The following is a 72089-nucleotide window of genomic DNA, read 5'->3' on the forward strand; positions in this document are numbered from 1 at the left end:
AAGATTACATTTCATTTTTCGAATTGACTTCTAATGGTTGACATAAGTAAATAGGTAGATTTTTCGGCAATGCAGATAAGTTAGCCCTGAATATAAAAATTTCAACAACTTTATCATGTCGAAATGATCTGCCATGATGTTGTCAGTAGTTCGACGGATTAGTATGATGTGTCGTGATCATTGGAAGCAATTTTTTAGTTGATGTACTTGTATGGGGAGATCTTAAGTTGACAAAACCAGAGCACCACACAATATGACGTCACTAAATGTGATAGTAAGTTGAGCAGTGTTTGCAACTGATTTGGCGTCAACTTATTAATTTTTTACTAGAGTAACAGACCGGTAAAGAAAATATGTTTAAAAATGATTATCTGTTAATGAAGTAATATACTTAAAAAGATATTTGTATATTTGTATGAAAACATAGCATCTCCATACGCGAAATTTGATGATGTGGTCCGCGAAAGATTTGTTGTCACAAAAAATTTGGAGATCCACAATATATAATTGATATAACAATTATATATCATGTTAGGTCTACATCATATTAGTATGTGACAGGCCCGTATCCATGGGGTCTAGGGAGCGGGCCCCCTCTAATTTTTCACCGGTCCCCTAAAATTTTCACAATACGCTTGCAAATGAACTATAACAGGGTGCAAAATTTCAAAGTCAGACGCACTCGCAAATCCAAAAATAATGGTCACCAGTATCTCTCACGTACAAATTGAGATCTCCCCCCCCCCAAACGGCCTTTGGTTTGACAAAGAAAGACTTCACATTCCGTGTTTTCTCTCACTCAGTGACAATTATTTTCTTACGAAACAGAAAATGCGCTGCCCTGTGAGTTCAGGCAGTAGCCATTCCTGCTGAACACTGGTCGCCAGCTCTAAATTTCTAGTCGCCAATGATTCATTTGGTGACCGGAAAATTTGTGCGCTGATATATAATATGATGATTAACTATAATACATTTCGATCGGGAGCCCCTCCCAAACTTCTACCGAGCTTCCCCTAGATTTTTGGGCTGGCTACCAACCTCGTATGTGATAAGTGACAGGGCCGTAACTTGAGGAAAAAGGGGGAAAATGCTTCCCCAAGGAAGCTCCCCGCCGTTCGAGGGGACCCATTTTAAGACAAAATTTTCTTACTCCGTATACGATACGAACATGAAATTATAAATAAAGCATCGAATATGTCCACTATATTACATAAACAAAACAACACATAAAAGGTAAATAAAACAAAAATGAGTCGTTAGTCCATTTCAATAAAAAAGTTTACTATTAGGGCCCTCGTCCCCTTAATTCATTTGTCATATATGGAACGGGCCCAAAGGTGTAACTAACGACCCGGGCCCATAAAGAGTAAGAGAAAGGGAGCCCAAGAATTAGAGAAACAACTTTCTTCTAGGAGCACCAGATACGCGTATTAATGCTTACCCCCCTCCGAAGAAAAAAATCTAAGTTACGGCGCTGGATAAATGGATGCAGGTGTAGAATACATAAACATAAAAACAGTGATTTATGATTAAAATAAATGAATGGGTGTGAAAGAGGACTGTACTACTAATTTTTAAAAATTATTTAACGTTTACTGTATGTAGAAAACGATGGTGCTGTCCTATTTTATGAGTTTGAATTTGCAAAATTTACGAAAGAAGTATGTAATGTATTTCTTGGGTTCTGTAGGATTACGGGGGACTAAAACTACGTAAAAACACAATGTTTATAGGTGGAATGAGTTCATGATGCGGAAAGATAATTGATATTGATATGTAAGTAATTTGTGAACTGAGTAGACTGGAAGTGCCGTGCGGAATGGAAAATTTTGCAATTACTATTTGCTATTAATTAGAATGGACGAATACAACGTGCATATCGGCGTTCTAATCCGACTTCGCTTGCTAGCGCTCGCTCGTCAATATTTATTTATTTATTTATTGATACAAGTCATGGCCATTAACGGCATCTATGGCCTTAAGCAAGTCACGTTGGAGGGATGACATCCTCGGCAAACACACAATCACGGTACGGGGGAGGGATATAAGGAACGAATAGGGAAAGAAGCGCCCTGAGGCCTGTAAATTAGATACCATCCCGGCATTTAACTGGTGTGAATGAGGAAACCCCAGGAAAAACCTCATTTAGGATAGTTAGCCTGAAAAAGCTGTTACACCTTTTCAACCGACTGACCCTGCCGGAAATCGAGCCCAGGACCAAAGGCGAGAGCATTAGCGACTACTCATGCTCAGCAATACTGTCTGAAACTCATTAGTTAGTGGTATATTTGGCTTTAGGTAGATTAATCTCAAAAACATTTAAGAAAACAGCAATGATTTTCAACAAAAAATGCTTTCTCCCCGTAATCCGACATATGGCTAGTTTTCAAAGCACATACTGAGAAGAAAAAATTGTAGATAGCGTACTTAAAACGGTAGGTTACATGCGTAATTCCTGTAGTTTTTGGACTTAACGTACAGCAAACGTATAACTAAAATCGCATATTTTATAATACTTTCCGTATAAGTGTTCCATCTATACGTACTTTCCGTATGAAACAATATAGGCGGTCAAGATCTCACATACAAATCGGCGACGCAGAATGTCCATAGTAGAATAGAATATAGCTGCAGAATGTAACATAGGTGATATACGGAAAACTGTTAGATGTCAGACATCCTGCAATGGCATGTAACATCTAAGGGCAGTGCGTATGTAGCATATGCTCCATACTGATTTCTGTAGTAAGCAAGAGGATTTCGTATATTTGTACAATATACAGCTGTCCGGAGAACGGATTTTTTTTAGTCTGCAGTTCATAAGCAAGGGCGCCCATGTTGTGGTTTCCAAGGGGGGGGGGGTAAGTATAAGCGACGTTTCAAATATAGTTTCAAATTTTGCTGTAAGTAATGTAAAAATTCTATTGGGTTTTCAATACTCCAAAGTACAATTTCCTCTTAGGGGGGCAAGCGCCCCACCTTTCCCCCCTGATGGGAGCCCTTGTTCATAAGTAAATGCAGTTATGTGGGTGCCGAACCTGTGGGTTCAGTATTTCTTGATAAATCTATTAAATGTTGTGCGTGTAATCCACAACGCACACAGATATAGGTGGAAACACACATATAGGCGGGAATTCATGTTACTTAATGACCTTCCCATTTTAAGGCAGTAATAAATGCGAAAATTGTCGATAAGTGATTCGCCTACTTTGATTTTGCGAATAGTTCGTACTATGGGGGACTTTGTCCATGCGACGTCTAGGATATGGTCGACGTCGATAAGCTAATAAAACGAAATACTTCAAAAGTTGAAACGGTGGGTGCGTAAACGTAAACCTCGTGTAGCTTAGATATAGGCTGCATAATTACTTTATTACATCAATGTTAATATGCATCCTTAAATTGGGATAGAGCAGTTTCAGATCAATTCAGATCAACAATACGTGGACAAATTCATATTACTTTGAAACTCACATTTCTTGATGAAAATAGTGTCATCTCGCCTTCTAGACTGTACATGTGTTCGCGCATGCCAGTGATCCACTAGGAACAGGTAAAATTCAGGGGCGCTACGAGATATATTTGTTCAAAAGTTACATTTATTTTTAATTTATGGGTGCACACTTAGTAGCCGGGGCCGCAACGAGAGGGGGGCTAGGGGCAGGTTCCCCTAAACTTTTTGTGGCCCCTCCAGACTTCAATAGAAAATTTTATTATTAATACAAAAAGAAAAACAATTTAGATATTTATAAAATAATTTTAATTACTTGGCCCCCCGTAACATATTCACGGCCCTCCCAAACCTTTGTGGCTGGTTTCGGCTCTGGTAGTAGCAATGATAGTATAATAATAGGCTAGTAGCAGTAGTAGTAGTAGTATAGTAAGGCAGTAATGGTAGTAGTTGAATAGTAGTAGTAATAATAGTATACTAGTAGTAATAGAGTAGCAGTAGTTCAGGTTAGGTTAGGGTAGGTTCAGGCAGCGAAATAGTCATATTTCAAGTCCCTTGTACATTAGTTTGCAGCCCTGCAATAACGCCCTTATGGAGAGTTTCATATAAATGAAAGCAACATCTTATTGCTGTATCTATGTTCACAGATGACTTACATATTCTGCACTTTCATAAATAAATTCCCTAAACATTTGTCTTTTGTTCTGAATTAACACCTTTTACCTGTAAATTGTAATTTTAAAAATGTCCACGTATTCTTAATCTCATTTCTGCCACTCCAAAACACTTACTAAACGTACAAGAGTTCATTTGGTGCTAAAAGAAATTGATATATCATGAATGTCAGTACACTTATAAAATAGAACATAACTGAGGAAACCTGAAATTTCAATCTTGATTCACGTATCAGTGCGCAGCACGAAATGAGATTTTTTTTAAATCCCGGCGTTCTTCCCGCCTTTGATGGGACAAGCTGCAATTATTTACGCATTATCCAGTGCATTGTTTGTGTATAATCTTGTTCGTTTGTTGAATGTAAAACGCAACTCACACAACCGCTGTAACAACATAATATGTTTTTTTATTGTCCACCAGTACACGAAAAAATTCCAGGTATGTCTTAAATTATAATCCACCTTGGCATATTATCTCAGCCGTAATGCTGTCAATAGAGCTGAACTGCCTTGCTTATGGATACACTGTGCATGAAGTGCTCCAGGGTAGTGACGACATTAAGTGACGTCATGTCCTGTTGCTCTGGTTTTGTCAACTTAAGAACTCCCACTTGTATGTCAAAAGTGAAGCGCACGTCGATTGTCTCTTGGTATCAGAGTTAGTAATGCAGCAACTTTGTTCCTTCATCTAGAAATTTAAAAAAAAAAAATATATGTGACGAACAACAACTGCCTTACTTACCATTGTTATAGTTAGTGGTTAAACGACATTTTAAATGTTGTCTAACGCCTAAACTACCATTATTTATATTAAAATCACTTTTTCTAGCGTCTTCTTGCAGTATGTTTAGCGACATTATTGTTCACGTTATTCACAACATTGCATGTTTGTTTACCAGTAGTGCCCGGGAGTTCGACAGTGGCCGTTACGTCGAGTGCCTCGTGTGTGGTGGTACTCTGTAATGAATAGAGTTAAGTGGGATTTCTTATACACATATACTACACTTACACATTCTGTTACATTTACACATTCCTTTTGTTTATACTCTTTCTTTCTTCATTTTACACTTCCCACTTTCCTCTAAGTTTTTGCCCTGTTCAACTTGGCTTTCAGTCCTCTTTCACTGTCTGAACTTCATTCCCGAGCTTGACCTCTTTCCGGATTGTGTCCTTTCTTCCCAATTGTGTCCTGTATTTTATTGAATTTTGTTTCTGAATCCTTAGTACTCCGTATGAGGTATACAATGGACAATTTTGTATGTTTAGCACACGTACCTAGCGAGCTGGTGCACCTACGTATTTGACCGGTGATGGTCTACGAAAAGATAAAGACTATTGATGGACAGTGGGAATATTCCCGGTGGGAAGAAATTTAAAAATGGGAATATTTCCGGTTTTTTCCTGGCCTATAAATTCCCGGGAAGGAATTTATTTCCATTCCTTTACTTTATCTTCCAAATTATAAGAACCATAAGACAAATTATTTTATTTTAATATATTATGATTTACTTCCAGGTTTTAAAGAGTTTGGAGGTTAAAAAATTTAAAATTATTTGACGGTACTTTATATAACTAATAATATGAATTTAGGTTCCATTTCCATTTGCACTTAAAAGTAAGGTAATTGTTTAGTATTCGAGGGCCAAAACTAGCAAAAATTAGGATGATTTGTGGAAGAAATGAGTTGATAGTGATGTTGAAGTAGTCAAGAAGTATCGAACTCATTTTTTAGTGCAGTAGGGGATTTATACAAAACGGAAAGATAAGTGGAAGTGATTTATGTGAGAAAATAAAGTGAATTGTTGGTAACGAATATAGAAAACAACTTGCCATGCGGGGCTCTAACCCGCCTTCATTCGTCAACACTCGCTCTGCAATGCTGTCTGAATTTAATGTTGGTAACGTAATTTAACGTGTGAAACTATAAAACAATCGCGTCCGAATAGAATACCGATAAAACGAAGGTGCAAAAGCTGCCCCCCAATGCTAAAGAACAGCCAAAATTAGCAAAGTACTAATTTACAAATGATGAAAAGGAACCATTTTGTAAAGTAATTTAGAATTATGTAGAAATAGACCCGAATTAGAGAGCCCTGAACCACCATTAGCACTAGACGTCGATCTGTCTCCTCTCTCTGATCCGAATTTCTGAAGAGGTACTCGGACTTTTTTTACATGTGAATTAATGTATTGAATTACAAGAAATAGGTAGAATGAAAGGTCATGTATGGCAATGTTACGTGCTAAAATATACAGATAAGAAAGTATCTTGCAAATTTTGAGAACATAAATATGTATGCGCAAATGTTGATAAATTGGTTAGAAATCTTCTAGCATTTACCCAATCTAATTGCTTTATAACTTTTATAAATGTAATGTGTTCATAATATCAGTAATAGAGTCAAGTTCAGCAAATTCACTTACATATAAATTTAAACTGTTACTATATAATGTACTATATATTTTTTTCACTCATATTTAATTGATAAAAAATATTGTAAATAAATATACATTTATGCGTACTCTCTAAATATTATAAAGTGTTAATAAAGTAAAATAGTACCGTTCAGAATATACACATTAAAGAATCCTCTGTGGACAACATTAATATATGCGGTGATATAAAAATTAATTCAACTTTGAAATCATAATATAGTAATAGAATGCAATTTTCTTTCTGATTGAACATAAATTCCCATTTTGGGTATCTTCAGAGGGAATATTCCAGAAAAATATATTCCCGGGAATTTACCCATCACTAGACAAGACAGTGGAGTTCGGCAATGGCTATTGTAGTGGGTGCCTCGTGTCTGATGGTGCTCCGTGAGGAAGAGGGTTAAGTGGGCCTTGCTATACATCTACACTACACTTACATTTTCTGTTACATTTACACGTACATACATTCTCTTCTTTTTATACGCTTTCTTTTTCATTTTATACTTCCCACTTACCCTTACTTTTTTGCCCTGTTCATCTTGGCTCTTCGCTCTCTTTCCCTGTGTTAAACTTCTTTTCCGATTTTTACCTTTCCTTGTCTTTGCCTGTTTTCCTGATTTGTGTCCATTCTTCCCGATTGTGTCCTGTGTTTTATACTATTTTGTTTCGAATTATAAATCCTCTTTCTGAGGTACACATTTGACCATTTAGCATTTGTAGCACATGTGACTAGCTAGCTGGTGCACCTACCTATTTGACTGTTAACCCTTTGGAGATCTTATGGTACAATTTGTGCCATATCGGGTGTTTCATGGTACATTGCGTTATAACTCTTCTATTTGAGCTTTTTCGTCCGTTTTTTTTTTTCAAGTTCAGAGGCATTGTAGAAGACATTACGTATGGTTTCACACCTTCCTGCGTCGAGACATAGGAGGTGATGACGTCATAAGTCTAAAATTTTTATTTTCGTGTAATATTTTTGGGGGGTTTATGTAAAGTATTTTTGGCGGGCTTATTTTTGCACGTAGAAGATTGAAATTTTGCGCAAACATGCAGTCCACCGAGTAGTATTTACCAGATTTTTTTCAGATTTCTGCGTGAAAACAGGGGGGATCCAGAAAGTTAAAAATTTGAAAAAGGGATATTTTTACCCAAAAATCCCGTTTTTCCTCATTTTCCCGCCTTAGATACATGATGGAGACAACTGAATTGTACCGCCTGAAAGGCAGTTCTATTCTGAAGGGAATTATATGCGACACATGGCCCTAGGGTAATTAGGGAAGTGTCAGGGAATTTTTACCGAAATATACTTTTGTATAGGGGAATTTTGGACATTTTCGGTATTATTTTTTTGCGGTCTTATTTTTGCACGTAGGAGATTGAAATTGTGCACAAACATTCAGTCCGCCGAGTAGTATCTACCAGATTTTTTCTTCAGATTTCTGCGTTAAAACAGGGGGGTATAGACGGGCTAAACGTTGGAAAAGGGATATTTTTACCAAAAAATCTTTTTCACAGGATTTTCCCGCCTTAGATACATGATGGGGACAAGTGAATGGTATTGCCTAAAAGGCAGTTCCATTCTGAAGAGAATGATTGGCCAATCATGACCCTAGGGTAATTAGGAATGTTTCAAGGAATGTTTAAAAATTTCCTTCTGTATACGGGAATATGGGATATTGTCGGTATATTTTTTTTTGGCGGGCTTACTTTTGCACCTGAAAAATTAGAATTGTGCATAAACATTCAGCCCACCGAGTAGTATTTACCAGATTTTTTCTTGAGATCTCTCCGTTAAAACAGGGGGTCCAGGGAGGCTAAAAGTAGAAAAAATGATATTTAAACAAAAAAAATCCAGTTTTTGCTCATTTTCCCGCCTTGGATACATGATGGAGACACGTAAGTCATACCGCCTGAAAGGCAGTTCTGAACTGAAGAGAATGATGGGCGAAACACGACCCTAGGGTAATTAGGGATGTCTCAGGAAATTTTTTACCTGAGATCATGGTGTTTTACGGTAATTTGCGGCATGGTTGGAATTCCTGATGAAATTTCTCCCGCCCTTGGTATTCAAGATAGAAACTTGAAATTTGGCACACACATTTCGTATACAAAGTACTATTTATCAGATTTTTTTATATGGCTACGTTTACACAGAGCCGCTCCAGAGGGGCCCAAAGTGCGATAAAAAATTTCCCTCGGAAATTTTCCCTTTGACATAATTATTTCCCGCTCCTGGTATATGGTTTGAGCATGCAAGTGATATCATTTGAAAGGCAGCTCCATTCTGAAGACAATGAGGTATGAACCATGATTCTAGGATAAATAGTGAAGATGCAGTAGCTGCTTGACTGAAAGCCTAAAAAATAGCCCAAAAAACCAGGTGCCGGAAAGGGATAATAGTCATAAGACAAGACAAGACAAGACGAAGACAGTGCCCTCGGCCAGTGAGAGCAAAACAAAAATCTACGAAAAAAAAACACTTATGTTTCTTTTTAAAACATCTGGTTAGACTTAATTAAAATATTGACTTCTTTGATAAATACATACCACTAATGTGCATTAATATTTAATATGCCTATCGTTACTTCTTTGATAAATACATACCACTAATGTGCATTAATATTTAATATGCCTATCGTTACTTCTTTGATAAATACATACCACTAATGTGCATTAATATTTAATATGCCTATCGTTACTTCTTTGATAAATACATACCACTAATGTGCATTAATATTTAATAACATTTAATTTAAAAATGATGTCAAAATAGCGGGTTATCCTTCCCCTTGGATATCCATGTGAGATTTCATGCAAAAAAGAATAAGCTTCTTTGTATAAAGTATAACAGCAAAACAGTTGTTTGTAGAAATTGTCGTGCAAATTGATTACACTAATCCGTACAGAAATTCACGGAATATATACGTATTCTTTCTGCATTCATTTTCTGTACCTTGAAAACCTTTTTTTGAGTTGTGCACTTGTATTCCCTAGTGCAAAATCAATTTAAAAGGTATTGTGCGAAACACCAGGTAACCTCTTGTGGGTGGCCGCTAAAAGCACGAGTGCTATCCAAGCGAGTCAGTGCTGGAGCGCAGCAGGGGGACCGCTGGTATCGCAGGGGTGCGTCCGTGGGTTGAAGGGGAGAAAGCAGTAGTGAGTATACGCGTAAACGAATGTTGTGGAAAACCAGACCGAACAAATACTATATTTTCACAATCACAAAAATTGGTTTCAATATGCTGTGCACACTGAGTAAATACTGCACGAAATGGAATTTCAGCTTGTTATTTTCCACTAAGATTCTATTTAGTACTACCGTCTGCTGGAGTGAATCCATTTTATGTTAAAGTTATATGATCGTTACATTGAATTATTCAATTGCATTCCCCGGTGTAGTTTCACTTAAAAAGTATTATACAAAGCACAAACTAACCTCTGCTAGATGACCACTAAAAAGCACGAATACTATCTAACAATCAGGTCAGGAGCACAAGACGTGGGTCCGCGCAGGAGTTCGTCCGTAAGAAGCAGGCGCGTAAGCGGTGGTAGGTAGGTATACGAGAATTATAGGAAACAACTCTTTTCAAAATACAAATATATATTTTTGTGCATTATTCAATCAGGCGGTTCTAAAAATGTTGGCACATTTTTTATATTTTTATATTAAGTTGGAGGTTTGTGTTTCTTTAGCAGAGGAAATACTAAACGAGAACCTCCAGATTGACTTCAGGAGGGCTCAGTATAAACGCAGTGTGAATGTATGCCATAAAAATACAGTGTGTGAAACACGAAACAACTTGTGCTAGACGGCCACAAAAAGTCAGAAAAGCATCTAACGTAGCCAGGGCAGAAGCATAGCAGGGGAGTGCGAGCGATTTCGGGGGGTGCTTTTGTAGTTAGTAAGCGTGTAAGGAAAGGCGGTTGACGCGTAAACGAGGATAGTGGAAGAGCACACACATACAATACTTTCACTATCACTCAAAATTAATTTCAATATGCTCTGTGTGCACTGGCAGTATATACTAATATTTACAATGGGTGATAGGCAAAAAGATGACTATGTACTAACGAGTATAATTTATATTTACAATGGGTGATAGGCAAAAAGATGACTATGTAGTAATGAGTATTATTTGACTTCTTGAGCGAGATTAATCTACAAGTGAGTTTTTAGTTGTAATTCGTATGCATAAAAAGAACGAATAGGAATGAGATTGTTCTCACTGTGACAGGCAGTTCCGTCTGATGTGAACTTAGCTTTGATGACGTTTCATACAGGAATGAAGAAACGTCATCACTATTTCTAAATTAGAAATCCAGAGGTATGTAGCAAATGAAAGAATGTCAGTAAAATTAGAACCAGTAGCGTTATTTATCCAGCACAAAAGCACGACTTTTCCTTCTGTTGGATTAGATCAGTAGTTGTTCTCAAAATTTCCGATAGCGCGGACCCCTGTAAATTTGGGAAGGGATCTGCGGACTTCCTTACAATGCTGGCTGAAATTTCACATTGTATTAGACATATACTAATTAAAATTAATACCGACAATAAAAAGGTCAAGAAATAATGTAATTAATAAATACATTATTCTAAAGATAGATGACTGTTTCCTAGTAAACGAACTTTCAAATCAAAATACAGTACTTTTTAAGACGGAACTTGTTAGTTATGTTTGTTTGTTTGTTTATTAAAGAAATCCACTTGAGTAAAAACATTCTCAAATTATTGGGTTACTAATGTGAGGAATGAAATTCTTTGTGTTTTTCCATAACTGCGTTGAACTCGGGAATAATTTTGGTCATCATCAATCTTAGGTCCGATTCCACATTAAAACGATTTCGCTTTAAAGTTCCAATACTACAAAGAACAGAAAAAGTCTGCTCACATAAGTAAGTGGTAAGGAAAGGCATCAAAGGTTGCAATGCCTTTTTAGACAATTCATCGTACTCACAGCGCACACGCAAACCAATTTGAGTCAAACGTTACTGGCAGTGGCGGAACTAGGAACATATTTTGGGAGGGGCTTCTCATTTTTTTAAATCCCGGAATTAGGGAGCGGCTTAATGCTTATAAGCATAGGAATGACTAACATTTACTTATTTTTCTTTTAAAAATATCTGAAATTGGTGGTATGGTGGAACCTTTCCGCCACTTGAAGATGAAAGCCATGAAATTCCGAGGCGCCGTGCAGTTAATGTACAACTGCTATTGAAAAAATGCCCTAATAAAGAAGGAGCTCCTCTCACTTTAAGTAGTTTTTTATAATGGTTGATAAGCTTCAGGGCAGAAATTTAGTAAAGTAGGAGTACATTTAAAACTACAAACGTAGGTATAATTTCTAATTACTTTTTTTTTACTAACTGAAAAAGTACTTCCTAGATGGCAACTGTGAGTTTTATTTTGTTAAAACATATTTCTCTTTTTATGCATCGCGGACCTCCTGTCTAGGTCCCATGGACCCCACTTTTATAACTGCTGGATTAGATTGATTGAAGTACGGCTACTTTCCTTTGAATATTCCAGCAAATGAATTGTTAAAGAAGAATTAGTGTAATGACAAAGTGGAAGGAAATAGGAATAAACTGAGGAAATCCACGGACACGATGTTGTCCACCACAACCTCACTTGGCCGGGGTCGAACCAAGGGCCCCACGCACTAGAAGTAAGCGATTTACTACTTTTTAAAAGTTTAATTCACCGAACAAGTAGCAGTAACTTAGTTTCCTTCTTTTAGTATATTTCTACTTCACTGTACAGTCTACAGTTTTTCCTGTAACTTCCTTAACGACAGGGACACAAACACACAAAAATCGAGGACAGTATAAATTAAAGCTCTCTATTCGGTAATGGAACCCGGGACCCCGTACACCAAAGACGCACGTGCTAGGCACTACACCAGCAGGGAGGGTACCAGTGTGACCCTATCTCATGCAACGGTGTTTGGGGTTTCCTCAGATTTTGAAAAAGAAATGGCAATTTCGATTTTCTGAAAACTTCTAGAAGAGGTTAAAGAACTTAAATCAAAGTTGTAAAATAAGCAGAGAGCATTCGATTAGCTCACAAATTATAAGAAATAAAAAAATGATCAAGTGCAATCTTGTTCCTCATAAAAGCTTACATGTAATCACGCATAGCGAGTATCAGAGCGCACATGTTGAAATTGAAAGTGGACGAGGCATCAGTGGCGGTAAAATGGATTCCACTATGTACTGCTAATGAACAAGAAATAGTTCCTTCGTAAATTTCAATAATTACTTATTATATTTATTTCATAACATGTTTACTTTTTTGAGCTTCCAGCATCGAGGCCATTTAGCCGGTCAGGTACATGAGGGATGATATCCCTCGGCGAGCACGCTAACCGGGGAAAGGGAATAAAGAAAGGATTGGAGAAGGAAGGAAGCGGCCTGTGACCTAGAAGTTAGGTACCATCCCGGCATTTTCTTGGTGTGAATGAGGAAAGCCTTATTTAGGTTGGCCGGCCACTAAAAGATTTTCCACCGATTGCCTCCACTGGGAATCGAACCCGGGACAGTTCGCACCGAAGGTGTTTTTGTTTATTATATATTTTATCATTCAGAGTGCAACGTAAGAGTGGAAATTATGTTTTTCTTATTATCATTGAGAGCCAGTAAATTCCCTCCCAGAGAGCCACCTCTTATGTCCAGTAAATTCCCGGGCAAACGCTGTACCATCCATTATACATTTTGTTTTTCAAATCTATATAGACTTTTACTGTTATCCTCTCCATAGTATCTCCGAACTTTGTACACTTTTTTCTTGGGCACACATCCATAAATTCAGCCATTTCAATCCACTCTAACACAGTAAGATAAGTGAATTAGGTACTGTGGTGGTTTACAAAATTGGCAGATCAACTGAGCTGTATTCAACTTTATGCATACGAAAAGTGGGAAACCACAGTTTCTTTGATTCATCAGTTCTAAGCATTTAGCCAGGTACCTGAGATTAAACGGAAATGACGTCACGTTGTCTCGCTTTTAATCCATACATCCTTAAGATTACTCTCAAAATCTTGAGCAAAGAATAAGATCTGACTTTTATGCTTATCACTCAATGTCATTCTTGTACGAAATATTTTTCACATTGAAATTTACCATTAAAGTTTGTATTTAGTAATACCGCCTGCTCGAGTTAACCCATTATTGTTTAAGTTATATGATTGTTATATTGAGTGATTCAATTGCTTTCCACGGTTCAGATTCACTTTAAGAGATTGTGCAAAAACACTACCAAACATGTGCTTGGTGACCACTAAAAGCACGACTGCTGCCTAGCCGAGTCAGGAAGGACTGCTGGCAAGGGTACCGTAAGGAACAGACGCGTCAAGGATGATAGGTATACGCATGAACGAGGATTATGGAAAACCACTGCTTTCACATATAACAATATCTTTTCGTTAAGGTTATTTAGTAGTCACATTGAGGGGTGCCCATGTGTTTCCGGGTGCATGTTTACTTTAAAGGGTCATGCGCAAAACACCAGAGTCAGGTTAGAAGCACAGAAAAAGTAACTACAAGCATTATATTCCGTTCGAATAGCAAGTACAAAACAAAGACCCCATCTGGACTTCCAGACTTCATGAGGGCTCACTACTAACACAGTGTTAATGTGTGGCATAAAAACTACAGCGCATAAAACACGAAACAACTTGTGCTAGGATTCCGCAAAAGAGCAGGAATGCTATCTAACTGAGCCAGGGCAGAAGTGTTGCAGGGTGACCCGAGCGGCTTTTGAGATGGTGCGTCCGTAGGCAGTAGGCGTGTCAGGGACGGAATTGCCGCATAAGCGAGAACAGTTACATACAATACATACAATACAAGAATACAAAACTTTGACTACCGATCGAAACACAAACGATCACTATCGTTTGATTTATTTTTTGATATAGTGATCAGTGTTATAATTCAGATTTTCAATACGTCTGGTTGGCATGAAGGGATAGAGTTGAAATGAAGGAATGAGATAAGTCCATTTTCATTGCGTTTTTTGAAGGTCTATGGTGTGCTGATCATAACAAAAATCCGAATTTTGCAATTTGGTGATGTCATATGGCTATAGCTGATTAATGAACGGGGACTTTCGTTCTAAAGTAGTATTAAAATCTGCTTGTATGATACTATATTTTTAATTTATTACGTTTCCATTTACCACGATAAATACACGTTGAATGTAATGAAAACTCAGGCCATGGGAATGCAAGTTTGCAGGACCGTATCCATGGGATCCTATAATGACGGGCCACCGTTAATATTTACCGGCCGCCTTAAAATTTTCACTGTAAGCCTCGAAATTAACTATAATATGGTGATGAACTGTAATATGGTTTGATCGGCCTCCCTAACTTCTACTGCCCCCCTACATATTTGAGTTGGCTACGGGACTGCAAGTTGGTTTGTTTATTGCAAAAAAAATTGTTATTGCAGTAAAATAAAAGTACATGATTATTTATCACTTGGGGCTCAGAAAATATGGTGTTCATTTAAAGTGAATACTGCACATATATCAAAAGTGATTATTTTTAGTACAGGAAAACTATTTTGCATTTGACATGAAACCGATAAGAGTACTATTTGTACTTCTAGAACGTTCTGTATTTCACTATCATCGAGCGATTCACATCTGAAATAAGAAACAAGAAAATGTATTCGTGTAACTAGGAAGAAATACAAATGATTGTAATTGCAACAATGACCACTAGTAGCGAATTTACGGGACATTGGGTGTTCGGGCTGAAGTAACCTTTAAGGTATTTCTAAAAAGAATTTTAAAAAATGTAGTCATTTCTTTTGATAAACTTAAAGCGCTCCGTTTCAAAAAATCTGGAATTTCTGAGAATAAGAAAGTATTCCTAAGCAAAGACCCTTCCAACATATTTTCTAAATATGCCACGTTTAGAAATTACACAAAACTCAGAAATCCAATAGAACAATTAAGATAATAGTTCCATGATTTAGTCTAATGTAACATGTTCAAGCGACGCCATTATAAAATATTCTAAACAGTAATATAGCACAATATGAACCCAATGATGAGTTTTTGGTACCTTTCCCTCCTATCCCAACTTTAAGTTCACACAGGTATTAGATATGAATCAGGAAAAATTGATTAACACGTATATAGGTGTACATAGCATCAAAACAATAATTTAGTACCTGATGCGCTTATTTTTCAAAATTAGGAAAGTACGTTTGGCATTGTCCCTCTTCCCCGTCTCACTAATTCTGCAAATTGGAATACTCAACTTGACTTCAGCAATAATGTAAACATTCAATAAGACGGGCACCAGAGTTATGAGTTTGGAAGATTTAAATAATTAACTGTTAAGCGTACAATAAAAAATATTTAGCTATTAACACTTGAAGTTCGGGGCAGCAGTAACCCTATGCTCAGCCTAAATGAAAAACATCTGTACATATATGAGATAATAAAATATTTATATGATACATGCTTTTAATTCGTTTTTGTATAACTTTAAAACCCGTTATTACCATTTTTATTTTATATCAATAAACGGGCGACGCTTCCGTAAGAATTTGGATTGTAGAACTGAGGTCCATTTTGATACAGATTTAGTAATAAGTTGAAAAACTGATTATTTGTTATTTGTTTATACATTTAATTTTTTTAAACTATACGTGAAGGTTCGATGTTACTACGTAGTTCCCCCCAGGAAGTACAAAAGGAACGAGGTTTTGGGGGTGTTCAGAGGTGACTGGGAATTTCCCCCTTTTTCCCCTTCAATTACCACACTGATACTGACATATGCATGGAAATTACCAATTTAAGAACAAGTAACCACGTATTGCTGGGAACTGTTTTCTTTACCGGGGCTGAGGTAGAGGGGGAAACATTTTTTCTCGTGATTCTTGCGACACTCCCGTTTCCTTCTTTATGTCAGCGTTCCCAGGGGTAGAAAATTGTCACATAAATGTCATTCTGAAGAGTTAGTGTGAGTTGGTTATTTGTTGGGTGCTCTTGTGGTTTTAGGAAGTGTGGTTTTGCTGCTTATTATTAATTTGAAAATGACTTGACAGTATAAGAAAGGGCAAACTATACACAGCGAAACTAGAGACGTAATAAGAAAGGTCATATTGCAATGAGACGAAGAAGCGAGGTAGAAAAACAGAACATTAGTTATAATCGCCTAAATTGCGTGTGTCCACGTATACAGAGTTCTCTGTGTGGAGTGTGACAAACATATGGAAAGAGTAATTGGAGGCTGTTGAACACTGTTGCCACACTTGGTACAATTGTACCAAATTCAGCCCTTTTTGTCATTCATCGGCCCGTTGGTACCACGCTGGCATTTTCAGTCCCTTTTGTGAAAAAGTTGGTACAATTATGCCCAATTCAGCACTATTTAACAAATATAAATACACATTTTCAAAAGTGTCAGTATGACTTTTCCTACATCTCACGTTACTCATATTGTGTGTTGGACTCTTTTAAAAAAATGATGTTGAACATTTATTCTGTGACGTTGCATCCAATAACGCCATGAACTTTGTGTGCGAAATTCGTAATTCGAACTATACCGGGAAACAATTGATGCTAGATGGATGCATCCTGATAATTTATATTTTAATATTTTATTATAACGTACTGTTTACACGCGAACTCGGAGATGATTGATTTGTTCCTCGTTTTATGTATTTTTTCATATATAACCATAATACCCTTTTGGTTTATTGGTCACTTTGAAATAGAGGCGCATTTGGTTTCCTTACAATACATACCGAAGACGATAACTGTTTCCTTTTTTAATTTGCGGCCTCTGTTATACTTCCTACGTAGGAGAAAAGCTTCATATACTTCCATGGTTGTTCGGGATCCTCCTATTTGGATGTTTTTATTAAAGTAATTTTTAAAAAGAGCACTTTCTTTATTTAGACTCATGGAAGAGGGGAAGAGTGTTCTAGAACTTTGCTCCTTTAGAGCCATGTATTATAATTGGTATAAAGAAATAAATTCAGCCCTTTTTGTTTCAATTTTGTACTATTTTTCAGCCCACTCCAGGGCTAGGACTGTGGCAACACTGCTGTTGAATCATCACTGAGTACTGTTCTCCCATCTGGTCTATGGCCTGCCCTACTCATTTAAAAAATTAAATTCCGTAATTAATTTCTTTCTTAGCCATTGTATCCTACCGAGTACCTCACCTCCGAACACTTCCAAAAAATGACGTTCCAAGTTCCCTCAATATCAAACCTCCTCTAGTGAGAGACAAAATTTCTAACCTAATACTTTTGAAAAAAATTGTAAATGGCCACATAAGATCAGTTGTCTATGCCACTACTTGACTACGTCCTATGCTTTTTACACCAGCAGCCAATCATTTACCTACGCAAAACCCACTTTTTAAGATACGAGAAAGAAAAGCGCCCTGGATTTATGAACCAAGAAGAACAACTCCAATGCATCTAAGTGCGTTCCCGAAGACGTACTAAACCGCGCAAGCGTGCCCGCTAAAAAGGCTTTTCATGACTACCAATCAATTGTTATAAGCACTTATGCAATATATTTTTTTTAAATTTAACCCAGAGAACCAGTTAACCAACTTTATTGTTGTTGCTGCTACGGTGGGCAATGGTAGGGGACATTCATATCTTTCTCAATCGGCGTGAAACTGAAACTGCGAACCATTACAATGTTGAAAGCTGTGAAATGTGCAAACCTGTACGTAAGCATTCATAAATGACCAAGAAACACGGGGTTCTAATGTTCATTCAAATACGCTCCTACATATCATTATTGTAACTTTAAAAAAACCGGTATGTGTATAATTTAAAAATTTAAAGGAGAGATAAGAAACTGCTGCATTATTTGTTAAATGGAAGAAGAAACTCGGATATGTGAAACTGCTGATATAGGCATTATTGTTACCTTCTAACATAAAACCTATGTGTCTTTGCGAACAGCAAAAAATGATAGGAGCAATTTGAGTGCAGCATCACATAGCGGGGTTTGTTTCGTTACGTAGGAGCTACTTAAATGAAAGATATCACATAACGTTTGTATGCTCAATACCAACAGAACCTACATCTGCAAGAATAATACTTTAAGTAAAAGATGCACATAGAGCTTTTTGAACGATCACCTAAGATATGTACTTTAATGTAAGTCTTCAAACGATGATGTATACTATCTATGAATTGAATTATAACACCCCTCCGTACTCAAAAAGTGTAGTAGCTTAGCGACTGGATCATGCAAAATGTGATACCAACATGCCACTTTCAGGGATGATAGGCCTATTAATAAGAAGTAAATCCTGATATAGAACCATCTCGGCGGAGGTCTTGTTTTAGGTATATGACGTCATCAATATGGCCGCTAACGAATTTCGACTTAACTGGGTTTAAACATGTATAACACCATTATCATTCAAGGTAAAAACTTCGTTTCTCCTTTATTTGGCAGAGAATACATTGTATCTCTATTGTCATTATAAATACTTGCCTTATATTGCCGCCATTTTTAAATATGGCGTCTCAAACTGGGAAAATGTCTATTTTCAAAACGATTTTCTATGTTTTATAGCAAATAACTTTGAAACTACTATGATTATGAAAACATACCTCGAAACAATCGTCAAAGGTAATTTTAATAGCTTTCGAACGCGACCAGAATCATTGATGTATCTCAACAAATAACTAAGATAATCAATTTTTTGTAGGACTAAATGTCGAACTTTCGTGAATAATGTTCGAATGTATCCGTAGATGTAGTTATATGGCATTTGTAGTTCCATTGGCCCTTTGATAATAGGAACATAGTACCGCTACCAGTATGTTCATTTTAACGTGGAGAATAGAAATCACAAGTGTTTATCTTCTGTCCGTACTGAAAACCCTCTATAACGTCATAAATCCAAGATGGCGCCGCGGTTTATCTCCGGTACGAGAAGTGGGAATTTCTCGCCACAGAAAAATAATAGAAACATGCAATAACCGCCAATCTCTTTCTTTGGATGTGAAGAATCGTGACATAACATGTGATTGCCCCCCCTTCCCTTGTGTCTCGAAGCCAGTATATGACGTCATAAACACAGTATGGCGCCATGGCTTACATACGGATTATGAAAATTATCTATTTCTCGCATTAGAGAAATGACAGAAACGTGCAACAACCACCAATATCTTTTCTCATATGTAGAATCATAAAGTAACGTAAGTTATTGTCTTTTCTTTGAGGCGAAAGGCGATAGACAATTAATACAGCTGCATTATCAATTTCCCAGTTAATTCGTCACAACTGCATAAAGTGAAAGAGAAAAGAACCCACTACGAACGTTCGGCACCAGAGAAATACAGAAACACCTTTACCGCTATATGTTGGTTTGATGATTCATGCAAAAACAAAAAAAAAAAAAAAAAGAAAAAAAGAAAAAAGAAAGAAAAGAAAAGAAAACGAGGTAATATAGACAGATTGGCACATTTAGGATTATCAGTCTCATATGATCGTGTTCTGGAAGTGTCATCTACAATTTCAAATCTGATAACTAAACATACGCTGAGGTATTATTGACAGATTGGCACATTTAGGATTATCAGTCTCATATGATCGTGTTCTGGAAGTGTCATCTACAATCTCAAATCTGATAACTAAAACATATATTGATTCAAGTAACATCTGCATCCCAAACTTTCAGAAAGAGGTTTACCTGCGCTGCTATCGATAATCTGGACCACAATCCTTCATCAAGTACGTCTGTTAAATCATTTCATGGTACAGCTATTTCATTAATTCAGTCACACAGCCAGTTTCAACCCGCCTCATGTCATCTTCAAATCAACGGAAAATGGACGAAGAGTGTTAATTAGTTACCAGATTGGCATACACAGCTCCTAAGTACACCAACACAGCGTCCTAAAGTGCCACTTTCAACCGTGAATTCATTAGTTTCGATCCACACAAACGGTCTAGTAGAACCTAGGGAGTGGCTTAGTGTTGTTGAAACAACCGTGCTACAATATGGAGATGGCACTGAACATTTATCATGGTCAACATTCCATTCCAAGAATAAGAAAGACTGTGATGGACCACAACAAAGTGAAATTGCTGTACTTTCATTATTCCGTGACTCAGCTAATTCCCCTGCAATGGTTAGACATGCGATAGACGTTGTGCAGAACATATTGCGCTCAATAAATCCTAATTAAACGCCAGTGATCACTTGCGACCAGCCAGTGTATGTAATACCAAAACAACTTGAGTGGTTGCTCCCCGACCAGTATGGAGAAGATCAAGTAGTTGTGATGGGAGGCCTTCACATAGAAATGGCTGTATTGGGCGTTTTGGGCGACTGGCTGCGGGGCAGTGGTTGGACAGAAATGCTCGTTGAAGCGAATGCCTAGCCATCTGGAAAAGCAGTGAGTTGTCTCAGTTGTTCGCATGTTAAACTTTCATGTTATGATCATCAGGTAACAATGGCAGCCTTATACGTCCTTCTGAATAAAGCTTACTCTGAGTACACAGATAACGCAACTCAAAATGAGCCAATTCTCACATTACATGACTGGGTAGCACTAAGACAGACTCAATCGGCCAAATTCAAATTTTGGTACACGACCATGGACTTTGAATCACTTCTTTTTTATTTGCTGGACAGTATTCGACGGCGAAATTTTCCTCCTATTGTAGTGCATTGGTTCAGATTTGTCTCTGGATGTTCGCCCTGGATCATATCAATTATGCTTGTTGGGTGTCAGTATTCGTAAAGTCTTTGAGAGAATTGAATGTACGAAACCCACAAATATATGATGAATTTCAGAAAGGTAATTTTGTGGGAAGAAAGACTAACAGTAAATATTCTTACATGTCCCACGACCAGTTACATAAACAATGTAATAAGGATCTAAAATGTGAAGAAGGTGCCATTGGTCTCTTTAATAATGAAAGTGCTCTTCTGCGTTGGATGATTTCGGGACCAGTGGTTGCAGGATTACTAACCGAATTGGAGAAAGAGGCAGGAATAAGTGACGATTCATATTATCACAGTCATCATGAAGATACAGACGCTTTTCCCTCTAGGTTCAAAAAACATGTGAAAGCTTTAATAAATGCATGTGAAGATGATGACAGAAATCCATTTGCTCAATAAAATGGTGCCCTTATATGCGTTGCCACATATGCTGTTATTGATGAGAAAGCAGATGAGTCTGTCTTCAAAGCAGAAGAATTGGAAACGCAATAGTACAAAACATTTATTCGGAAACGGCTCATCAAATGCCAGAAGCCTTTAAGAGAACCGATTAAAAGAAATAAACTTTCGCTTTTTCACACCTCACAAAAAGAAGGAACGAAGGAAGGACTCAAGGAGCCAATTTTAAAGGATGACTGTAGCCTGTTTTCTCGCTTATACATAGCTTGTCAAAGTCGAGGTGGAGACATCAAAGATTTCTTTGCTCACGAAAACCTTTCGTATCCTCCGTCACTCTCTTCAAATGGTCAATTGCACAAGGGAACAAAATCAGATATTTCTTGCATAGAACCACTTGGAACATCACAATACGATGCACCTAGTGTATCGTGTGTTATATTTGATGGAGCAGTATTAGCTTACATGCTGAAGCCTATTCCGGGACAGACGTTTTCTATGTATTACACTAACACATTTCAACCATTTTTAGAAAAGTTTCGAGTGATGTCATCAGAATGGACATAGTCTTTGACAATTATGATCCCGACAGTCTGAAAAAAGAAGAATGAAACCAACGAAGTAAAGGACCAAGAATACTTGTGAAAGACTCCACACGGACTCCCCAAAAAATGGGCATTTTTTTTAAATAATTCTGAAAACAAAACTGATTTATTTCGACTTCTGTGTAAACACTTGCAGACCATAAGTGATTCTGATAGTAAGAGAGAGATTGTATGTGCATGTGATGATACCGCATCAGCAAACTCTAATATGAACGTAACAAGCCTTATGCCCTCCAAACAAGAAGAAGCAGACACACGCATGTTCTTGCATGCATTGCATGCTAGCAACTACGGACATAAGAATATCTCAATTAAAACTGTCGATTCTGATGTTGTTATTGCCGTTGCTTTATTCTTTGAGCTCAATGTATCACACATGTGGATTGAATATGGGACTGGTAAAAATAAGAGATATATTCCAGTCCATGAAATTGCAACAAGCCTAGGAAAGTCCCACTCAAAAGCCCTGCTCTTTTGGGACGCATTTACAGGGTGTGACACAGTGTCAGCTTTTGGTGGTCGTGGCAAGAAGACAGCTTGGCAAATGTGTCAAGCATTCCCTAAAATAACGGATACATTCCTCAAACTTTCAGTTACTCCTGCTGAAATTTCAGCTCAGGACTTTGCAGCTCTTCAACGCTTCACCATACTCCTGTACGATCTCTCTAGCTCTTTACTAAATGTTAACGACTGTCAACAAAGAGTAATGACGAAAAAGAATTGTTCTTACGAAGGGATCCCACCTACAGAGGCAGCCTTATTTCAACACTGTCTGCGAGCTGCCCTACAGGTCGGGTATTACTGGTCTCTCCAGAAAATGCCCATAATACCCGAAATTTGTAAATGGGGTTGTAAGAAGGTGGATCGTGATTATTATCCTCTGTGGACCTTACTTCTACAAGTTTCTGCGCCCTGTAGAGGTTGCTGCAAGACTCGCTTATTCGCTGTGGTTGCAAGACTCTTTGTCAACATTCTTGCAAGTGTCAAAACTTGAGGTTAGTGTGCACTTTATTGTGTACCTGCGATGGACAGCGTGATCGAGAAGATAATTTTATTGTGAGATGATCTTGTCTAAATAAGAGATGTGATTAACAAAAATTACTTCCCCTAGTTCTCTGAAGTACGTTTCAGATGTTAAGTTAATAGTCATACTATATCACTAATATTTTCTCTTCTAAATTCTTAATATTTAATTGTATAACTGTTTATTGTGTTGTAAATTTATCTCTCCCTGACATACTGGTAGCGGTACTATGTTCCTATTATCAAAGGGCCAATGGAACTGCAAATGCCATATAACTACATCTACGGATACATTCGAACATTATTCACGAAAGTTCGACATTTAGTCCTACAAAAAATTGATTATCTTAGTTATTTGTTGAGATACATCAATGATTCTGGTCGCGTTCGAAAGCTATTAAAATTACCTTTGACGATTGTTTCGAGGTATGTTTTCATAATCATAGTAGTTTCAAAGTTATTTGCTATAAAACATAGAAAATCGTTTTGAAAATAGACATTTTCCCAGTTTGAGACGCCATATTTAAAAATGGCGGCAATATAAGGCAAGTATTTATAATGACAATAGAGGTACAATGTATTCTCTGCAAAATAAAGGAGAAACGAAGTTTTTACCTTGAATGATAATGGTGTTATACATGTTTAAACCCAGTTAAGTCGAAATTCGTTGGCGGCCATATTGATGACGTCATATACCTAAAACAAGACCTCCGCCGAGATGGTTCTATATCAGGATTTACTTCTTATTAATAGGCCTATCATCCCTGAAAGTGGCATGTTGGTATCACATTTTGCATGATCCAGTCCCTAGCTACTACACTAAATCTCTTCCATTCATTACTGCATTTCAGTAACTTCGTCGCAGAGTAACTTTAGCTAGAGACTCCTGACTAAACCTGATATTTTAGTTTTCATTTTCTAACCTCTGAAAGTGACTCACATAAAATGGACATTTCCGTCCCTCCAGCCTCTTTTAAATAACATATCCTTGATATTTTCCTAATATTGTATGCTTTGAGGGATTAATTTATTTGGGTTGGTTTATTTAATACTTCATATATCTGCTGATTTTTTCTATACCTTAACGTGGAAATTGGATTCCGGATCATGCACTTAAGCCACTTTGTCAAAAGGGGCACATGGGAGTTTCCTTAGGAATGTTGCGAATGGGATGACTTTTGAAACAATGTTTAAAAAAGAATACACATCAAAACATAATATGATAATCTTAAACCTATTGAATTGCTTTTAGTTTGTTCCGACGCTATCAAAACAGTACTTGTGTTTTTTTATTCCATATTTTTAATATAAGCATTTCACATTATTGTTTGTTCTAGGATGTTAGAATTCTAGTTCATGTTTATTGTACCTTTGGAAATACAGTAGAGTTTCGCTTATCCGACATATACAGGCAGGCTGAAGGCCGGATAATGTGGATGTGTTACGAAAAGGCCTATTTTAAGTAAAACTCTGATATAATGTTACATATCACGCATCTAATAATAATGTGTTATAAGAAATAAATGCACTGCACTGAATCGAGGACGTATCCAGCGTGAGGTTCTGGGAGCTGTCACACTGCGAAACTCCAGCACTTTTCAGTAAACCTGCTTTTACCCTTTTTATGTTATTTATATCAGTTTATTGTCAGTCAGTTTCCAAACTTTAGGCAGTGTGTTGTTCTTTTATAATTCTAAGAACATACAGTAATGCCATTGATGCCATTAAGTTACAGAGAAAAAGTTAAAGAGACATACAGAACTCTTGCATTATTATTATTATTATTATTATTATTATTATTATTATTATTATTATTATTATTATTATTATTATTATTATTATTATTATTATTATTAATATTATTATTATTATTATTAGTAGTAGTAGTAGTAGTAGTAGTGGTAGTAGGAGTAGCATTAGTAGTAGTATTGATATTTTTAAAACATTAGAATTACATGCTTACGAGGATTTATGTTGAGCCACACCCCCCCACCCCGAATAGAAAACCTGGATCGTGTCTACACTGAATGGTAGACATATGAGTCATGGTATAGATGGGCGCGCTTGGCGACAGAGTGCAGAGCATTAAAAAATAGTCTAAAACCACAACTTGCAGTTCTTCTTGCCGTTTGATGCTATTTTCTATCTGCAATTATATGTCGGATAATACGGTATTTGGAATAAACGAAGGTCGGATAAGAGAAACAATGTGGATTGGTGTTTCACTTGTAAAATGTTTGCGTAAAAATCACATTTCACTCACTAGCCAAATTTGTGAGTATGATCACACACCTTGGCTTGTTCAGTATTGTCTTATTGAGAAAATATATATTTTAGCTAAAAGCTAAAGAGAAACCAATTTCAATAATTTACTATAGTTTTTTCTAAATAATGGAAAAAATGTCCATTTCGTCACAAGAAATCACGTTTAGTGCTAATGAAGAGGATGAGCTATACAATATAAACTGAAAACAATAGCTCTAATCCTCGATAAATACAATACTAGAGGAATCAATAAGTTATTACCTTATTATGTTGCTTTGGTTCTTATTAACATGAAAATTATACCCTTTCAATAATATTTTGTAAACAAGAAAGGTGTGTTGGGATGGGATGTTATTCGATCTGGTGTCAAAAGAGTATAATAACTACTAATCCACCACGCTACGCACCTAACCACGAATACTACTTTTTGATTGCTCTCTTTTTCTGAACAAATAAATGCTCATAGTCATTCTGCGTTTCATTTCGAAGCTCAAGGTAACAGTTTGCCTTTTTTGTTTCTATACTAGTTACGTACACATCTTAGTTACAGTAGCTAATTTATATTTTGGCAGACAATTTAGACACCAGGTTTAAACCAATATATGCAGTACTTTACTCCACTTCACAGTTCCTTGATCTGACTCCAAATTTTGAAATTCCCTGCCCAATCGTGCACTCCTCCCGCAAAAATCACTCGAAAGCATGATGTCCAGTACACACAAAACCGAGCATAAATTCTATTTTTGTTTATATTTTTATTATTTTATTATATTTTTGGAAATGTCTCCTTAGATGTATTGCTTTCTATTATTTCCAGGTACTTCTAACTGAATGTTAACCATAAAGGTAAGGAAAATGGAATAAATGCTAGAAATCGTTAGTTATAGTATACGCAAAATTTTTTGAGCATATGTTTACTGTATATAGAAAATAGTAATTTTTAAGGTAGAGACTTGTAACCGGTACAGCTTCAGGTGTCCCCAGATTCCATAAAAGGTATTTTTCTAGAGAAAGTTTCATATTTATCCCAAAATCCTCTTCTTTTGTACATTATGACCAGATGTGCATGGTATCATTAAAAATATTGTTTCGTTATGAAAAGAATGACGTATTAAACATGATTCTAAAATGTATAGTACTCTGTTAGGAAACATGTTCTTATAAATGTCCCAAATTTTCCTATTCATATATAATATTCAGTATTATCAAGCAGGATTGAGATTTTTTCTCCTAACTCTTCTAGATATTGCAATGAAACTTGGAGCACATACTACACTTAGGCCATAGTATTTTGCAAAGTAAACTATATACATATATCTGTATCCAGGGTTGCTCCAAAGGGTACCAAATTTAAAAAAAAAAGATTTTTGTGATTTAATTTTTCAATTGTACTCCCAATTTCCCTTCTCTCATAGATCATACAAACTTGCGCATGATACCATTTAAAAGTACGTTTTATTTTGAAGAGAATGACATGTATTTCATGATACTCAGACGCATAATACTGAAGTAGTAGCTACTTAACCGAAAGATAACATTTTCCTAAAAATATTGCAAGAATGTAAAAATTATAAGGAGTTACAGTTGAAAGCAAGAGGGAGATGCATCTTATGCGTATATTGAAGAATCTTTTTTTTTTTTGCTTTTTTGTTGATTACAAGTAAGCTACTTTCAACCTGTGAACTTACAGTGCAATGATCAGGGTATACAGTTTCTTTTTCGTAGAGTCCAAAATGGGTCTTGGTGGGTCATATACAAATGATAAGAGTGAAGTATCCTTTTTGTACAAGGTACAAAGCAGATTTTGCGAATGTCAGAAAGGAGATTCAGGAAGATTTTCGTTTAAGTAAGGATAATTTTCGTCAGGATTTTTACAACTTTTAATATGGATTCATCCATTTATTTAATAATAAGATATTCATTATTTTTGTGCGTAGACAATTTATGCTTTTCTCTGTCATGAAACTTTAATGTTCGTTGAGGTAACGAAAGCAACTCAGAATGATATATTTGACGTTCACTATTATTTATAGTTCTTTACAGACTGCAAAAAAATTTGTCAATCCTTTTCTTTCACAATTGTTCATTATTTGTAAACATTGGCAAAGCTTTCACATATTTCCTTCTGTCGTGATATTATATTTTGTTTTTGTCAGTAAAATATATATATAAGAGACTCTCTTCATGTAGTAGAACTTTGTATAAGACGTGATGGAAAAAACTCGTAAACTGTGTATTAATGAGAATACTAATATTACTAATATTAATCTGATATGGTTGCGTTAAATATTTTGGACATGTATTTGAAAACTAAGAATACCATACATTTGAGATTATAACTATTGAGATATCAGCAATTGGGTCAGAAACAGTTTATTCTTACACTTTAATTTATTTCACAACATTGTATATTTACTATTATTTCGAGAAATATAATGATTTGTTTGATATGACAATTCAATATTTTCCTTCTGAATTTTGTAAAGAGATTAAATTGAAAGGATGTTCACCTCTTTCTTCCGCATTACAAATGCCACATATCATGCCGTGTTTACACAAATTGGAATTTCATTAATTCATGATTGAATTAGTCAACTGTAAATTCTTTGAGAGTTTAATTGCTGAAACTTGACATTCACGTAAAGGAGAAGGGGATTTCCTTCAGTTTCATCAACAAATAAAGAAATATAAGTATTTCACTGTTTTTTTTCTGAAAATTTTTACTAGTATCAGAGGCAGGGAGTTTAAATTGGGAAGTACATGTCTTTCGACTTAATTCTTTCTCTCCCTCAAAAGACAGTTCATTTAGCTTTGTTCATGGCCAAATTTTTCCAAAATTATTTCTGCCTATTGCATTTAGGTTTTCATACTGAGAATTTCTGCTATCTATATCACATTCACCCCAGCTAATCAACTTACCTACGCAGAGGTGATTGTCAATAATGAATCGTTGTCGTCAACGCAATTATGTACTATTTACATGCTATTTAGTCTATTGTTAATCAATTTTTGGAACAAAAATGTTTTCTTAAAGTGACGGACCTTATTTAACGAATCAACCATAGCGCCGATTTCAGTAGCCCAATTCTAATTAATTTTCATTTGAAATATTGAAATTGGATGTTTGCTCAAATCCACAAGTGTTCTGCTTCTTAGGCCTACTCGAGCTACAGTGCCTACATTTCTATACAACACAATATTTAGTGCAATATACGAACAAAGTAATGCGTTCATTTTTTTTTCTGCTTAGGGTTTAATTGGCCATTGTAGTTCCAGGAGCACTTGCTAAAATCCATTAGTTGCTTAAAACCACATCAAAGGGTAAGAATAGTACATTATTAAAAGTTACTATAATTTTATGAGTTTATAGAAGTTATATGAATAATATACGTAATGTGAATAATCATGTTTCCAATAGAGCTTCTTACTATTTATTTCCTAGTTCGAACTATGAACAAACAGTACTAAACTACAAAATGTTTTGAAGAGTTCTAATATATATATATATATATATATATATATATATATTAAACATATACATTATATACATTTAATATACAAACAATATACATTTATATATAAGAATATACATCTACTCATTTTATTTATAGTCGTCCAGGTAGAGTTAAATTATCTACACTGTTTTTAAATATCTTTATCCTTCTTATTTCAAGTATATTTTTAAAATAATAATTACTATATATGGAGTCAGATAACTTGTCCCGAGATTGCGTTATGCCAAGAGACATTTCAGAACTCATACAAAAACACCTGCAACGGGAAGTAATTGTTTTCTACATTACAAGATACATTCCAAATACACCATTTAAACTACAGTATGTAAATAATATTGTGTTAACAAAAATTACGTAAATTGTAGTGCCGCAAATAGGATTACACGAAGCAAATCATTTCACTTTGCGACAATTATGACATTACAGTTCATGTTACCAGCTTCAACCTTAATAAGATATAGTGCATGTGTATAAAGCAGCAATTATAGCAACAAAGTTAAATACGTGTGCTACAAATGTGTTCATGTTAAGTAGAGCTTTAACAACCATTTGCACATAATGGGGTTAAGCCTTTGTCATATTACTTGTCAAAAATGAATCATTTACTATTTACTTTTACTATTCTAGGATGTTTTTTCCTTTACGTTTGTTCTTTCTCTTGATAATGTATTTTTAATGATTTTCGGAATTATATCTATCTAGTAAATCAGTGTTAGTTTCAGTAAGCACATGATATCAAATACATAAGCAATGTAGCCATACGTGTAACCTCAAAAATGATCCTGTTCACAATAATAACAAACTAATACTTATTATATAGTACAACAATATTTTTAAAACTTCATATTGTTTGAATTTATGATGATGATACTTATAATTTTGAGTCTTAGCGTTATTTTTATAATCAAGTGTGTGTAAGCTTCGACTATAAGAATTATATAATTAAAAACCTCATATCTCTTTAACATTTACTTGGAATTATACTGATGATTTTCTAATCAAGGAAATAAAAATAATGAGAAACTGCACTCTAATAGACAATTTAAAGAAAAGAGAGATTGAAATTCAAATTATGTAAAATGGACTTTCAATAGTTTAACAAATTACTTGAGAAACGTGTTCTGAAAATCTATATTCTCCAACGCAAAGTCTCTAAGAGAAATAAGCATCATATTTGTACTGAATATTATCTATTTCACTTCTACAACAATTACAATATGATAACCCGCGAGCAACGAGAAAATTTTGTTCAGAGGTTAAAAGGGCGCAAAGAGTGGAGAGAGTTTAAAGTTTGATTCCAGAATCCAGCGATGGAAAGTGGTTTAAGCTTGGCCTTCCCGTGAGAGATACATGAGTTAATAAATGGTGCAGTATGGTGAACTGAATTAACAGTATACTACACTGACATTCCAAAAATTGCTGAAGGAAACCACCAGTCGGGAACTGAAATCGTAATTTAAAATAATAATATATTGTCTTTTGTGTACAGTTTCCTGTATTAAAGCATCAAGTAATGAATGTAGTGGTTGAAATAAATTGTTGTTCACAATGATAAATAGTTTAGTACACTAAAATAATTAAGTGTTATTGATATCCTACAATACAAACCTTCAAGGGAATGGTTAGGCTGTTAGGAACTTTTACAGAAGACCACGCTATTAGAAATTTAGTAGTGTTTATTATCGCAGTAAGTTCTCCGTTCATTTTAGTGTTTTGTCAGTTTCAGTATTATTATTCTAGTCTACGTTTTATTTGTTCGTGTTGTTGTAATTGATGTAATGATTTGGGCCAGAACAAAACATACAACCACATCGCATATTTTCTCGGGAGCGCTGGCTGTACATTCTTTTTTCTCAAGAACATTTTCGAATGTTACGCAAGATGCATCGCTAATGGAATATATCACAAAATGTATATATTATAAACTTGAGACAGTGAAGATGTATTGCTAATGATATTTTTTAAAATGCAATCAAACATCATTATAATACATACAGTAGAAAATAGAAATACATTTCACGGTGATAAGCAACACGAAAAACATAAGCAAAACATAAATACATGATAACACGTAAATTTACTTCTGGAACAGAAGTTGACTATATTTTCAAATTGAAGGAAAGTCTGTTATATTCGCAGTTAAAATTTCTTTAATCATAATTAAATAGTTTTAGAAGCTTTATGGCGTAATAAAATATATATTATTGCTTCCTATAATCATAGAATAGCATTTCTAAATGTGACAAAAAACAGGAAAGTTGATCACCCCATTGTTGCTTGTAAAATATAATTTAAAACAATCAAACATCTATCATAATGAATGCATCTGAAGTGTAATTCTTCGTTCATTTGTTGATTTAGGTCTCTGATATATGATAACCAGGAAGGAAATGTTTGAGATTGTTCTTTCTTGAGTATTATGCAAATACTGGATTTTCGATAAGATCGTCTGTTTTAGCGTATTATAGATCGTTCGTCTATCCATAAATAAATATTCATGTCATAAGTACGCACTATTATTACCATTGTTAGTTTCAACCTGGCTGTAAAATTCACTGTTATATTTTATTCTAGAACATGAAAATTGCAAAATATAAATACATACTTTTTTATATCGCTCTTGGAATTGACAAGGAGAAATTATGAATTAGCTGTACTATGTTTATATTTCAACGGTTCCTTTTACCTTTACTCAGTAGAAAGATAGGTCTTAATATGATATAATAAATTATTTCTGCCAAACTCAGGAAGCTGACTCCAATGAAAAAGGAGAATACACCGCCAAGGGAAACTAAAAAGCAAACATACAGTGAAATTGTGAATCAAAATAAATTAAAATTTTTATATATACATTTTCCAAGCAAGACTGCAGTAGAGACAAAATTATGAACATGAAAATCTGATATGTGACATTCATTATAAATTAAACAATTAAAGCTTGTGAGTATGTACAGTATAATACATTCAAGTCATTGTAAAATCTGGAATGGTTACCTCCTTACTACTTAGATCAGCACAGTTAATGTCCTGAAATAATGCATAAACAGAATAATTTGCAACTAACCCATTTCTACCCAGATCAATCTTGTATAGAATGTTTTGATTTCCTTCACATGCTGATTTATTTAGTCCATTAGTGAGTTCGTGGAGTGATTTTCCAGGTATTCCGTTGCATTGAGTGTGAGTTACAATTTCAACATTTCTATAGAATGAGCACAAATAAATGTGGATGTAGAGCATGAGAGGGTACTTCTCAAACCAGAGCATGAAAGGGAGCATGAAAAGGCACTCATTAATTCGAAAAAAGCTACACGAATTTTTATTCTTTGAAAGTGTGAAAGAGTGTAATACCGTAATTTTAAAACTAGATCACGAAGCGATTGAATTGTTTGCAGTGTCAGTATGGTAATTAACCGAATTCACTGTGCGATTTTCGAGCGTAATTTCAACATAGGCGTAGGAATTTTGAAAATTCTTTCTCAGTTTCAGAAAGTATATCCTTTCGTAGAATCAAATAATTTTTATCAGGATTTGATTTGAGTTTGTGGCTTTAAACCGTGCGTCTCTTCATCAGAGGATGGCAGTGCTAATATCGTGTTTATTTTCACGTATGATTCCGTATATCTCTCTCTCTCTATCTTTCTATCTATCAAAAATATCTATATTTATATATATCGACACGCATATTTCATAAGATCATTTTTAAAAATACCTTCAAAGCTACAAAGTGAAAGTTTTACAGTAAGAAACAATCTTAATTACAATCAACATAAGCCCTAACACATAAAATAAAAAAAAGCTTTAAAAGGTTGGAGACAACGATGAGTAAATTATGAAAGTTGAAAATAATGCTTTGCTTTTATTTATAAAAAATGAAGCATGTATAATCCAAACAAATTAATGCAACATAGAGTTATTATAAAAACTTATTTTCTATTAAATATTGATTTATTCTGATTGGCATTTTTAGAGCAATAACAATGATACATTATTTTCTTCTACTGAGCATTTTGATTTTGTTCTTTTATGTTTTAACTTATTTTTATTTATATAACTTATTTACGTTTCTGTTCAACTATGTCAGTATTAGTTTTTCAAAAAAATTTTTTAGAGTACTCTATATTGATTGAATCATTTATGCTAACTATGTAGTTACTTGGTAAGAGCTTACAAATGTTATATTGCTTTTGAGAGATTACATATGTTATCCCCTCTCAAAATGGAGGGAAATACATTTACCTAAATATAATAGTTCCAGAAATTAAACAATTACGTTTATCATTTTGTTCTTGAGAAAAGCAATCTAGTTTTCCTGTTAATAGAAGTGTGCATGTGCATCATACTGAAAAGCCGAAGTTATGTTGTTCTGTGTTTACCCGTAAATCAATGTTATCATCTGACAGTGATTTTGTTACTAATAGAGACTAAACGAAATGATAATAATAAAGATTCCAAGAAGGATATGAATTAATTTCCTTTAAAATTTAAGATACGTTTAGGAAAGTACTATGTTTATTCTCAGCCAGAAAATATTAAGTTAGCTAAAAGTCTCAGATAGACAAAGTACGTATATGTGAGCAAAATTTTATCCAGTGTTTTTGTTTTGTTTTCTTTTTTTTTGTAATTGACTTCTTGATACGTTACATTAAATGACTTTCGTTAAATCACCTATGCTAATTCGAATAAAATATAAGACTATAAAAAGTAATATATTTTCTAAAAGTATTCTAGAAGAGTAAAGTTACTGTTACTTTAAATTTTTAATTATTTATTCTAAGAACATAATTGCAGATATAGCTGAATGCCAACTTCTACTAAAATATCTGAAACATCTAACAAATGATAACATAATAGGATGATAATAGTATTAATAATAATAGGAATAATAAAAAATACTTTAACAACTTCTAAATAATAACTAGAAAGGTTGACAATACAACAATTGATGCACTAAAATTACGTTCTAGTGCAGAATTTTGTGAGCCTTCAGTATTTCAAAATTTACGGGTATACGTGACGTTTCGTTGTATAACATAGTAAGCCTGTGAACAGAGAATGATGAAGCACTGAAAATCTAGGTGGTACTATATGATAAATAAATATGTTGATTGTTTATCTGAAGGGAATTTGGAAATAGAACTCTGAAAGTAGAGTATCGAAACTGAATTCGACCACTTGTGAGTATATGCAGATATTTGAGGTCAGCGATTCTGTTAATCTGTAAAAATATCCTAGAATGTGCGTTACTGCTTAGTGATAAGTTTATATGTTCCCCAAAAGTTATTATTTTTGTGAAGGTAACTCCGAGATCCTGATGGTATTGACTCTCTTCATGGGCAAATCATTTATGTTGTATGTGTACACTATTTTTGTTTAGTGAAGAATGGAAGATTAATCAGTGTTAATTTTTAACAGCAACGGTTTGCAACAGGAGAAGAACTGTCTATATAGATTTGAAGTAGCTCCTAGTCATGCTGTTCATTTCCCTGCAGATTTTGGAGTCGTTGGCAAATAACATGATTCTGCTGGAAGTTTAATTCAAGGTAACCCATAATAACAAGGGTTATCTAAGTACGCTTATTAGTAAGGGTTATCTAAGTACGTTTTCCTGTTCTCATCAATATGTAACACCTAGACAGTTAGAAACGCTCCCACCAAGACAACTCTGTGGGGGCGACCTTGTAGATTGCTTTTCAATAAAGATAAGATTGCCTCATGAATACGGAGTACATTGTCCTTTTGTAAATTTAATAAGAATGATTACTGAATTCGAAGGATTTATATAAATCAATGTAAATGGTGTCCAATTGTAATATGGTGGAATTGTAATATGGTATCTTTAGATAGGGAAAATAGATGGGGAGGAATACAGTCCAACACATAAAACGTTTAAAAGCAGAAAAGTTACAAATTTTATTTACAGTTACATTTTCTTTACGGACGAACCTTCAGGGTGATTTGCTTTTTTCTAACAAGTCATTCTGGCACCGGAGGGGTTGATAAACAAAGTACTTTTTACTCAAGAACAATGGTTACTTTCTTTCAGCGTTTCAGCAAAATTTCACATTCTCACGCATTTCAAGCATCAAATAGTCCATGGGAATAAATTTCAATCAGTCACTTTTATAATAACAAAGAAGAACAATTAACATCGTGTAAAACATAGCTGTTTGTAGCAGGCTATGCTTTGTCATAGCTAAGTGTTAAATCATGTTCTCTCAGTACAACTGCGAGTCGGCATATAGGACGGTCACGTTACACTTTGTTCTAACACTACACGGAGACTACCCATTTTTGATGAGCAAGTTCATGTATAAGCAATGAATCCGTAATGACATATTGCAATTGCATAAATAATTCAATGTACAGATGTAGCGAAATTTGTGTCTCAATTCTTAGACTGCAGGTTCATGGTTCCAACTATGGAACACAGACTTCAATAAATAACCAGTTCAAAATAATATAAAATTTCAATATTCATAAGTTACATTCTGTTTCAACAGCATGTAGGATGAGTGAGTATTAATCGCTTAAAGTGCAGGTAAGCAACCGTAATAGTGAGCATATTTTACGAAACGACAAATGCGTCACACCTATTTGTTCAAAGCGTAATGTTCTATGCACTCATCAGTCATAAAATACTGCAAAAGTAATAGACTCACCGTATTAAACGATGTTCCTCTTTTTCCCTATCTCCTATCTCCTCTTTTTGCCCACAGTCGGCAACTAGTAGTGAAATTCGCAAATATAGTTCAGGATATCAGTCCTCTTATTATTATAATTTACTATTTTTGTTCAAATGAATTTTCAGTATATGTTACTCTTTTGCTTTATTGTTATGAAGTTATGCGCTTCATAGATATAATAACTTTTATTTGTATAGCCTTATATTAACTCTTTGATTATTAAAATACAGGTTTCAGTTTTGCCTGTCTGAAATACGCGTTGGTACGATAGACAAGAATCATTATGGAAAATATATGTAATATTTGCGACAGAAGGAACTTCCAATATTTTCCTTCGTTTAACAATTACATTGGTCTATAAAAATAGTCTTTTCTTTCAGAAGAACACATGTTACTAATTCTAAACCCACTTGTCCTGTTAAATTTAAAAATGAAATCAGAATTTCCCAATCAGGCACGGTTTTCTTGTGACTGTCATTTGTTTTTTTCACTTTTGCACGCAAAATGAACCATATTTTCTTAAAACACCCTTGTGTTTGTAGCGGCATAGCCCAGCTGTTTATTAACAGAAGCTCATAGTGTTGATGTCAGTGGAAGGACAAAGGTCATATCATATATGGAGTTCGTTGTCATCAACTCCGTACGAAGAGGGGAGGATATCATTAAATTATGTAAAATGTGGAAATTGTAGTAGATTGGCAACGTAAAAAAAGCATCTTACTTTGCCGTTTTCGTCCTTGCTATGCATTAAAGAAAGCACAAATACGACTACAGTATAAATATCACTTCTACTCACCTAAGAAGTTGTAGGCCTGAATGATTGTTTTCGGCTGTATTTAGTTTCCTGAATGTTACTCGTCAACGTCCAGCAATAATCAGTTCGCGTTCAGGGAATCCATTTGCCCTGGTACCTCTTCTCTATTGTAGAAATATGCTGGTGGAATCGCTCGTCATGTTCATCACTTACTGAAGCAATAGTTTGCGGAAAAAATCTAAATGAAAGTCTAAGGAGTGAACCTTTAAAGACATATTGCATCCCATAGCTTGGTATTAATTCACAAGATCATTCACTATTTCACGATAGTTTTCCTCTCTATGTTTTTAAGGAAACCCCGACAGATACCTACGAAGGCTTTCCACGCTTTTTCTTCTAGGGGATTCAACAGCTCTGCAAACTTGTCTTCATCCAATAATGATGTGATTTGGGCCCAAGAAATATTCTTTATTTCACTTTTGCGTCGCTGACTTTGCTAAATTTAGATTGGAAATACAAGGTTGGAAAACTTTTGTCAAGTGTTTGTTATAAAATTCTTCATAAGTCCCAATTTGATGTGCAGCGATGGTAAGTACACTCGTTCGGGATTCACCAATGAGGTGTGAGACACATTTTTGCTCTTAGGTCTAAGAGTGTCACGTTTAAGCCATTGTTTCTTAATGTGTCTAACAGCAATTTCATATTCTGATATGTATCTTTCATGTCAACTGCATGATCCTCAGGTTTGATGATAATTCATTTCCATTATGCAGAATCACCGCCTTCAAACTAATTTTCGAGAAGACTATGAACAATCGCCATTTGTGTGGCTGGTGTTCGTGTCCAAGAGCCTCCACAACCGCACTAACATTATTACAGAACACGATACCATCCTTTCTCGAAAACTATTCTTTGAAATCACTATCGCGATTACGATACAAGCATATTCTTGTTTCTTTGTGTAATAGATTCCAAATTTGAGCGTCGAAGCTAGACTTTCGGCTTATTGTTTGGACAACTGTAAATCCAGAATGAAATCATTGAGGTTTGCTTGAGTTACTAGGTGGGAATGTGATTTAGAAGCCTCGAATGTAGGATAATTTGTTTTTTCATCAGTAGGCACTGCCTCGGAGTCAAAGTCTTCACTTACGGTCACAAAAGCTGGACACTTCGGCACAGGATACTCGTCAGTTTCTAATACAGGCTTGATAGCAATTAACAAATTTGGATATATAACGGTATGTTTAGTTTTACTTTTTGCAATTCCTTTTATGAGTGTTAAACAAAGGTAGCAGTCCCTGAAATAGCCTTTTTGTTCCTTCCAGGTCATAGGAATTGCAAAAGGCATAAAAAAACGAATGCCCTTTTTTCATCCCGTGAGAAGCTGCACAGATTTCACACAACATATATTAGGAGCCCATGGTTTATCAAAGTCACCCGCTTTGCAGGCAAAATAATACACAAATGGCTTAAAATTTCGCCTCTGTGATTTAAACTCTAGTTCACCACAAATGTAGCACAAATTGTCCGAAAATACTTTCTTGGCATTATGCAAGTTCTTTTTAACAACACAAGCAATGAAAGAATGAACACATCACTTACACAGAATGAAAACCTGCGAGGCTCACTACATGATCACGAATGTCTTTCTGCTAAAACAGGTCTGATCTTGATGGACATTTGCAGTGTTGTCAAACCCACAAAAACAAACACTTCTGCTCCATTATTTTCCACTATTTTATTGCACAACAAAGAAACTTTCGGACACTCGAATACCTATATACCAAGTGGTTCCCCATAAACTATATAAGTTTATAAATTCATCGGCCAGCGTTGAGCTGGGGGAGGAATTTCGTAATAAACAATATACAATTTTCACAATATTTACCTAAATATTACCTAAATATTTACCCTCCCACCCCAATCAACAAGAAATTGATGACAAATTTTGCACAATATGAAAGTTTTTGCCTTTTGCAGTAATGCGCTACTTATATATTCCTTCTACATTAATAAACCACTGTGCTATGCCAATTCAAACATAAGGATGTTTCATAAAAATACTTTTCATTTCATATATAAGAATGAAAAACAAGTTAATGTTACAACAAAACGATGCCTAATGGAACCATTTTGATTGTATTTTCGAATTCAGAAGAACAGCTTGCTTCAGAATCAGCAATCACTTCTTTTGTGAAAAAAAATCATGTTGACAAATGTTATCATTGTAAGGCTTGTCTCCCTCCATAGATACTTGTCCTGGTCGTTAAAGGCTAGTGGCCCACGACGGAACTATATCAAGGCACGCTCAGTTTTTAATTTATTTTTTCAATTAACTAAAGATTATAATATATTTTGTCTCAAAAGCGCTGTATGATTAATTTTAAATGATTATTTATTGCCTGTGAAGGGGTGTTATAAAATTTATTTAGCTTAACTGCTACCTATAGCAATTTCAATTCAGTTCTTATTTTTATACGGTAATTATTGAACTTTCAGTTGATTATTCTTTCAGTCGGCCGTAAGATGAATGTTTATAAAGAGACGTTTGTCACGCTCCTTTGTGTCGGAATAAATACTAAAATAGTAACAAATATACCGGATGGAAAAATATTAAATATCCCGGATCTTTGGAGGTGGGGAAAAACGGTCTGTTTGCCTAAAGGAGAGAAAATAGCATTCTAAGAAACATTTTCTAAAAGTGAGCGAGAGAGCAAGAGAAAGAACATATGCTGGAGAATGTAAAAGGATGAAGCATATATCTTCATGGCCCGATACTGTCTCAGGCTGGAACGAGAATACGAGTGGACCAACCTCTGGAGAAATGATAGATATGTGAAATAACGTGAATGGGCAAACAGAATGAAGGGCGCTTCTTCCGTTGGCGTAAGTGGATAGTGCTTCTTTCAGTGTTTGTAGATGCATTTGAGAATTTCTTACAAAAGATCTTATTAAGAATGTATGTTCTTTCCAAATTATCTGCACCTGAGTAAGGAACGAAAATCATAAGATGATAGAAGTTCTGTCTCCAGACCCGACAAAAGACCAGGATTGTTTAGAGTTGTTAAAACTAGCGCAAGAAATTTTCGAAGTACAGTTTAGTTATTTGCATATTAGTATTTTTTGCGATGTTTTATATCAGATTAAATCTTATGAGTATGTTCATTTTGAAATACATGCCATAGTTTTCATGCCCTTTCTTACTCCGCTAATTGTGATGAGTCTCTTTGTTGTACCATATTGGATATTTTATTATTTTTTCTTTGGGGCGGTACAACGTCTTATATTGTTGTGTGAGCAACATCCGATAAGGAATCCACTGCCTTGTATATTGGCTCTTCTACAATAAGTGTCCACAGTAACACCAGTAGAGCCTAACGAATTTCGCCCTAAAAGACCTTCCTCCAATGATGTATTAACTTTCAGTTAGGTCGCTCGGTGTTGGGAAAGTAAGTGCGACAGGGAAAGCGGAATGTCGCTTGCAGAGAATAGTGGTTTCAAAAAAGTAAATTTTTGGATGAGATGGCAGGAAATTCTGTACGTGCCAGGAATTCCAGTATTCCAGGAAGTAATTTTGATATAAAATCAAACTTTAAAATTATGTTCCCACGAAAGTTTATTTTTCACTTCTATCAGTCTTCCACCTGGTGTGTGATACATACATGCATACTTAGTAAATATACATTTACTCTTAGTAAATGACTACTGATAGGCGCTAAATTAAACATTTTGTATATCTTGGTTGGAGTATTTATCTTGATACGCAATTGTAAATTGTAAAGCTTAAAAAAGGTTAACTTTACCTGTTTGTAAATAACTCATGGAGAGCTTTATTAGGCGTACTCCATTCCACCGCAAGTTTAAAAGTATTACAAAAAGGAACATATTTTGTACAATAGCACTACGTCAGGTTGTATTTTAAAACAACATATGATACGAAAACTTCCAATACCACAATTCCATTGCAATGCCTCCATTGAAGGTGTAAATATAGGTGCTCGGAATTATATCATTTTAGTACTTTTACCAACGTTGTTATTTTTACCATTTTCCCAAAATGATTTGATATATATCAAATGCCTTAAAAGAGGTTTGCAATTTTCATAGTTGTTGAAAACTATCTATATAAATGGACGAAGAACCTCTATCAACAATTGTCGTACATACATGCATTTTGAGATTGTTACATTTCAAAACGTTGAAACATTGTTTGTAATCATTCGAAATTCGTCATATCACGACCATAGCACTAGATAACATTGTACTTTAAATGCATATTGACGCGTTGTATTGCTTGTGTTTTATTGCTATTGACACCGCAAATAATAATAATAATAATAAAATCTTGTAACAGCGTATCTTACTTAGTTTTCAGCACTGAATAATATATGTAACATTCAGACTTATTGTTTAGCATTCATATTTGAAACCTGTAATAAGCTGGTGTGCTATAATTTGAAGAAATACAATTTTATGACCATTGGAAATAACATTGACCTTGTGATATCTGAGTACGCGTCAATGTTTCTCTGACAATATTAGCAACCAACAAATGTTTCAGTGTTTTGTATCCATTTGTTTGAATGTAGGAAGAGCGTGTCAAGATAAATGCCTATGTCTGTAAATATACAAATGTATAAAACATAATTAGAATTGTATGTGTTTATTTCTATACCTGCAATATCAAGGAGTCCACGAATCACTTTCAACCGACGCCTTTCAATTACAGGTGTTGCAGTTCCAGTTAATTGAAAATAACGACCTGCTTCTGACTTGCCGTTACTATAATGAAAGAAAAGCCTTCTATATAGTGTAACGAGTAATGAGCACGGAGCAAAGTACATATCACTTCAATAAATAACTATTTTAGTATCTCGATTCAATGGTTAGATCGAATATATGTACTATATTAATTAAATCAAATAGCAAAGACGATACAAAATTTTTGCAACATGTGTTTTATTTACAGAATAATGCATTTACGCAACAGAACATAACATGTAATTATTTTCTCAACAGATTGTTCATAGAGTGGTTAGTAAGTTTTAAATGTCTCGTTAGATAGTTCTAAACAAAACGTAATATTTAATTCAATATATGATATCAGCGACCCTATTTTGTAATACATTATTTTCTGTACTCCCCGCTGTTTTATCAGGATGAAAAAAAATAAAACCTATTGCCTGAAATCTATTTATTCCTACCATGCAATTAATTATAAAACAATTCACTATTTCTATAATTAAAGTTATATTTGCAGAAATGTTTACTCTCGTATAGTTATATAATATTTCTGTTGAAGTTTATTTAATTGTTAAGTTATACCGTTGTTTGTGGCAATATATTTTCGAATTATAATCAATAGTATTGATATACACTGACCACATACACTAGCGAATACTGGTTTTATTCGAAAGGTTGAAAAATAATAACATTTATTCACGCATTTGGAAAACTTCTAATATATTTTCACAAGTATTTGTATACATTTTACTTTCAAATTTGGTGTTGATGATGTAAAACTTTTCCTTTAATTATAGCCCAATATGTAATTTTATCAACGTGATGAAGTTTAAAAAAACTGGAAACAAGAAAAAGTAACACAATTATGATACTCTATAGTTCTTTAACTTGCATGGTCACTTTTCACCATGAAGGTTTTTTGTAAACACATTTTACATAACCATTTCTAATAAAATTTCCCACTATCTTGATATATGTAAGTATTATTTCACTGACAATTTTGATAATTAGATCTAACTCTGTAAATGCTTCCTCTTCACTTTCCTTTGTAATATATAAAGAATATCAAGATGTTTGCTAATACCAGAAATATATACATGCAAAGCAATGAATCGGATTATTTAGTATTTCATATACACTATAGTATGTGAGAAAATATATTATAATCTACGAGGAATATTCTTATTCCCCCAAAAGTCAAATCATCTTATCTCAACATCCAATTCTTTTGCGTTTTAATTTTTGTTATTACGCTTTGTTCTGAAAGTTCACATTTTGTCTTATTAATATGTGTGTTACGGTGCTGTAATGTAATCCATTTATAGTAGTATTCAATCTCTATATACTGTCGAAATAGATTGCGGGTTATAACTAACTAAGTAACTAACTATATGTCCTACGGAACCCGGAGGTTCATTGCAACGCTCACAAAAAACTCGCCACTGACTTGTATCGATAGCCAACCATATCAAATACTATTTTTTATTCATATATCCGCGTGATTCATCATTATATTACTCTCCCATTTGCGCCTAGTTCTTACTGATGGTAGTTTTCAGATTGGTATTTCAGTTAAGACTTTGAAGGTGTTCCTACCTTCTTCCATCCTGGCTACATGACCGCCCATCTGAGCCTCCTAGACTTGATGGTCCTAAGAAAGTTATGTAAACCGTATACATAATGTAGCATGGCTCAGCCACATATTGAATTTATTCTAATTAATATTTAACTAAAGTAACTAACTGACCCATTACAAGTATTTGTCTAATTAAATGGCCCTTGCAATAAACAGGTAAGTGAAAAATGGAGGTTTAGAGTTACAAAGCCTACAAAAGTTCAGTCCAATTGCTAATTAACAGGAGTAAAATCTGTATCTATATACCTATGGTGAAAAGTGGTCTATCATCTGTTCTATGATTTGGAGCATAAAATGGAGAATACAGAAAATTTATAATAATAAGAAAACGGAGGTGGAAAATATTTACCATGTAATTGCGTAACCTAAATTAATGGTAAAAAGAAGAAAGATAGTGGGATTAAATAACGACGCAACGTGTGTGACAAAGTTTATTTATTGCAACACACGAAAGTACAAAATATCAATACTCTGAGCGTTGTAGGAAATAAAATCCCGAAACTGCACTGTCCTGAGTCAATTTCAGATTCAGTATCTAGAAGCACAGATACCAAGGAGAAAATCCGCAGTTCCACACGTTCTTGTAAAGCTGTTTGGCAAGAGCAACAGATCATAGCAGACATTCCACATCCTTCTTTGAATTCTTAATACCCGGTTTGGTTGGTTTCTTGAGGAAGTAGACAATTTTGTCCAGTAATGGTGCCTGCGTCATGGAATAATATTTTTTTCCTACACCACAATACGTTTCCGAAACGGACCCAGATTCATGTGGGAGGTTTTCATCCCCTTCTTCCTTGCCTGATTTACTAGTAAATCTCAAATCCGGATTGGGATTAGATATCCGAATTACAAATCATGACTTTTCATTTTCAAGCCCAATATCTGAAATCCGAATTTAAATTTGAATCTGGATTTAAATTGTAATTCAAATTTTTCAAAACTCGAATATTCCAATATCATGATTTTTGATAGGGTTTTGTCCATTTCGAGCCAAAATGTTCAAACATGTCTCTGTACTAATGCTTTCGCTTTAACCGACCCTTGAAAACAAAGTTACATATACATCTCGTCGCCTCTTCCCATCTACCAGTTCTTGCTTCACTAGCTGCAGACAATGGCGCCTTCTGTTATCCGCATCGACAATCGGCTACTCGATGCACATGATTTGCGTTTTCTCACAAAAGACGGTTCGAATATGAACTAGAGATTCCGAAAAGGAAAGTTAAGTCCACACGCCTTGTTTATCTATGTTTTAATAACTCAACTAACCTTGTTATCGCAGAGTGCCCTTTAATTTTGTATTTGTGGAAAGAACTTTCAAGAAAATTTTATTTATTTAAAGAAAATGCCATAACATATAACCCAGTATCCCATTCCATACATCCTTCCTAGAACACAGCAATAGATAGTACGACAATTATAATATTCAGGAAAGATTTTAGATTAAAACTACGTTACAGTAATGTATTATATTAATATAAAATCATTCAGATTTGCTTGGTTATGATCCTAAGGCACATTCCCAGAGGTATTTGTACTCTTTGAAACCATACTAGACTATACAACAAATTAGGTTATTTTTAAAATCGTTGTAGATATTTATATATTTAGCCTTTATCCACGGTATAATATTGTAATTTTGCTATTATGTACTCAAAGAAAATAAATCGATCGTATATTAAAAAAATATATTATAAATAGGATAATATATACATTAGGTTTATGTTGAATATTACAAAACGGAAATACTGACCATCTTCGAAAGTTATGATGTTAAATTGACTTATTATAGCGTTCCGCATTTTTTGCTTAACTAGGCCATCAATCAATCAATCTATTTATCTATCTATCTATCTATCTATCTATCTATCTATCTATCTATCTAACTAACTATCTATAATATATATACACAGGGTGGCAAAATTTAATCTTTAAACTGAAATATCTCGAAAACAGTTGAACATAAAAGAACCAAACTAAAACTCAAATAGGAAATATCATCGGGCAAATAGAATAGTGATGTGGCGTTGTCCCCAAGGGCCATCCCTCATGGAAGCTGAGGGATCAACTTTAAAATTTGAGATAGAAACATTGGGAGAATGACCTCGTTCGATATATTTTTAAAACTAAAAAGGGGTAAAGAAAAATATTTTAAATGTCGGTCACCGTATTAAAAATGGCAGCCAAACCATGTTGCCTGTATCACACAAAACGTCTAGTACTTTTATATGAAAACTTTGAACGTAAATGAACCAAACAAAAACTCAAATAGAGAAACGCATCAAATGATGCTGTCGTGGTGTTTGTCAGGGCCACCTTTGATAGGGGCTGAGGGCCCACTTCACATTTGTGAATGAAAACATAGGGTGAGTGATACCTCTTTCAATGCAACTTTAAAAACTAAACAGCACTTTTGCGAAAGATTGTTCATCTTGGTCACTGTTTTCACAATGACCTCCAAGACATGGCACCTGTACCAGATAAAACGTTAATTACTATTAATATGAATACAGTTAAAGATAAATGAATATAACAAAAATTCTAATAAGAAAATCACAGAGAGTATTTATCATTCCACGCCTCTAGAATGTTGCAACAGAGGAAAATACGATTACGGTGAAAGTGCAATAAGGCAAAGGAGAAAATCTAATTCCCACATAAAAGTCGCTCCAACTTCCCTGTGTGAGTGAAGCGGGAACGAACGTTAAAATTGAAAATCAGAACTTTAGTTTTTGCAAATTGTATGTGTGCAACAAAATTGTTTAAAATCTGTTTTTGTAAGAGATAGATATCTCTGTAAGAAAAAATAGTAGTTAAAATTCTAGTTAAATGGTATCTTCCATTTTCATTGCAGGCAGTGATTTGATGTAACAATGAATCAACTGAAATGCGAAATAAATTTTTCGAACAATGCAATTTTATATCAGTGTATACAAACATTGATTTTGTTCAATAGTCCTTTGCAGGATACTGGTTCAATTCTTCTCCTTTTATGTCTTGTTGCATGTGTTAGAAATTAGAATCACTGATATGTTGTCCACAGTTGCATTCTTTCTTATTCTAGCTTTCAGTGGTAATTTCAATTCTGATCCTCATTAACGAAATGCTTCATACTGGTGAATCCCGGACATTTTGCACACACTACGTTAAATTATATGGGGAAAAAGGCGGGCAAAAATGTTTGCAATTTCCAAAAAATGTATTATTGAAATCTTTGCTTCTCATTTGAGTTGCTGATTTGTACCATCCCACCAAACTTTACAAAACAAATTGTGTTTAACTTGGAAGTGAATTCACTTTATTTTTATTCATTACAGCACCAGTCATTTGTACACACACGCAAGTGTTTGAAATAAAACATATGCTATGTATTACAAGTAACCCTGGGGTTCTCATTTGAGATTTTACCATTCATTCTTTCAGCTTCACTCTCTTGGGGGGGGGGGGTAAAGAAAGGAATTTTTTTAAGAATTAGATTTCCTCTTTTGCAACATGTTACTTATACTTTAATAATAATTTTCTCCGTTGCATTATTCTCGAGCAGTCAAACAATAAATACCCTCTATGATTTCCCATACGAGATATTCTGTTTATTTATCTCCAACCGTTTTCATATTAGTGTATTGAACGTTTTAAGTGATACAGGCAAGACGCCTTGGCGACCATTTTGAATACTGTAACCGATAAGAAAAAAAATATTGCCAACGCCTTTTAGCTTTTAAAGATCTTTCGAACATGGTATCGCTCGCTTCATGTCTCCGTTTAAAATTGTAAAGTTGGGCCCTGGACCCGTACAAAGGACTGCCCTGGAGGAAAGGGGGGCACCGCGACAGCACCATTCGATTTGTCTCATGGCATTTCATGTTTGAGGTTTTGTTGTTTTCATTTATGTTGAAACGTTTTCATATTAGTGGTACTGGACATTTTATGTGATACAGGCAGCATCTCTCGGCGGTCATTTTGAATAAGGTGACCGATATGAAAACTGTTTTGCTTAACCCATTTAAGTTTTTAAAGGCCTATCGAACGAGGTATCACTCTCTTCATGTTTCTATTTAAAATTATAAAGTTAGGCCCCGCGCTCTCATGAAGGGCTTCCCTGGGGGACAATCCGTCCTCAGTATTGAATTTGCCACATAGTAATTCCTATTTAAGTTTTTGTTTAAGTCATTTATCTTCACCCGTATTCGAGAAATTTTCGTGGAAAGATTAAAAGGGGCCATCCTATATATACAGAGGTTGTTCAGCCTACTTTTGGCCTATTTCGTTCAGAAGGACTCACCCGACGTGGCTCGTGGCGTCCTGCAGTGTTGTGCAGTGGCTTCCTGGAAACGGAGTTGTTTGTCCGCGCGGACGACAATAACGCACGAAACAAGACCATTGTTTTGAGTGTTATGTTAAATTTGTTTTCAAGTGTGTGGCTTTCCGCTATGTTTCTGTGGGCTTCCGACTATGACCAAATTGCCGCCAAAACTAAGACGGTTTTGGGAAGGCTATGTTGCGGCTTTGTATGACGCCCACTTTAGTGTTTCTGTCATTAGAAAACAGTGCAAGAAGAATAGTTGTAACATCATTTTAAGTGGAATAAAAAATGTTATTAAAAAGTACAAGTGCAACGAAGCTCCACCATTTGGATCACCAACGAAGTTGCCTAGGAAGCGGGAATGCACCTAGGCCACTACCACCATGCAGAGGAAACTTTGCAAAATGTTAATGGAACAACATCCGCCAACGCAAAGGTGTATGGTTGATCGTCTTGACGTGTCATTGGGGGAAAAGCTGGAAAAAGTCAAGGTGAAAAAAGTCATGAAAGCTCGCGGCATCTTCTCACGGATGCCCACCAAAGGAACGAAAGTGTAACGCCAGGAAGTTGTAATAACGGCATCTGGCAAAACAAAGGCTGATGTACATCGTAACGATCGATGAAGCATCGGTTTACCTTTCTGACTGCGACAAACCGAGAGCCATCATATACCGAGAGGAAGGCTTCAGAAAGTGGCTCCGGGTCTGTAAAGATTCCGTCCCAAAAAGGTTCATGGTCGTTACTAGCTAATGTTACCAAGGTAAAACGAAGATTCGGAGGGGTTGAAGAACTGCAAAGTAAATTCGCAGTATTTTCAGGAGCAGATAATGCGGCCGAGTTACGAGCATGAGATTCCAACAATGTACGGAAATGACGCCAGTCTGGTGCGCATTCACATGGACAAGGCCTTATCACATACCTCAAGATCGTCCTTCGCATTCTACAGAAAGATGGAGGAGGCAAGTGGTATACAGGTGATACCTTTCAATGTTAAATCTCCAGATACTAGTCCTATGGATTTGGATTGCTAAAGCGGGCTTTGGGAAAACGGTGTGCGACAACTGTGAAAGGATTTGGAAAGCTGTGGAAAGGGAACAGGAAAGGATTCCCCTCCCAGTTCTTCAGAGAAGCCTATCACAGTGGAAATTATGTTGTCGGGCTATTGTTAGGAACCAAGGGAAACACATCGTGCACTTACGGACCTGGCACCATGAATTCTTCTAAATTTTTAGGTAAGCCGAAATTGGCCAAACGTAGACTGAACAACCTCTGTATATATATATATCCTTCATAGCATCCTGTATTTACAATTTGTAAAGTCATACCTAGAGAAAATATCTAAAGATAAGGGTAACTCCTACTAGTTTTCGCGGAGTCTTCAGTCTACATCTGGTGTAAATATTAGGGTTAACTTTACTTGAAGCATGCGTTAAAATTTGCACCTGAGAAAGGTATACAAAGGGATAATCCTCAATAATATGTATATAAAGGAAAATTAATACCAAATTTAGATTTACCGTATGCATGTCTGTCTGCTGGGATATATATTATTGATATTATCTTCACGGAAAAGCTTGGTTTTGGAATACTGTGCCTGTTTTTACATTTCTATATTCTCTAGTAGCATCACACCTGTTTAATTTTATAATCTTGACCATGAATTTAATACGCTGAACAACCATATAATCGATTGAATCGAGAAATTGGACAGTAACAGCAACATGTAATCCAGCGATTGGTGACATTGAGAATATGTATGTGAAACGACTAGCCACTTGTCGGATGACACTAAGATTTTATATGAGCATTCTCCCCGAATATTTACAAACATAGAAGATGAATACTAAAGGGAGATAGTGTCCGTTATTGAAAAGCTTCATTGTATTTTAGGAAGTAGGATGGTAGAGTGACATTAATAAACTTCCAGTTGCATCACAAACAAGACATCACAGTTTCCCCAAAAAGTGATAATTCTGAAGATTTTTTCAATTCATGTAAAAATGATACAAACCACATAGTGAATCAACCTAATACCATCATATATGTAGCATTCAAATTAGAGAATACTTTTATTTTCTTGGTAAAAATTAAAATATTACATGTGAAAAATATAGAGTAATGTTCGCTCTAATGGTTATGAACTTGTATATTCGTCCGAGAGAAATGCGTAATATTTTGAATGATCAAATGTTTCTCATAACAAAAATTGATTTTTTATAGTGTTTACCATTACCGAGCTATATTGCATTGTTTGTTACTTTTAGATCGGCTATGGAAATACCATGGTTGCGTTCTACATTTAATGTTTGTTATTTACTACGTATTAATCTAAACTATTAGACGATTTGTGTCTCAGATAATTATTTATTAGACTAAATAAAATAGGTAATACTACATGTGAGTAGATATGAGTTACAAAACAAACTTACAATCTTCAGTTTCTATTTTGGAAATGGTTTATCTTGTGTTTCAGTCTTGCCGTATCTTTGCAATATACATTTATAATATTCCTATAATTACTATTTTCGAATATAAGGTTTCGGTTCAAAGTACATAAGTTTGTTTGCTTGTAGTTACTAAACTTCCCAATAAAAATGTTTAAATATTTGACAGCTATTTAACACTTACACAGTAGCTTTCATTACTGCAACGCTGTGCTCAACACAGCTTCGAGAACAATGACACTGTAAACCCTTTCTTACTCTTGCCGCAGAATTGATAGGCTCCAGCTTATCTAGAAAACGGAGAAAGTTTAAATTGTTTTCAATATGTATTTCATAAAAGCTTTCTAGATTTTTATTAAGTCAAGAGAGTTAATATATACTCTTATATGTACTCCGATACATCATTAGCGGCTTTTAACCATCTCTGAAAGACATTACAATCAATTTTTTATAATTATTACTTTGCTGGACAAAGTGTTAACTACTTGAGAAACTCAAAAATCTGAGAACTTTTCATTAATAATGATCAAATTATTGAAGCAGATCAATATCAAAATTGTCATTCTTCCTAACTTTCTTCGTATCAAATATCGAATTATGTGTTTCAGATTAGATGTCGTCTTAAAATGTGTCCCAATCAGTAACATTTATAATTTTAAGAAATATATTTCTTGCTTATATCTTATAAATTGTCGTAATTATATGTTGGTTCTATTTTTAAAATGTCCATAGATACGTTGGACACATAAATTCAGTTGTAATGAATGTTATGCAACAAAAAAATTCTGTGCACCAGAGATAATAATCAGGAATATTGAAGACTAGTTCTTTTGCACATTTATAACACCCTTACTGCTTATACATCTCTAATTGCTCTATCTTCCGTCTGTTTTATTATTTTTATCTTTTACTAGCAGCGTTCACCCCGCTTCGCTGCGGTCACCCCGGAACGCAATAATCTTTGTTACTTAGATAATTTTTACTTTTTCGCTTTCAAGTGATATGATAAAAACCATAGAAGATTGCAGTAAATGTTAACATTATATCGCCTGTCATTTATGTTAACCCGCCCCGCTTCGCTGCGGTCACCCCGGAAGTTTTCGCTTTCAAGTGATATGATAAAAACCATAGTAGATTGCAGTAAATGTTAACATTATATCGCCTGTCATTTATGTTAACCCGCCGAGTGACACGGTCATGCGGGTTGCATATAAATACGTTTATTTTTACCTATGATGAACTAACAAAGGATTTGTACGTTATGGACACTTGAATGGTGAATTATCTCAAGACACTGGTAATTAAAAATTAAAGTGATATGATAAAAACCATCTAGGGTCCAAATCCTAATAACCCCCCAAAAATAAAAGAAATTGGTTCAGCCGTATTAGCGTGATGAGGTAACAAAGGATTTGTGCGTTCTCTTTTATATATAAGATTACACTACTTTAAAAATCATATTAGCTTGGCATATTTCAATTTTTTCATTTGCGCTTTCTCTTATTTGTGTATTATATCCAATGTAACAATTCTAAATAATGTAAGAAAATGAATGGAAAAAAGTAACAAAATTATATCGAATACCATGAAATACATATGTGTTTGGCACAAGCAGTAGATTGAATGCCTAAACTACAGCTGTTAAAACCACAACATTTTTAAAGTCCTGGTATGCATACAATATTTTAAAATTTTTAGCTAACTTTCGAGAAGTGTTTAAATAAATAACAGTTATGATTAAATAATGCTAAACATATTATAGAGTACAGTGCCTTAAACATGTGTCAACAAAATAAAAGTAATGAGAAAGTCTGGTCGTTGCTATAAAGAAATGGAAATTAATAGGCGAGGCTTAGTTACAGTAGGTCATTTCATTGAAACTTACTTGATAAAATTAGTAAAATTTGGCCATTTATTTTATCCCATTACACCTTACTTTTACTATAATTCTATATTACCACATAATATTTCTACCAAGGCCTATTTCTTTTAAAGTATTTTCTTACAACTCCTTCTAGCTTCTTTTGCAATTAAAACATTGTCTTTGTCACTATTAAATATTTACTTTCATGGTATTAGTTGCCTTTTTAGTAAAACTATTCACAGTTTCATATTCCCTGTTTCTTCCAATTATCTTTATTCAATTTATTTTTTTACTTTACTTCCTATACTAAAAGAAAAATTGGAAAGTATTAGAGTAAACTATTTTGTCATCATAATTACTCATTCTAATTTATTATGCTAAACAAATTAAGAAATTTATATAAAATATTTCATTCCAACGAAGAAATTCACATCGTACGTCTGAAACTTTTGGTGCGCATTGTTTCCATCATTAGCAATATTCGATACTTTATTCTACATATTTTATAAAGTTTTGTTTCATTTAGCTAAACAATTATTTCTTAGGTGCAACATAATTAAAGTTTAATTTTAAAAATCATATTATTTTCCGTAACGTTCTACTTCGTGAACTTCAAGTTTTTGAAATGATATTTTCTGTTTCATTACTAAACCAGTATATTTATCTTTCTTTTTGGACGTAATTGGTTTTCTAACACTGACTTTAAGTGTAATTCTTTACTTCCTAATCGTAATCATTGATACAACAAAGTAGCTATTTCATCTCTATTTCCACTTTTAAACGCTACCTAATGTAATGTCGAGGTTATATATGGAAATATGTTCTCATTTTGTTTCAAATGATGCATTGAATCTTAGAAGTGAGTCCCAAATTATTATGTACTCTGCAATGGCGCCCTGATAATACATTCGTAGTTAAACGAAGTTTATGTTTTCATCGAAATATTGTTGTTATACGTATTTATTTGAATAACAAAATACCAATTAGTCGTATCCCTTTATAGATACTTAACTCTCACCTTCTGCTAAAGTTCTTGCGGCCTTGCAAGCAGATGAGAATTGACGGACTCGTTGATTAATTGTAATCCAAGTTGCAATTTTGTAGTTAATTCCCTGTAGTATTGCCGAATAATACGAAACATAATAAACACGTTGCCTTTTTCTGTAAGTCTCAGTGAGAATACTTTTAAGATAATAAGAATAATTATTATTCTATCAGGCTTTCTCTCCATTTTGTACTGATACACACCATCAGTATAATGAGAATGTTTATATAAGTGTTTTGGATATTATCTATTGGTATTATGTTTCTCCACAGTTCAAAGCGTTGCAGTTCTTACGAGTTCTGACACTTCTTAAATCATAGTACCAAACGAAAATATTAAAATGTCATATTTTCATTTTTCATGAAATGCCAGTGTATCATTTAAAGACATTTTAGTAAATTACTAAATAGTCATTGAAAAATTACCTTTTACGCTATTGATACACTTTAATCCTTCCTCGTCGCATAACTTTTGGTTCGCTAAAAAACAATTTAAAATATTATTGACATCCAGTATGAAAGACACATTAAAACAAAAATGGAAAATATAATAATTAAAACAAATTAATACAAGCACTCTCTCATTTTTATGCTCGGGCAGAATTGGAAGTGATTAATATCCAAATATAGACTTTATTACTAGTTATTAGTAATTCATAATAATTGTCGGACTTGGAATTCTATGTATATTTTAAATATCTTTACTAACTTACAGTGTGTAATTAATGATACTATGTTTCCTTTCTAGTCTAAATTAACTGTCCACTTGCGGCAGCAAAGTCGTATACAAATCGAAGCTTCTTAAACTTGAATAGTCAGCGTACAATATTGCATGAAGATGTAATAATTCAATACTGCCTTTGAAATGGATGTATGATTACATTGCATTAACATCAATTCTTCAAATACTGGTACTAATAAAATGTTATTAAAACAGTTTCTCTCTAATCATTTAGAAATTATACTGTATATAAAACAACATTATTTAGGTATTCGAAAATGAACTATAACCATACAGTAATTAAGGCAATGACTTGAACTTGCAGAAATTTTGAGATTAACTTTAGTGGAAATCAGCAGGAATATATAATTCTTTAATTCTCACGTAGATTGTTAATTCTTAAGGTAGTATATCTTAACAATATGAAAATAAACACTTCTGTTTATTTTATTACTAATACATTTGCAAACGCGTCTTGCAATTTGAAAGTAGAAAATCGGTAGTTCAAACCAGAAAGTGCTGAAACTAGAAAATATGTACGATATCTCATGCTGTGAAAAGTAATCTGGTAACTGTATCAATCGTCATTCTAACGTAATATGGTTTCGAGATCGTTAATTAATAGAAGTGAAGTTGCTCGCTTCGATACTTGGTCTTATAAAATATATAATTACAGTTTTATCGTGAGATTCGAACACCTTTCGCCCTCCATGTACAAGACCAACATTATCGGGGAAGTGTGGAGCTGCGAGGGAGGCTTCATTTCTCAGTCATTTAATGCTCCACATTCACATTATCTTGAATGTCCTTTCAGGCATTACTGATCACAGCCTTGCAAGTAATTGGTAGAAGTCCTTGGAAGTGGATGCTCCTTGAACGTTTTCATCTGGGGTGAACACGGACTCTTCCCAACCAGTGTTTGTGTTATTCGGCATCGAAGTCTTTAAAATATAAGACGATTCTAAAATACTATGGAACTATAAAAACGTAAAAAACAATTTAAGTTCAAAAACTCACATTTTGTCCTCTTGTTCGTTAGTGGGTACTTCCTTCTTTAGTTGTTGTTTGACAGGTTGTTTCTTCTAGTTGTATTGCGAGGCCAAGTGTTTCATTCGAGGCGAAATATTTTTATGCACCGACACTGTTTTGCTATGTGGAAGCTACGTTGAGGGCACGGTGATGTCTTACTTGTCAGATCGCAAGGGGAGTAAAGTACAGTAAGCTCTTTTCACAAACACGCCGATGTGAAGTTGGTTCATTAACACCTAATTACTCTTTATAAATGTGTATTTGATATAAATTTTTTAAAGATTACTAAAACTACACACTCTAGTCTGGGCTGAGGTTTTTCCAGAAACATAAAACCAAACGAGAATGAGACAAACTCTCATGTTATGGAAGAGACTAGTATCGTGATGCATGTAATGCGATACCATGTAAATTAAAATAAAGATGCCGATAGTAATGATGCAAATCATCCGAATACTTTTAAGGACTTGTACCCTTTCTTCATTTTTAAATTCATTCCTTATAATACTGGACAGGTCACATTTATCAATAAATTACAGAATTGTATTTTTATAGTGGAAACGGTCGACGAGAAGCAAACAAAGTACCTGGTACATACTTACATTAATACCACTGGCCCAGTTAACGATTTCATAGAATCCTAGTTCTAGTAAGTCTTCTCTTATTTCTGACCATACTATTTATATATCTCATAACCTGACCCTGATGTCGATGTTAGCGGCGTGTTTAAAATTATCTTTATTCTCATCGGATTGAAATAGAATCATGACTGCAAGCTGTTGCGGGGCAAGATTTCCTCCCTAACCGTCTTAACGTTTTTTACTCTATTCCGATACATTTGTGCCATTATTCGACAAATTTGACTGACTCTATATCACCTTATTTCCTGGTCCAACGGGAAATAATTTCGTTCTTAAAATGATAAATCTCAATGCGTGTACTTGTGCCACCAGAAAACTTACCTTAATGGTCCATACTCGTATATGGATCCAATCGCTTTCTGTTCGATGATACTGTCCATTTTCTTCTTCTTATCTTGGATCGTCGATCAATGTTTATTTTGTTACACTGGTTGGCGAACATTTTTACTTTAGTACCCTTGTCTTCGCGATCTGGATCTCCTTCTTACCATGAATTTGGTGCAATAGTCGAAGACGTCGGTGCAAGAAAAGGACATGGCAATTTTACATTGGATTCAGGATTGAAACAAAATATTATTAGAAATCTATTTGTCTAATTTAGGCTCCGAACGTTTTGCAAATAAATCTTTTACCCGTATAGTATCACATTTATTTACAAAATATTTGTTGGCTAAATGCAAATAATTTCCAATTTAAAAGTTTTTAAAAAATGTGAATCAAATTCGCAATTGTAGTTATCTCCTTTTAGCACCGAGCTTTTTAATTCCAAGTTTATACTAAACAAATAGTCGATAATTCTTTATCAATATTTGTGATATTGTTTGTTTACATTATTGCCGATTTCCAATCTTATTTTTCTTATTGAAAAATATGTCTCCCAAATTGTGCTTGTAGTTGATAAGACCTGAACCGCTATTTCTAATAATCAATAAAATGAAATAGTTACTTACATGTGTCGCTTCCTACAATGATGCTAGTACAGTTACATAGAGCCATACTTCGCTCTATAAAACATTGCCATAAGCAAACCGAATAACTGTAATGTTCTGACACCCATATGCCATCATTTTCATCTGGAAACTTACATTTCCTTGAATTCAATGGAATAGAACGTACATCATCATCAAACACTTCGTTAGTGAAATACGTTTTTACAAGTATTTCTTCCGAGAAGATCTGCATATAAGCTGAGGCTAGCTGCATACCACCAGATGGAATTTCATATTGTCCATGAAATGCAATCTAAGTATAAAAATATATATATTAATTTTAGCATTAATACAAGTATATTTTTAATAACATGGCATACTTTTCCGATTGTGAATTTCATTTATTATTTGAAATATTAAAAATTTCTTACACGATTCAGAATGCACTAAATTTTTAGTTACATATTTTTTAAACTACAAATGGGTGACTTACTTCAAATATACAGTTAGAAAAGTGTAATAATCACGTTAGTCCTCAGTCGAATTGCCAATATTTTTGTGTTTGTACTTTCTCAAAGAAGAATGAACGTATAAGCGATATTACTAAATTTTCCCTTTCTCGTTTTCTAATTGAAATCATGTCATTTTACCGTCAGTATGTAAATATTTTTCTATGAACAAATGAACAATCTGAGCATATGAAGAATGTTTTACAATTATTTACTAATTTGTTTGTGTATCATAATTGTAAAAAAGAAAACATTTTATAAAAGAAAATTCTACCCTCTAATATAAGCTAAAACAAATGTCTTTGTAAATAAATTATTTGTAATTTAGTTATGTTTACTTAAGAAATATTAAGTTACAAATATTACGAAATAAACTGTAGCATACCTTTAGAAAAGTGGCTGCAAAGCACTCAATGCAGGGTAAAATACTCGTTTCATATTTTGTAGTGAAAAATAGTTGAATCTAAATTATAGGTATATTGATAAAATAATTCTTTAAATTCAAAAACTACTTTCTGTAAGCAACATACTTACAAATTGAAATACACCTTCAGGGTTGCTTACATTTTCCCAAAAAATCATCAACTTTTAGTGCTTTGGGGGGTTTCTAATAAAATATGTAATATAAATAATATGGCGTATATATATATATATATATATATATATATATATATATATATATATATATTATTAAATTATTTCTCAGAGGAAAGCACATCAAAGATTGAGCAATATCCTTTATTAAACTGTTAATAATATAATGTGTCACACAACCATAGTCATACGTCTTGCAAATAATATTAGAAAAATAAACATACTGCTGAACAATACTGCACTTATTTAATATAAAAAACACATTTGCACGTGACGTTCAGCAGTGTGTTTATTTTTCTGAATATATTGTGTGACAGATAAAATTACGAAAAATGTTTCATGAAATATGTGTGGAAAGGAACTAATCAAAAATTAATAAACATATCACTAGGTTTACTTGCAAATCTTATACAGTTATGAAGGATTTGAAAGAATTTATTTAATTTATATTAATTTAATAATAAGAATTTAATCTAGTTAGTCGAAGTACTCTTCTGGAAAAGAAATCTTCTAAGATAGAAACTTGCTTCCAAGACTAATCTTCTCATTGTAGTTTCTTAAGATTTTAATATTTATTGATGTACTATGAGGTTGTAATAGAATATTTCTTTATGAAATATGTTCTAATTCGGTGGAGTTGTTTATAATAAAGTTCCCCAAAACAACTCACCCCAAAAAACCGAAATAGTGTGATTTTGTGTGTGCATATTTTTGGCTTCCTAATAAAACTCACAAATAAAGGTTCCAAACGGATGAATAAAGTTGCAGGATGAGATACAGTGCACGTAGTAGAGTATGTGAAAATATGTATATGTGCCAAGTTATAGCGGCTGAGCGCCATAAGAAACTGAGTCAAACTTTTTTCCGGGAAGGGCTATGCTTTGTTAGTTGAATTATACTGACACTGATAGCAGGAAGTTGAAAGTTTTGATCCAACAGTGAAATTTGATAATAATAATGTAATAATATACAAGTTGGGTATCAAATTTCGCTTTTAGTTTTCGTGGCTTATGAATATCCTTAACTTACATGGGTTTTCGTGATAATCCAAACTTTCAACATATGGGTGTCAGTCTCCTAGATTTTCATAAATAACTATAAAGATCTAAATCTTCCAAATAATTACAAATAACGAAAGTTCACAATTGAATTTTTGAGAACATCCTGGCCCTAATTGATATACCACATAACTACTTTTCATTTTAAAAATATCACAATTTCATAATGGCAGATTTCAAGATGTCGGCGGAGGTTCGTGATCTACTCTGTCCATTCTTCTTTTACCAATATATGAAACGACCGACCTTTGCATTGTGTATATTTCACTATTTTCACGATTCAACACTTTATTTGATGTATTCCAACAACATTGTATAGCACTTCTCCCACCAAATTTGACGAGCCTCTCCTCAGTTTCTTATGACGCTCAGCCGCTATAACTTTGCAAATATACATATTTTCACACCCTCTATCAGGCGCACTATATTTCATATCACAACCCCGATTCGTCCATTTGGACCCTTTACTGACAGTGTCGAACTCTGATTGCTCGTCACTTCGTTTTTGCGTGGATTTAATACGGTCACGTATAATACCAAATTGTTGTAACTGCTCCTCTTTTTGTGATGATTGATATGTTCTTCGTCTCTCTCTCTTTACGACTTCAGTACTATATTTAATGTGTGTTCCGTTCAGAACGAAAATGTTGGTTTGAAGTAGTAAAAAAATTCTCCTATTAGTTGCTTAAAACAAAATTAGATTCTATCAAATTTTAGAAAGATGCCGAATTTCGGCTTGAAATGTTCTTCCATGTACGTGTCAGTGATTTCCCAAGAGAATGGTCTTTTAAATGATGTATATCAAGTCACTTGTATAAAATAATAAAATATGATATTTTCTTTAACCTAAACATAAACATAATCCATAGTTAATCATATTGCAAGACGTCTTTAGTTGCGTATGTCACCAACTAGTTCTGTTCGGGTGGACTATTAAACGTTATGGTACTTAATTTAGAATAAAGAGGAATGTTAATATGTTTAACATTATTTAAACAAACTTTTGTCCTGTTCAACTAGAAATAAAACAAATAATTTTGCATTATTATCTGTGTAAAAAACATCAATCAAACAAATCCCAACGTTACGATATCTATATATCTATCTATCTATCTATCTATCTATCTATCTATATATATATATATATATATATATATATATATATATATATATATATACGAAACTATTTCAACAGTGAATTTTATGTGCTGATTGTTGATTCAAGAATATACTCTAATTGGGTAAGAAATTTTTGACATATTGTTGTGAAAATCTGCGAGAGTCATCCCTTAAACAATGTTTAGGTATGAAATTGTAATGATTGTATTTTAATTTGAGCAATAGACTTTAGGTACTGTGATGTATTCATTGAGCAAAAATTTTCACAATTGGGTTTCTCTCAAAGAATATATTCCTATATTTTAAACTCCCTTTAACTAAAAAGTATCGGTATAACTCAATTACAAGATAATTGAAATACTAGATGAGAGCTCTGTGCATTTTACAAATTTATATGAGTACATCATAAAAGTGTCTTTCTGCTTATGTCATTTGTAAATATATTCATTTCTATGTGGCAGGGCATCGAATTCGTGGAAGGAGACTTTCGGATGGTTATGCTGAACTTTATGCTTTTCTTTAGTGACTAATATTATGTAATAACCACAAAATGATTTAGCTCTGACTTTAATATATTAATCATGTCTGTGAATCAATTTAAATGTTGTAGATAGAATAATTTAGCATAAACTTCAATAAACATTTCAATTCAAATTAATATTTAAAGAAATACATACCAAAGTAGGTTTAGACTCCCATCTTATTTTAGCACTAAACACAAGCTCTGAAGTAGATGTCCAGTTAGCTGCTAGTAACTCTCTGAAAGTAAAGTGAAAATAATACATGGCGAGGGATGTGACTAGTATGCTGTAAGCGACAGTTTTAAATGTATTCTAATTTTGTGTTTGTGTTTACTAGATATTGTACTATGTAGATATATACTTATGTTAATATTTTAAAACATGGTTTTATGTAAGGAAACACATTATTTGAACTTTCCATTGTAGTTGTTACTGAGTATGTAATAATTGCACCAATGAATAGACAGATATAAATATTTTGCGGTACTAATTGCTCTATTCTGCTGTTATTGTTAAAAAGAGGAGCAAATGTTCGCATGCAAACTTAGCGCAAAATTCATGTTTCTGATAAGTAGCAACGCGAAATCCTAAAAACTTGCAATACTACATCACAGAATTGCTTCAAAATAATTGTCTAAGGAACAAAAAATGAAATTATTGTGGGAAGTTTAGACTGGATATATTTCCCATACATACATGAGTTTCTCTCTCACGGACGAAGAGTAGCAAGAATACGGATTTTCTGCTAGAGAATTCTACAAATAGAAACTTACTGACGATCAAGAGATATGACATATTCTACTCTAGACTAGGGTATAATACTAAATATTAGGAACTGAACGTTATGGTCAGAAATGTAATTAGATACATATTGTAAGGATGTAGTGTCATATATTTTAGTATTTACTATGTAACAAACACGAGGAATAGCACACATAAATCAGTTTTGTTCTTAGGGTATTAATGCCATGTGTAGTGATCACCTTCAACTAACCACTTTCAATGTTCATATATTTCTGCAATCGCTTTTTCTACTACTATAATATATTTTACAACAGACTCATCACGGACAAACTATTTACTAATATATATTTATTTTGTCTCAAATCTTCGAGATTTAAAAGAGATCTGAAATAACTTCTCTTTGTTAACTTGTCTTTATTATTTTTTTTCGACATGGCAATTTGATTTCAGTCTATTTGTTTGTACGACTATCGCAATGTAATGGTCTCCGTAAAGAAAGAAATTATTTATGTTTTTAATTTCCCTACGACAATACTTAAGCTGAAATTTAAAAAAATGTCACTGGAGTATAAGAGTTTGTTGCTGCTCTAATTATACTGTGCCACTATTTGAATATACCAGGTATTTAAATCCCTCGCCATAGCGTTCAGTAATATTGCAAGATAGTATGACAAAAGATTACTCATATATTAATGCTCAATAAAGAAGTTAGATAATTTAATTTCGTAACTTAGTTATTGCGCTTTAAAGTAGCTATTACTTTAATTGAAAGCCTCAAAAATGTAAATAACCAATGTAGCGCTAGTAGTGCAAAGGTTGAGTCTACTATGAGTATTTTAAAATATACCTAATTTACGCACTACGATTTCAAGCGACTCCTGTATCTACGGGAAACAGGTATACGTATCAAATTGTTTTATAATTCGAAGATAAGCAGCGATGTACCGTCATAAATTTCAATTTAATTTTCTTTAAGCATCGCAACAAGTGTCCTATCTGTGTTAATGATGATATTATAACTTTGAATTTTTCCGCCATTGTGTGGAAAAATATCAGGAGCATTAAATTCGCATATTAACCATGGAATTTCGCCATTCTATTGGTTAGTGTCTTTAACTGTAAGCATCAGCCCACTCAACCGCTTAACCACATATTTAAATAATTATCTACTACTTCAATTTCGTTTGGGCAGATACACTGCATATCATATCAGAACGCTGTGTTTCTCGAAACAGATTGTTTTGGGTTGTGCTCGCACTCGTACAATGTCTTTTAGGAATAATGGATTTTACGCTCTTTAGGGACGGTTACTAAGGGTTGTTTATCGACCCATTCTCGACCTCTTCTCAAATGTAGTTTTACTTTCTCTTTCCTTACGTCATTGATACAGTGGACATTCATACGTCTTAGTCAACTAACATTAATTGGTGTGAAATTGATTCAAACGTAAAGTACTTTACAGCCCAATGTTTATTGTAGCAATATTCTCGGCCTATAACAGTAATTTGTATACTCCTTCATGTATCCGAAATTCGACTATACACTACTATAATGCTGGGACAGAAAATTGATTTTAATTTCTTTACATGAAACTGGACATGAATATGGGTTTATGCAAAATAAATTCGATGAAGAGCTGCTTCCCTGACATATGTTAGCCAACCCGGCCGCCATCTTGGATCCCCCATATTGGAGAGAACATTCGGTTTTTCAAATTGAACTATGTACAAGTGATACGTGAAATTCATTAAGAACTTTCTCGAAAATTTATTGGTGTAGTGAATTTAGCCATATCTTGTAGTCTTTGAAAGGTATTGCGTGTTAAATCTAAGGCACGTCACGAATATTAATCCAATCGGAAAGTTGTGCAGGACCTCGTAATTTTTACGTGATTTATCGTTGAGAAAATATTCTCTTAATGTACGTACATACAACATACAGATGTCAATACGGAAATGGTAGATCATCATACAAATCTTATCGTATCTGGATTTGTATTACGCATTTTGACTGTAGTGTAATGCATCCTTGAGATAATATAATATAGAAGTAATAACAACCACTCTCAGAAATGAAATGAGATAATGACTTCAATGTTGTAGAGTTTTTTTATATCTACAGTATTTTTAGAAACAGTTTTCCTGTCACATTACACAGTGTTTTGATTTGTCATAATCAAAAACATAAATGCAACTGACATTTCTGTGCAACGTCTCTTCGGGAAGTGACTAGAATGATTTACCATCCAATACCTTCCAAATGGTATAAGCTACGATAAAATTCACTACACCAGTGAATTTCCGAGAAAATTGTACGGGAATTTGATGTATCACTTCCACCTATTCCCATTTTGGAAACCGAAAATTGAATACAAGATGGCGACCGGGATGAGTAAGACGTGTTAGAGAAGCAGCAATTGGTCCAATTCGTTTTTTATATGTCCATATTCATGCCCAGTTACGTCTAAGGAAACTAAACCGAATTTAGTGTGCGAGCGTTATAGTAATGTATGATTGAATTCCGGATGTATGAAAACCCACAAATATCCACATTACCGGTATGAGCCGCTAAAATTAGTTCAATACAAATTGGGAATCGCGGAGCTTTGCATTTGAAACAATTTTACACATATCCATCGCGGATCCTTACCTTGTAAGATTATTAGTGGAATGTGATTCTTCGCGCATTCGCATTCGTTGAATACAGAATAGTTATTCTGGAATAGATCTGATTAACTGATGCCTTCAAATCTTGGTTTAAAACACTTTTTAAATATTGCAACCATTTACATCGAAATTACTCGATCATTCTTTTCAGAAGTTGCTACCTTAAATTTTGTATTATGCTACGCAGTACAAAGTAATTATTCTGCTGACATCTGACTCAATAAGTGGAAATTTCATCTTTTTTGATCACTTTCAGTTTTGTGTTTCTTAATATTAATTCAAAAATTTAATAGCTTTTGATTAAAATTTATAATTTTTTAATACTTTTAATATTTTTACTGTAGTTTGAAATTTTTGGTAATAGATTTTTGATCATTGATCTATTCTTAATTTGATTTTTTTGTATCTTGGTATCTTAAATTGTTTGCATAAGTTGGTATTTTTATTGTTTAATGAGGTGTTTTACTTTAAAAATTGATAGTACTTAATTAGAAGACTTTTCTAAGAAAATTTAGTTTCAAAATTTTCTTTATTGTCCACTACCTGTAAATCCGTAACACAGGAAAACTGTACTCGCCAAAATGTTGTTCATATAGCAACGGATCTCTTAGAATAAACAGCCCTAGTAACTGTGTACACAAGAATAGGATATTTATGATGATACAGTAAATATCTGAACAAGTCTATGCTACAACAGCAGAATTTCATCACACTCTTTTATTATGTATACATTATTCTTTTTCGCATCAGCATTCCTTTTCGTGATGAAATAGTTCCTCCCAAAGTCATTCCGATTGGAACAAGGATACCACTAAGATTAATTTTTACGAAGAATTCGTTTTTGCGAGTAGTATCCCGTAATACAAACAAAGCGAAACATACAATTGTCGTATCAGTTCTACCTCGTATGAACCTATCATAAATGTGACAACATAGAAGTTTTTGGTGTTCAATTCGACATGGAAGGGCTTGAAACGCTTCCCCATTTGGCCATATTAGAGATTATCTTATTGAGAGCAGAGATTATCTGTGAAACTACTAGTCACTTATACTGAAGTGCTTCTATTTACTGAAGTTGGTGGGAGAATAGTACTATTATGTAAGAAAAGTATATTGTAATCTCCTTGCAATATTTTTTATCTACCACAAATGCATTGAAATAAAACATGGTGTTGATGTTTGATGCAAAAATAATGTATAAGATGCACGATTCTGAAGAAGCACGATTTTTAAAAAGGTATAATGAATTTCGTGTAGATTGCTTAAAGCTTCTGGACACCGTTTTGAACACATGCATGCATTAATGTACACTAATGTCCAAAATTATTGTCGCATGTCTATAAATATGTTGTTGTAGGAATATAATTTGATAACGAATTCGCCCGGTATTTCTTATAATTTTAGTATGTGTATAATCGGGAAAGATTTGTGTGGAAAGTATGTGAAAAATTTCTTGTCAAAAGACCTGTAAATAAAAACAATAAAACGAAAATAAAATTTTCTTGTCCATTAGCAACATTTTGTTTTATTCATTCTATTTTTAGTATTTATTATTCTTTTCCTATGAATTTACCACATATATACCTTTCCCGATTATACACATAGTACCAATATTAAAAGTACCCTGCAGAATCATTATCATATTATATTCTTACAAGAAGACAGTTATAGATATGCGACAATGATTTTGGACATGAGTGTACATGGGCCACGTATAAATTACCATAGAATTTAAGAAAACCTCAATCAATTTAAAATTATAAGGAAACGACAAACTGTTGCAACAAAATATAAACAATATTCAAATTTTCTTTTTGCGGTGCATACATGCAGCAAGCTTTATGAAAGGTAAATACATAAAGTTATAATTTTTTAATCGTTTTTGCTTTTCATTATATAAATAGCCGATATAAAATGAAGTCAATAATAAATGAATGTGATGTAACGTTAATAGGCATAAAGTTGTTAACACTTACTATTGTATAATGATTATGTAATTCTTGTGTACGTATTACCCATTTCTTTGTGATCTAAAAATTTCAAATTTTTCAAAACGATTATTTTCCATGACATATGCAATTTAGCGTTGCGACTATTGTTCAAGTAATGATAAAGTTTAAACACCAAGTTCGAACAACATTTTCTTTCCAAATTTGCTAGAAAAATTGGAAACAGTTTATTTACCTATCAAGACAGTTATCATCAAGTTATCATCAAGTAAGTCATAAACAAAGTTATTTATAGAGAGCAGAAAGATCAATCCTGAACAATTTGAACAAAGAGATTCTAACTAAAATCAAAATAATAGTAAAGAAATTTTTCAATCTGAAAGAAATCAACCGAAAATAGTCTTTGAACGGAGTGTTTGAAAATAAACAGTAAACAAAAAAGTAAACAAAAAGTACAACATTCTTAATAGCTATGTTCAAAACGCATTTAACCACGTATTAAGGAATAATATTTGAAACTGATCACTTAATCAATTTCCATGGAGATCAACTTTTCAGCTAGCAATTTTATTTTACGAAATATACCAAGAACAATGAGCTTAGACTGTTATCCGTATCTGCAAATCAAATAATTAAATATTGTATAAATAGTGATCAAGAAAAAATTAAGAAAAAATATTGAGATATTTATAAAAATATCTTCCACAAAGTTTTTCGGAAATTCCTATTAGGATGGCAGGAGGTTATTGCGGAATGTTGAAGAATTATTCAAAAACTATTGCGTACGTACATAACTGTAGATTATTGTAATGACTGTGATAGAATGCAGTGATTCATTACAACTATTTGTATGTTTTCAGTATTGAGGTTTTCCTTTCAATTTTGCAAGAAAACACTATATTACACAATAACCAATCAATTTTGGTATATTTCGAGGTGGTTCCCTTTGCATTCAAATTAAAGAGATCATAACTGTACTGCTGAAAGAAGTGCAAATTTACAACAACTAGATTTAAACGTGATATGGAAGTAAAATATGTCAATGGTCTGGATGGTGTTGCAACTAGAAAATTATAGAGCATTATATTCACTGATATAAAGGTTCGTTAACATAATTTATTTTTAGATTCTTTGCAGGCAAATTTTCTTAAGAAACACAGCAAATTAGATATTTTCTTCGTAGTCTCTAACACAAGGGAAAGAACGCAAGTGTGTAATTGGAGATCTTAATGATACAATTCTACATTTGCCAATATATTGGGTTCATCACATAGTATAGTTGAGTTTTATTGAATTGATATGTTTGTATACAATCCGACATGCTAAATATTTGGAATAGAATATTGAAAACATTGGTGGAGAATGTAAATTTGTTTTATATGATAATTTGACCGGATTCGATGCACAGCATTGCAATGCAATATCATATACTAAATAACCTTGTTTCCCATCTTCAAATTTATTTCGGAATTGCAACTAACTACATATTTCTCTGTGATTCGATTCTAATATATTCCACCTAAATACCTAATTCAATGGTACTGGTGCATTCGATTATCTTCTCCAAAGTCTCTGAGTTTAGATAAAGTAATACATTAAATTAAACTTACTGTACATTTTTAATTAGTCCTGTTAAACAGCTGAAGTCCCCATACGTGGAATTCTTGAGCAATTCACAGCACTTAAATGGTATTCCATTTAAAGAACAATTCTGAACCAATTTATCACACGGACTGTAAAATATAAAGTTAGATTAGTGTGGACTACTACTAGAAATTCTAACTAAAATGTGCATCAATATTAAAAGTATAAGGGTTTCATCTAATATGGATAACAATGATTAGGAAATATTTCAAAGAAAGTTTTATGGGCTGATATTATAAATAGTTATTACCAATTATAGTAGAAATACTAGAGACAAAGTGTTAATTGAAAACATACAAGTGTACTAAATAGTTTAATGACTACTTAACGTGTAGTAAATTGAATTTTATTTTCAAAGAAAACATGTAAATTGCTAAACAATAATAAAAATAGTAGGAATAGTGTACACTGAATTCTGGTAAACAAAATGTTTCTATACATTCGAAAGAATAATGCAATAACTGTATGCTGATGCGATTATAAAGAATTTAGTTTTAAGAAACATGTAGTACGCTCCCATGAGATAAGTAGATAATTTCGTGAAGAAAAATGTTCACTGCGCGAAGCTGTTAGTAGGTAGTGTACTTTAAGTATGTACAAGAATTGGGCATTGAAAGTGTGGCAGATATTAATGCAATGAATGGTATGTCAACAATTAGGAATATGGTAGTGCCATCTAAACATAACATAGACTCATTCAGTGTATAAGCCACTTTTGAATCTCCGATTACGTCAATGTTGAAGAAGCTATCAAATCAAACATGCTTTATCTACTATGGCTGATTCATCGTTTGACCACCGTTGCACCATTTATTAAATATTCTGTCTCAATACGTAAATACAACTTTATACAAAAAACATTCCATATTATATGGAAAAAATAATTGTGTCCATTTTTGCAGTATTCGCATAGAGTTCTGTTGATTATGTGTGGACAAGCAGTGCATAATTATATGCATACATATTTTCCTTATACCATGGTTTAAATAATTTAATTTTAATGTGTTTTTATTTATACAACTTACCTTACACTAAATTTAATATTCTGTCGCTTAGTGTCCTATTTTACATAAGTATTAATACAAATAATTTACCATACTTTAATGATGATATTGCGTTGAATGTTCGGATAACGCTAGACACGTTCCATACGTATGTAAATAAGGCGAATATGTTTCACAGTATAAAACGTTTAGATACTAAGTGTAAAAATGCTACGATTATCACAGCAACTCTTCAAAATATCAATGAGTTATCTCTTCAAGTAAGAGAAAAAATAAAACTACTAATACTTAATACTAAAAAGCATATTTTAAATATATATTTACGTTACTCTCCAGTCGAATCGTTTCCAAATGCAATATGATATTCCTATGTCAAACATGTCCTCCATGATGGGTTGAGAGTCAATTTCGTATGTGACAGAATTGTCATAGTTCACGGTTCCTAAGTCAATAGCTACATAAACAGACGCCATGAGAGATGCCAACAGCAGGATGAACCAAAGAATGCTATCAAATGAAACAAAGTTCTTATTAAATTTTAAATTAATCACTAGTTACGAAAATGCAATGAATGTTTTTTTATCTCGGAACATAATAGTCATATATTAGTTGGTAATATATTGTCTAACTGGTAGCATTGTTAATATCACGATTTCATATCTTTTGTTAGCGAATTGGATTAATACTTCTTGCTTTAATACTGGGATTATTTTCCTTACTTGTCTTACATGTAAGCATGCAGGCAGAAATAAAAGACGTCTGTATGAAGAAATAAAATTTTTGCAGTATTAATAAAGTGTGTCTTAAATCATGTGTGTCTATGTGTTACTGTACGAAAACGTGTGGCTTCGTTTCCGCTTTACATTAATCCAAGATCAAAATAAACCGTAACTTACCTTAATATATATATTGTTTGTGGTATACTTTTGACAACGACACTAGATTTCACTAAAAAGTTATATGTGTTGTTTTAAATATTATACATTTGAGCACTAAATACTTTCAAGCACATCATTCAACACATATAACACTAGCACAAATTAAAAGAATTATACTCTTTGGCTTTTGAATACTGGATACTGAAAATACTATTTTCCGTTGAATATATCTCTTCAAAATTAATTTTTTGAAGATCAATCTTGAGGATCGAAATAATTAGAAGCCCTTCAAACCTAAATCTATTTAGTAATGTGGGTGTAGCAGAAAATAAATACCGTTGTCAGCCAAGAAGGAGGTCATAACGTTAAAAGGTCTCACCGGATATGACAGTGCATTGTCCAAGGCAGAGGTTGAAATTGCAAGTTGCTGTTTGTGATCGTTTTTGTTCCAATTTCGTTGAGAATTGTGTATCCAGAACTGTACAAAAATACCCGAGTGTAAATGAATGGAATTTTGTGAAAAAAGCTGGAGTAATACCACTCCCTGGGAATTCCAAAAGATAGCGTAAAACACATTCTCATTGGAAGCGCCCAAACTTAATTTTTTTTGGGAGTAACGAATGTATGTTTTCACTTCATCAATTGCCGTTTACTTTCTATGTCAAATAATGTCACAATCCTTTGTCACAACACTTTCTAAAAAATTCCATATCTAGTTTTTGAATCGTGTCAAATTGCAAACATTTGATTGAATATTTGCAATTTGCATTAATCTCCATTAACCATTCGTTAAACGCAGTGAAAAGGATTACTGCTATTTATTGCAGAGTGTTTATTTTCTTTTCATTGGAAGTAATTATTACGTGGATATAGAACTCAAAACTTCTTCAACTGATTGAACTAATTTTCTTTCATCTGATTGAAGTAGTGTACTTACAATTAAGTATCTTCAGATATTCAAAGTCATCAAACTATATTGTAAATGTCATTATAAATATTTAGCTGATTTTTATTTCAATTTTTACGAACGCTGTGTCATATAAAATACGATTATTATTTATCAGTCTTCTAGTACATTGTTGCATACATGCAGAAAAATTACTATTTATTTAATGATTTAACAAATTATTAGAATTTTATTGTATGAATGTAATATACAACTTTCGTTGTTATATTACATGTTGAGTGGGTAGTATTTCACTAACTTAAAAAATTACTATAAAACCCTTATAACAAAAGACAATGCACGATCCCTTCCACTGACAATTACTAAACATAAGTTACTTTTACAAAAAATCGCATTCAAATAAGTAAGTGGCAACTTCATTTAAGTCAAGACATGGTACTTAACCGCAGAATACAAATGCGGTTTGTACCGATCGTTATTACAAAGGCGTAGTCTGACGGACTATTTCGGGGAAAAAACAAAAAAGACATATTTGCAGTGAAAACTTATACTTGCAGAAATAAGTATATTCAATAAATAAAAATAAAAGTTCTTGGTGAACATGAACTACGTATAAGTTATGGCAGGTGTTCTGAACATATTAGAATATCAAATACTCAGTCCTATCAATTTTTAAGCATATGTTGATATAGCTGCAGTAATCAGCACGAGATATTCCAAGATACTTTTAAATCATCAGACATTTACAGCAGATACTGGCTTGATGCTTTCAACACATTTTCTTTGAGCAGTGGCTACAGAAATGTGTTGTCATATGCCTAAATCTTGGGGGATAGAAGACACAAGTGTTCCTTTCTTCCCAATGGAGTGATCCTTGAACTTCTTACTTTTCCGAATTTCTAAACACGCCAAATAATAGAAAATTTAAGACTAGTCACATTTTCTTAATCATAATTGAAATCTGGGTCGGTATAAGTATTACCTGTGCCTTCATGAATTTCCGTCTTTCATAGTCCAGGGAAAGTTTCACTTTCTCTGTAGTCAAACTCAAGAATCCTCAACATATTTCAAAATTTAATCCTTCTCAAGGTCCATTCTGTTTGCCAGCAATTGAGAATAAAATTAACGCATTAAAGCTCAAAGATTGTATATATGAAGCTAACATTCTAAATAATATTAGTCGATATAATGTTAATTAACAATATAAATAATATCTACATAAAAGCAATATCGGAGTCTGCAAGACGACGCGAATTAAATTACGCAAGACGGGAGCAAACATAAACTCGGCAATCGGTGCCCTACGCTGTCTAGCCACACAATGAAGATACATGGTGTATAAGAAGCGAAACGTGAGGGGAAAGAAGAGATTTGGGCACTAGTTGCGTAGTCTGCCACACGTCATCTTTGTAATCTAGGGTTAAGAGGGAACCTAAGAACAACAAATTTCTTCAAATCAAATCCTAGAAAAATCATATTGATTGATATCCTTCTTTATAACAATTTATGTTGTTATGAAGGATCGAAAGCCAAATAAATTATGAGCGACGCCAATTGCAATAGACCATAACATTAAACTCAATATGTTATTGTTGCCATCCTTTACTCTAAAGTTATTTTCATCAAGTAAATTTTCTATCTTGTAAACATTATAAATTAAGTTATTTGGAACTGAAATAAGTTTAATTAAACTACGAATGAAATTTTATATTTCACATATTGATTTCCGAATTTACATTATTCATCTCTAAAATATATATGATTTCTAAGAATTATAATCCAAATTATTTAAATGAAAAATAAATAACAATGTATCTTCTTAATGATCTTGAAAGACACGAATAAATAATTGGCATGACTTTGGGTAATATGTGAATTGTAAGTGAATACTGGCTTCTTATAACTATAGATGATGTAGGTTAGGTGGCTTGTCAATTAGAATAAAACGAAACTTCTTTTCGCCAACAGTGCACTAGATAGAACAACTCACTTTTTCTCATTAAATTAAATTATGTGATTTGTTATACTTGGAGTGCCTAATTCAATGGTGCTATCCGATATACTCTAGCACGTGTTGTTCTTGGACAAATCACTATACAATTTATGTAATATACATTGGGTTAGCACAATCCCTGGAATACCCATGTGATATCTTATCGCTTGTTCTTTGGTTTACACAGTGCAGCATTGCTGAGGCGATCTGAGTCTCCAAGTCCATCTTACACTTGTGAAAGCAGTTGACACTACACACGCCCCAGTGCTTGAACCAAATACTGCCTGTTTCGGGGTCAAAGATCCGATGCATTGAGGCTAAGATTACCAGCATCTAATGTATGGTTGAATAGGTTGATATAAGAGCTCCGGAGTGGCCAGTTCCGTAGTTGAAACTATTCTGCATGTTCTTCAAACAATTCAAAGACGACATTATTCAGATGTGAAGGTGTTAAAGAATCACAATGTCTTGTTGAAGAATCACAATGCTCTCAAGATGTGACGTTACGGAGATAGCCTCCAAACGTCTGACACTACAGTGGACAAATCAAGGTGTTTTATAAAACCACGAGCGGGCAAATTCCATGCTAAAAAGCGCTCTACAAACCTT

The sequence above is a fragment of the Thermobia domestica genome, chromosome 5, assembly GCF_964235325.1.
Source record: "Thermobia domestica chromosome 5, izTheDome1.hap1.1, whole genome shotgun sequence".
NCBI lineage: Eukaryota > Metazoa > Arthropoda > Insecta > Zygentoma > Lepismatidae > Thermobia > Thermobia domestica.